Genomic DNA, 57,901 nt, shown 5'->3' on the forward strand with positions numbered 1-57,901 from the left:
CTTCTTATAAAAGATCCTTGATTTTATTTTTTTGCATTGAAAACTCATCCACTGCAAAGTTGGTTTTGGTGGGAAGATTGACATTTGTTCTCCCCACAATTTGGTTGATTATTGAAAGGTTTTTATATATTTTCGTCTTTTAAATCAATGAGAGTAAAATAAATAAAGTTATTACATAGGATGACTTTGTTAAGGATCGAAGAAGATAAATGTTAGGAAAAAAAATAAAAAAATAAATGGTCATCAAATAAATTAAATTTTTTGCTCAAAAGGTTGAAGATTGAGGATCCATTTTTTTTTTTTTTTTGGCTTGAAAATCAAGGGTTTTGTTTTTGACAAGAGGTTCGACATAAGGGTGTTTCAGTCATTTTAGGTTAGAAGACCATAGTCAAGGGAGGTAAAAGATGAGTTTCAAATACACATGGAAATAATTAAAAAATTAACCAAATCTGGACGGGTATGTATAGCTTTTATGAAAAATATCTATACCGAATGAAAAGAGATCAAGGAGGCTAACAAGCTATAAAAATACATTCTAGGGTTAGGGTTAGGGTTACACTTGAACCAACAGAGCTTGCATTTTCTTCTAGCTCTTGTTTTCTTGCCAGATTCTTAGTTTGGGTTAGCTATAACCTATTAGAGAATTAAGCTGATCATCTCCATAGATCAGAAACTATTCGAATAGGCAAAGAATTAGGGTCTTTTTTCATCATGAAGAAGCGCCAAGCTGCATCGAAGAGAGGTGAAGATCAATCTTACAGAAGTTCTAGTACTTCTTCTTGTACCGTAAGGGCTGTGAGATATGGTGAGTGCCAAAAGAACCATGCGGCTAACGTAGGAGGATACGCGGTCGATGGATGCAGAGAATTCATGGCAAGCGGGGAGGAGGGTACGTCGGGTGCGCATAAGTGCGCCGCCTGTGGCTGCCACAGAAACTTTCACAGAAGGGAAGTGGACTATGAGGTAGTGTGTGAGTGTTCTTCACCTTCTTCCAATGGAAAATAAAAAAATAAAAAGAAGTTGTGGTCCGTTTATGTAGAAGGAGTTCATATAAGGAAATTGACTTGTAACTTTATATATGTTTGAAACTGTTTTAAAATCTACCTTTGTTTTCTGCCTTTGAGATTGATGTAGCTGTTAACCATGTTTGTAGGACATGAGATATACTAAGAAAGAAAAAAAAAAAATCTAGATTGGTGTGTTCTTGAAAACGATTAGGGTTTCTTTTTCTCTCTCTTAATACTTTGATTTTAAGCCAAATGATTGTAATTAAGTATAAGACAAGTGTTTGGATTGGGAGGCTGGAGGATGATGAGGTAAGGATTTTTTGTTTTTTGTTTTTTTAACTTTCCTTGTAAAATAATTGAAATTAAGTGTATTTGAAGGATGGTAGAAGGATTATATAAAGTGAAATCCTATACGTCCTTCAAAATGATTTAATTATAAGTTGTGTAATTCTAGTAAATAATAAGCGATATAACACGAAAGTGGATAAGGTTCTTCCCAGAATTAATCGATCGATCTAGATATTTCTACTTTTTCGATGAATCTTCTCTAAAATTAGCTAATCCATCCCCAATTTCTTGTGATCTCCTTTGAAAAGAGGGCTATACTAACTATGATTGTGTACATGCAGCAAGAATAGGCCTCCCCGGAGTAGAACAACCTTTAGCGCTTGAGCCCTCAGTAACGACGCAAACCCTTAGTGCTTCGATACGGAGATTAAGATATGTATTGAGTGACAGGAAGAAAGATGAAATGAGGCGAATCTTAGAATTTTAATCAAATGGTATTAGCATACCATGGCACATCATCATTCAAGCCCTATCCCAAATATTGTGGTTGGAAAGAATCATTAATATTTTTCGCCGTTTAATTCTATCCTACTGCACAACTTGATAAAAAAGAAGCATAATTCAAGAAATAGAGATGCTTCTTTCACATGTTTCTCCCATCCATACACGTTAACTTAACCTGTGAGGACACAACACTACCATTTATAACTTAATAACACTAATTCAAGTATGCCATTCATTCCTGTTAAAGGCTATATGTTATCTTTGTTCCCCCTCTTTTAATAGCGAACCTATGTGCTGATACTCTCTCTTAATAGGATAATTTAATCTATGTTTGGGAAAGAATTTTGTATTTTTACCAAACTTAGGCATACCTAACAAATGATTTCATAGAGAAAGGCCCACAAATCTAATAATGTTTTGCTTCCATGATGAAAAGTTGTAATAATGACCCAAAGGTGATTAAACTACTCAAAAACAATAATTATATAGCTGTGGTATTCATATATATATATATATATATATATGGCAAAAGAATGGACTAGTAGAGAGAGCATAACAAGAGAATAAAATTAATTTGTATAAAAAGGACTAAAAAGAAAAAGAAGTCTCTAGAGTTAACGAGTTTAAAATTGGTAACAAAGCTTTATCCTCTTCCCTAACACATATACTTTCCACATTAGTTATTAAAACTTGAAAGGAGCTCCTTTAACTTTTCTTGTTTTTATCTTTTTTAATTTGTAATGGGTTCTCCACTCTCTTGTTTGTCATCAACCTTTTTCATTACAGATTTTACCATACAAATGAATTAAAGTTTCATTAATCAAAAGTTAGATCTTGAATTTCTTAATATTTATTACTTATTTGGGTTTTTTTTTGGGTGGGGTGGGGGTGTTTGATTCTGCTAGATGTTGATGTTGTGAGATGTATGAGCATGAGTGCTGGAATTAGGTATTGATGTGGAGGGAGCAAATTTTTAGGTGTCTAATAAATGAATTGGGACACCTACAAGATATTTCAAATTAACTAATTGTTTGAGCTCATGAATGCCCGTTTGATGAGCGAAGAGAATGATCTTTTTGAACAATTAATGGAAATATTGAGACTTACACAAGAGAACAATCTGTCAAATTAAGGACAGTAGAAAGGTTTTCAAAACCTTAAGCATTTGATTGATTTAAAAGAAGAGAATAAGGTTTTCTGAACATTTAATGGAGATATTAGGGTAACAAACAAGAGAGAAAGCTTTTTGTTCTTTGATTGACATAAAGGCTTTTTTACTCATTATTTGATTGTGTTTAGAGATGTTGTATTTTTTAACTTATACCCACGACCTCAAAGTTGCTTTGCAATGTGTCTAACCAACTGAGCTATGGATCCAAGCCCATGTTTACAGATGTTATCTTCTTCTTTTGTCAATTAAAATTGATCGCTAGGTATTTATCACACTTCCCATCATCTACATTGGTCCCTAAGAATTCACCATCCTCAACTCAAGTTGGTTTTTCTTAAATCAGAAGTAAGACTCAAGAAGGGTAGATCGAGAAAGAAAAAATCCTAGTCATATCTGTGCCCTCCGATCAATACTAAATCTAGGTCGAGTAGATGAATTCCAATGGTGTGTGATGATTTGGGTTAGATCATATATATATATATGTAATCTTCACTATTATATTTATTAAATCTCCTTTGCTTGCTAAAAAAATTGCTAGATCTTCTTGATCACATATATTATCCTAAGAAATGTGGTTTCCTTATGAAATGCAAGTTAATACTGCATCGATCCTTAAAGCTTCTTACCTAGCATATATGCTATCCACCGGCACAAGAGCTCGGGAACTGCATGATTGGGTATATGTTAAATTCGATTGCTTTAGTAGGAAAAGGATTTGTCGCGGAGAAAATATTTACGACATTTTTATTTTAAGTATAGGAAAGCTTACTTTTCAGATTCTCTTGAGAGGACTATTGGTTGTATTGAGTTAGCCTCCGTAAGGAAAAGAGCGGTAGATTGTACCTAGGGTTGTAATTGGTTCGGATTTGCCTTAACCCTGATAATCTTAAAAAAATAAAAATAAATAAATAAATAAATTAAATTATATTAAGTATTCATAATCATGGGCTCCTATAAGATTTAGAACTATCATGTTGGCTATCTTATTATTGATCCTTAAGAATATTTTTTCCCCAATAAAATAGTAAAGATCAAGGAACCATCTTCATTTTCTCATAAATGATGCTTGTAAATGCTTATCCGAAATATTGGGATCAACAACATGGATCCTATTTCACTATTCTAGTTTTTTCTTGAGCAATATATCCTCATTTTTAGACATTTTCTTGATATCCATTCCCTAGCTATTATTTTCACTTTTTAAATATATATATATATATATCTTTCTCAATAATTTGACAAGTCTGACTTACTTCCTTGACTGAGAAATGTTGGTGTAGCTTTCAATGATCAAGTCATAAAATGTGAAAAATTACCCTTCTATCTTTAAAACAAAAGGATGGCTGAAATTGTCATGTTGATCAAAATCATTCAAGCCTTATTTCAAAAATTAAATTTGGGTTCAGCAGAGAATGATTATATTCCTCTATTGAATTTTGTTTAAAGCTATATGTTTTGTTATTGCAAGTGTGGTCATATCTATCCATTCTCAGTACCACCTTAATTACCATTCTTTATAGTCTTTAACTTTCAACTTGCACATTCCTTTCAGGAGTAGTTGGAATAAATTGTGAAAAAATACCAATGACAAGTGTCTTAGTTAGGTGAGACAAAGTTACATTCAACTTCCACATTTTTTGGGTTTTCTTCTCACTCTTTTGAATATATGTAATTTATTTAGTCAAATTTTCCCAAGCAAAGGTATGTATTATTGCATTAATAATATTTTCCTAAAAAAGAGTAATTTCTTAAAAAATTAGTGACCCCAAAAATATAACTTTTTGTTGATCTTCGATTATAAGAAAGTGTCATACAAAGTTTGTTTTTAGTTTTAGGGATGAGACTATGAAAAAAAAATAGCAAAGATAACACAATCGCAACAATAACACAAGGATTTACGTGGTTCAACAATGTGTTTACAACCACAGAATAGAACAAGATCAATACCTATTTTTTCATTAGTTTTACAATCCTATAGAGAGTTACCAAAACATGTAAAACTCAATGGAACATGCTCTCGACAAGGGCCCTAGCCTTTGCACCCTCACAACTCTGCGTAGTGCAACAAAGTACAAGACATTTACACAACAGAGACAACAAAATCATTTTCTTAGGGGATTGGATTGGAGAACAACTTTTTTTTTAACTCTTAGAAAATTTGTACCTTGGAAAATGTCAAAAAGAGAAAATCATTTTCTTACGTGTTGGATTGGAGAATATTTTTTAACTAAGAAAAAATCAAAATAAGATTCGGATTTTAATTTTATAGATGGGAGCACTTGTGATTATCCCGAATTGGCACGAAGATAATTTTCATAGGGTGATAGATCGAGGATTATTTTTTCATTCAAGAATCATTTTCATGAAAATAAACAATCGTACATTAGAAAATTTTATTTTCATAGAAATACACACTCAAAATAGTAAGAAGATAATAGAAAATTCCCAATAATAAGATCTCCAAATACCAAAGTTTTAACCATCAAATGCTTAAAATCTCACAATTTCATTTCAAAGTTACATATTAAGTTACTTTCACAACTATGGAATCTTGATAGGTTAATTAAGGTTCGCACGTCCTTTTCACAATAAGACAGAAAAAATCTATAGGAACCTAACGATACTACATAAGCACATTAAAGTTGAGGTCTCTCCAGTGGGACCCACATGAGGAGATTTGTCGGTGACCATGTGATGTTAGGTAGAGTTACCTTTATCAGAGGTTTCAGATCAGATTAGTTACATAAGAGTCACAAAATCTTCTTCAAGGCTCTCATCAAATGGTGGGCCCTATTATTTCCCTGGATGTGAAGATACATACATACAAATAAGGTAGACCAGACTATGATCCATATCTCATCATAATAAAATAAAGACTTGCATCAACGTTTATCATGAGAAATAATTAGAAGAATTAATGGGACAAAATCAACTTTTGAATTTGCAAATGAGGGGTCAAGATATCATGGACAATAATTGGTATAAGCACATGGGTACAGCGAGGCGTTCACGTAATCATTTGTTTCGGATAGGGATTCGTTGATTCACGAAAAAAAAATTTACGCAATCCCAACTTTTTTTTTTCTTTTGTTAACCGAGTGTCTGGGCCAGCTTGTGCGCACCACGACTAATCTCATGGAGGACTATCACAATAACCCATCGCCATGGTCCCCCAGTTAAATCATGAGCAAAATCCAAGAGGGGAATCGAACCCGTGACGTGCACCTAACCCACACTTCATGTGCTCGCCCTTACCACTTAGGCAACCCATGGGTGGGTGAAATCCCTACTTTTAAAACATGAAATCCAATGATCGGAATTTATATATCTTTGGGATATATGTTTTATGTTTTAATGGTTGGGATTTTATGTTTTTATGTCATTGATTCTCGATTGTTATTTATTTATTTTTGATCAATAAGTTCGGGTGTTAACGGGGCCCCACCTTACATATATAGTTGCAGGTTACATCATCCAACATGAGTTTGTTATTTGCACCATATAAGTTTAGAACTTGATTTAACTCGAATATTAATCAAGCAAGTTAATTTGTCAATTTGCAAGTTGATTTGAACTAATTAAATAAAAATATATTGAATTTATAAATATTTAACATTTGTCTTTAATATTTTAAAATAAATAAACTTATATATTTTTGTTCTCCAATATATATACTTTCATAACTCGATCGATTGAGTTTTTGACCTGACTCAAATAAGTTGACTCGATTATTTTCTTAGTGACTAAATGAGTTGATTCCTATTAGTTTTGGGCTCGAATCACTTCAAAATCCAATTAAGTTAAGCGACTCTGACCAAATTTTGAGTCAGCTCAACAAGCTTTATAAATGAAATAACTATTCATTTTAAGAAAAAAGAGGATACTATATTATTTGTAGATGATCCATGGGCTTATAGATCCGACCCAACATGGAATGGGCCTAAAATCACATGGGCTTCAACCACTTACTCCATGTGGAGGAATAAAGTAGTTATCCAACTTTGAAGTGTACCAACCAGTAGGGTTGTCAATGGATCGGATCATACCCGAAATCTGAACTGTTTCGATATCTTGATTTGATCAATGTAAATTATATTATGTATTTTATTTAAATATACTAAGTTTGTTTATATTTTGTATATCAAACTGAGTTTGTTGGGTCAAATTTGGATCTCACTATTGAGATCTAATATATAATCCTATTCTTATCGGATTGTGTGTGTTTGGTAACACTTTTGGAGTTTGAATGGAGGTAGTTCATCTTTAAAATTCAGACTTCAGAAGCTTTATTTCTGTTTGTTTTGTTTCAGATTTCAGACTTCAGAACCAAAATTCAAAAGCTTTTGAACCAGAGATGGGGGATGTTGGATGAAACTTCTGAAGTTTAATTTCTAATTTCTAGACTTCAGATGTTTCTAGACTTGAGACTTCAGAAGTGTTACCAAACATAGCCTTAGTCTGACAATAAGGACAAACCACTATGAATTTCGAGATCGTCAAGAGGATCTAATCTCGAAGAACGACATTGAATGATTGTGATTCAAGCGATAGAGGTAGTTCTGTAAGACAAAACTTGATTAAGTTAGGGATCCACGATCACTACATAAGGGATCATTCTTAGAGGTAAAGGAACACAATTTTCTATAATACATTTTATCACTTGGACAAAAAATTTAGTGTCTTGATTGTTCCAGTCCAGTCCAATCCTGACCCAAGTAGGTTGGGCCCATTCACGGGCCCCATGTTAAGTTACTTCCAAAAATAGCATGAATGGACCATGATAAGTGGGCCGACCTCTTAAATGGGCCACCCATCTCTTCAACCCAATATGGAGCTCAAGTTAATAACAACTTGTTGAAGAATTTCAGAAACAGAGATTATTAGGTACACCAATCAACAAAATATGATAAGGACAATAAACTTCTCCCACTTTCGAAGATTAGATGTCCGTGCTATCATATTGGGCTTTGAAGTGTAGTAGGTCTTGAATTCCCATTTATTGAGTCAACTCAGGATTCTTTGAGAATGGATTAATAAATCCTTGTGACTCGGACTCGTTTTGCATCATCAATTTGATTTGCCCGACTCAGCTTTAATGGATTTCTAGGTTTTTCAACCAATCCTCCATGTGTCACGTCCAGATAAACATATATCCGTAGTTCACTAATATGATTTTCACATTTTTTTTTAAATAAATAAAAATGAATATTCTGCATTACTTGCATGAGATTCTATATTACGATGCGTTGAGCTATAGACATGTAGGGAGTTTATAGAGGCCTTAAAGCCTGGATAAATGACCATACAGGCCGTTGAGCTATAACAAAGGTAATCCAATTACCTGAATATGCATAAAGCCCTCCGAAGGGGCAAGGGTCGTCTTCCAACTCTAGTTCACCTTGGGGGGGGGAGGGGGGGGGGGGGGGGGGGGGAATTCCTAACTTAAATCCAAATCTCTCTCCCACACCCTTTTGTCCCCCCTCCCCCCCTCCCTCTCCGTTGAGCTATAACTTAGGTAATCCGATTACCTGAGTATACATAAAGTCCCTCCGAAGGGACGAGGACAGTCTTCCAGCTCTAGTTCACCTCCGGAGGGGTAGGGGGGGGGCAGTTTGGCCAACATTAGTTTAGCCGTAAGGGGCGTCCCCCCCCCCCAAAATCTTACATGTCTATTAATTATGTAAGCTTAACCAAAGAAGAATCCCAAAAACCAAAAAGAATTTTCTATTGTCACACTAACTTTTACTAATGCCACCCCCCAGATGTGTCCTAACTCTTTGGTGTTGAGATATGAATTGGGGTGGCGTTAGCAAAAGTTGGCATGGCAATAGAATCTCTTTAAAAAGATCCAGAATTAAAACTATGACTTTTGTAGGAATCCAAAGTAAAGAAAAGATGCATCCAAAGTAAATAAAAGGCGAATCCAACAATTATTACTAAGGGTTTCATGGCATGTACTTTATCTAACCAAATACAAGATGGTAATCATGCTTAATCAAGTGGTAATGTAGATGATCCCAAAATTGTACCCGTAAGTAACACTCAAACATAAATCCATACATACATACATACATACATACATAATCATAATCATGTGTCTCGTGGATGTAGGTCACAAATGTGAATGCATGTCGGAGACATAAAGGCATTTCATCGAGATACAAATGAAAAGCATCAATGGTTCTATGCACACATATATATATATATACAAATGAAAAGCATCAATGGTTCTACACACACACACACACACACACATATATATATATGGGTAGCGTTCAATGGCAAACTTTTTGGCAAAACATTAATTTTTCAAAACATGAGTTAGAGGTTTTGGAATGGGCTGATTTTTGGTGAAGATGATCTCTACGGTGAGGAGATCATCATCACCAAAAATCAGCCCATTCCAAAACTTCTAACCCCATCAAAAACAGTTTACAAAAAATGGACGGTCCAAAATTTTTCAACTTGTAAACATGGGTTAGAAGTTTTGGAATGGGCTGATTTTTGGTGAGGATGATCTCCTCGGTGTAGAGATCATCCTCACCAAAAATCAGCTCATTCCAAAACCTCTAACTTATGTTTTGAAAAATGTTTAACCAAAAAATTGGCCATTGAACGCCCCCCTATATATATATATATATATAGATATATATATATAAAAATAAAGAGGGAGATTTTTTTGTCTCATTAATTGACACATTTTAAATTTGAAAGTTTAGTGACCATCATCTTTAAAGTCTTTGAAAATGAATGTTGTTTTAAAAAATATATATATATATATATATATATATATATATATATATATATATATATAATCCCATGAATCATGGTTTGGGCCGACATAAGTCAAATTTCAAATTTGGAGACTAATTTTCTCTCATTATGACTACATTAATTTCTTTTTAGATTGTTGAACTAGTAGTATTGCAATAAATGAAGTATGAATAATCCGCAATTCTTACTTCCTTTCCCATTAAACATTTTTAATAGTCATTAATAAGAAAAAAATCATAAAACTCATTTTCAAATAAGAGTCGTGCTGGGGTAACATTAAAATTGACAACAATTCACACATCATTGACATGGAGGTGAGCACAGAGCCACATATGCATTTCACTCATATCTCAATGAAAAACATCTATGGCTCTGTACATACATCCACATCAGAAATGTGTGAATTGATGCCCATTTCAATGTCACTTTAGCATTTTCCTTCGAATAATGAGGTAGGGTCACAAATGCCATTAACGCTATGGGTGTCAACAAATGGTTCTGATTCAGTTCCTAAGGTACCTAAAACCAAGATCGTCCTTTTCTTTTTTTTCCATTCTAGTTCTTGTCCATTTTAGGTTCAATTCTAAAATAAGGAGAACTAGAATCAAAATCCAAACACAAACAAGTAAACTCATGGGTAGGCAACGATTTCGAATCTCAAGAATCTGATGAGATGAAAAATACTTAGATTTTGAATATTACATGCAAATCTCTTTTCATCACAATATACATTAAAATATGATGAAAATACCATATATGAATCATTGTAAAGATTTCCTTTTCTCCTCTAAGAATACAACATGCTATATATAAACATATCATCAATATAATTATAATTTAGTGAAAAACGAGTTAATATATTTTTCAAAAATTAAAATTTATCTTCTTTACAAATAATAAAGAGAATGAATTATTTTAAGATCGAATGCATAATTTATATGAAAACTTAAAGTACCCTATATAATATCAATAAACATTAAAAGATAGGAAAGCCTTCGACCATCTACAATAAATAAATTGATTCTTGGATTCCCACAAGTACTCAGATAGACCAAATTGAGATTCAATCCAGACTCTCCAGGGTTTTTCACTTCAGCCCTCGATAATATATTACCAAGGATTAGGCAGGGATAAGATTCCAACATGCAGTCTTTAGGTCATGAGCTTGACAAGTCGACTAATTCCTCTACCTTGCCCCTCTAGTATTTCACCTTTGAAAGCGTCCTTCCTTCTCAATGCCCGAGCATTACGGGTGCAACTTGGTTTGATTCAAATCGAGAATCGAACAAAATCGAGAGCTTTGAACTAGTTTGATTTGATTTTGAACAAATTGCAATTCGATTCTAAGTTGAGAACTGATCAATTAGATTGGGTTCTCGATTCTAGGCTTGTATAGAACCTTACCAAATTGAGAATTGAACCTTTAATGACTTACTACTTTCTAAGAGTTAGGACATAGACTAATGATTTTTTATTTTTTTCCTTTTATGGATAAATTAATGATTTATTATATGAAATGTCATGTCCTTTACTTATTTATTTTTCATAAGAAGTAGGTTGCTCCCAAAGTGATTTACTAGGTATTGGCAAGTTATTGAACAGAGCTAAACCAACCTTAGTTCGATTTGATTTGATTCGATTCAACTCTAGTTCTTATTTAGTAAAATTGACCTAAGTCAGTCTGATAACAATTTCTGGACACCCGTCCAATGCATGCAAGATTTTCAATACAATATAGATTCATTTTAGACTCGATTATCTTTCCAGATATAGAGAAAAATAATAATCCAAAATTGAGATTTTCAATTGAAGTTCATGTTAAAAAGGTTACCCATACGAGCAACTCCAACGCACTCTGACACTAACTCTATATCATCTCTCAACTGCTATTTTACAGAGTCAATGCCTTTCAAAATCACTCCAAAACACTCGAACTAGAACTTTCTAGTTTGAAATATTTTGGAGAGAGAGAAAGTGAGAGAGACAAAAGAAAAAGGTGAATTTCTCTCAATCTCTACTTGTTGGTTGTAAAAAAATATGAAAATTTTGAAACATTTCACTATAGGTGAATTTGTGGAGAGTCATTTTGGCTAGTACGATTAAAGTGAGACCCCTTGAAAAGGCAAAACGACTCTTCACAATATATGCTTATTTACATTGGAGTTGCTCTAAGTTAATTAAAATTATGTCCCTCCCCATTTTGATCAAGGATGATAATATAAAGAAAAATTCACAAGTGACAAACTAAAAAAATTCCCTTTTTTTAATTTTTCTATTCTCATCTCTTTCCATAACAAACTAATCCAACAAAATCAAAGAAAAAGAAAATTAAAGACAGAACAAAGAAAGAAATTAAGAACTAATAATATATTAAAAAAAACAAAATCTCTTGTTTTTTTTTTTCTTTTTATGATTTAAAATCAAGAGATCAAGAAGAAGAAGATGAACAATTGGTAGTAGAGGGAACATGAAAATTACTATCATCATTTTGATGATTGTAATTGAAATTGTTGGAAATAAGGTTATTATTATTATTATTATTATTATCACTATTACTACCATTAATATCTGATGATCTCTTCCCATAAGTGTTCTTGTTGTTGTGCATCCAAACCTTCAAAACCACTCTCTCCACACCAATTTCATTACAGAATTCTTCAATCAATCCTTCATCTCTCTTGTGCATCTTCCAACCCAATCTCTCTGAAAACATATACATCTTCTCTTTCTGATCTCTACTGAATTTCGTCCTATTTCTCTTCCTAACCGTTGGATTAACAAACCCATCTGACGGTCCAGATAAACCACCACCCGTGCTTAAAGCTAATAACATATGTGGTGCAGAAGATGGGTAATACGATGATGAAATTGGTGGTGGTGATGATGAATTTGGGCTTCTTCCACGTGTCACTTCTGTGTTTTGGTGATGAACATCTGTGATTTGTGTAAATTTACCTTCTTCAGAGTCTCGACGATGGAAATTACGGTGACATCCACACGCGGCGCATTTTAGCGAGGTGGGGTCAGTTGGAATGGCGGTTGTTGAGGGCATGAACTCTCCACAACCGTCTAAAGCGTGTCCTCCTAAGCTTGCCGCGTGGTTCTTCAGACATTCTTTGTAGTGGTGGTGGTGTTGGTGTTGGTGTTGGTGACGCTTTAGTACGCCGTTGGTGTAGGATAAGATCTTTGGGTGGTGTTTGGTTGTTGGGATTCCGTTATCTACTATTTCTGGAATTTTAGTGATGGTTGTGGTGATGGAATCCATTATTCAAATATTTATTTAGGTTTTTATTGGTTTAGGGTTTGAGATTTTAGAAGAACTAGGGTTAGGGTTTTGGCTTTCTTGAGAGTGGTCGGGAGGTGAAGAACAGAAACTGTTCAGGGGTTCAGACATGAAGTTATAATCTTACAAGTGATAAGGTGAGATAATAAGACGAATAAATTAATATTTTCTTTTTGGTAAAGCTGGTCGTGAATTAGTCCAGCTGCACCATTTTGCAAGGTTTAGGTACACGTGGCATCTAAATAATCAATAAGCTGGACGAGTGTTTTATACGTTAGTTGTAATTTAGAATAATTTAGGAAAAAATCTGGGTATAGTGGAGGACGGGAACACGAGGACAATTATACAAGCGTCCTTGACCACTTGTTTCTTTTAACTCTGGTTAAGTTTTGACGCCAATTAGGTTAAGTTAATTACATAAGTTGTCAGGAGTAAGGACCAAGACGGTTTGACTCTGTTGAGTCACTGAGTTGTGGCGAGTTTTTTATTTTCTAGTTTCTACGATGATCTTAGAGACTTAATTGTAGATTTGGTTCACTTGTAATAATAAATAATAATAATAATAATAATAATAATATAATATAATTAATTAATGTTATAGTTTGAGATATATATAAATTTTAATTAAAATTAATATTTGAAAGATGTGGGTAATTTATACTTTTAATTCTCATTGTAAAAAAGGACCGTTTATAATTTCTATTCCTTCTCAAGCTGAAATACAACAAAGTCTCTAGCTTCAAAAGTATACTTTAGATATTTTTTTTGTTAAAGTGTATTAATTTTATTTACTGAAATAGTTGTTTTGAAAGCAAGATAACGAATTTTGATTCAAATAGTCGTTTTCTTGATTTAGATATTATTCCTAATTGAAATCGTCGTGATATGAAAAATCTTGGAAAGTGTGACCCCAGACTAAAAATATCCTGGTTGATCCATTAATAATACAAAAAATAAAAGAATAATCCTGATCAAACCCCGTGCCTAAGATCTTCTTACTTCGGTCAGAGAGGGTAAAATTGTCAAAACCATTATATTTTAATTACGTTCAAGTATGGTAAGATAGGTATTTATCAACCCCAAAGAGTTGACCAAATGGCAAGTCGACTCTTGATAAGCTCCTCAGGAAGAATAGGTTAAGTGTTTGAAACTTCAAGAAACAATGAATTCCTTAGGGCCACTCTCCAGGACTCGATTGACCTTAGACTAAACCAGTTGCACATAGGACTTTTCAAGGGGACGATGTGTGTGATTGTAGGATTAATCTCACTTGAAAGATGATGATATACATGCCAATTTACTAAATCAGGTAAAATTTATGGGTGTTGGTACCATGATCTTGCTTGAAACCCACCTTCACCGACAAGTACTACTCACTAACTTCTCCTCTAGGATGAAAATAAAAAAAACCTAGAAACGAAGAAACGTGTTGACAAAGTTAATTTTGTTACGTAAGTCTATCAAGATGTGGTCCTTATTTAATAACCCCATTAATAAATCATCTGTAATGTCATGTGGTACACTCTTTTGGGCCCACTAATTAATAATGATCGAGCCTCCACTTTTGCTTGTCTTGCACCCATCATTTTACTCCACTCAAAACACTTTCGTGACTATCTTCATTCAAAATGCATGCTTTCATACTTGTGGACCCCAAAATTTTATTATATGGAGGTATCTCATCTTAATAATCACTCTCATGAAATTACTTTACATGTTGATGCTAGACCTCATGATTGTATCTCACATCGTACATCTTGACGGAAAGTGTATAAGAATCATAGATATTTTTATCGAGATACGAGTGAAAAATATTTATGATTCTTATCCACTTTCATGTTAGGATGTGTGATATGAGGTACACTCTTGAGGTCACTCCAACACGATCCAAATATATATTATTCACTTTTAACTTTTTAACTACTTTTGATTAGTTAAAAACTTATGTGAATCATATTACCTAATTAACAAACTTTTGTTGTTGAATAACACAAAGGCAAAATTTACTTCACAAAAGTGATAAACTATAAGATAATCCCAAACACTTTAAGGCATGTTTGATTGTGCAAGGAAAATCAATGGGAAAATTATTTTTCTTAGAAAAATATAATTTTTAGGCCTTTGATTATGTACTTTCCTTGAAATTCAAGTTTCCAACTTGGGAAATTTTCTCCAATAGAGATCGGATTCCCATCCCATCCCCATGGGAAAGTGATTTTCCCACCTCATAATCTTATACTTTCACATTGAATCATTTGTCCCCTCCCCCCAAACTCTAAACCTTAAGTGTTTTTTCACATCTTCCTAGAGCAAACATACGTACCCTTAGATTAGGTCTTGGCCTACTAAATTTAGCCCAAACTCAACTTGGCCTTAAACAACTTGGCTTAAGTTTTAAACATTTGTATTGGACTTTCATAAGCTTTTAATGGTAAGTCATAAGTGAAGCCCATTTATAAAAGAGTCCTTATAGATATGAGATGTTCATCATAGAACTCCAATGCTACGTTATTTGGAATCGTCACCATTCTTTTTTGAAAATGAGTGTGAATGAGCACCCAAAATGATTTTAAAATTAGTGACTCTTATATATGGATAATGGCATGATCTGCCTAAGATCTAAGTAGAGAGGTCCGATTAGGGGATGAGGAAGGTGTTAGACACCCCATCATCCCCACCAAAGGTGGTTTGCCTTTGAAACTTAGCCAACATTTTGAAAAACTTAAGAAAGTTAAAAAAATGCATGTTTAGAGGTGGTGTGTGCAATAAATGAAAATATTCCCCTAAAAAGGGTATTTGATGTTAATATAAGACATTGAAGACATAAATATGGAAAAGAATGACTCATATAGCCTACATTATTTTTATGAATAAGAATGCTGGTTTGAATTTTTTAAGAAAATTTCATGGTTAAGTTCCTTTAAAGTCATAACTTTAATGCATGTATGCAAGATTAAAAATTTAGTGTTTCAACCCAATAAGAGAATGACACATTTTTTTATCATTGTCAAACATATATGAGTGGGTGCATGGTGTGATGTATAACATAATGCATGAGATATATTATAAGATAAATAAGACTTCAACCCCTATCATTTCGACCGAACCAAAGTCCAATCTATAAGAGATAAGAGAGGGTGTGTATTACATCCTAAAATTTTTATAGGACATAAAAATAAATAGAGAATTAAGAATAGAAGATGCAAGTGCTTAAAAATAAAATATAAAAAACTTAATTTACACTTACCTTATCCCTTGATGTTCTTGAATGATGTTGAATCTTGAAAGAAATAACTTGAAGGTTGAGAGTTTTAATTGGGATAAATGGTTAGAGAAGATAAGAGTTGTTGGTTGAGAATTTAGAGATAGATAGAAGTTCTTGAGTTGAGATTTGAGTTGGAAGAAGGTTAGAGAGGTAGAGTAGGGATTTTGGTAGAATTTTAGGTTTAGAGATGATAGTTTGAGAGCATTAATTACTCATAAGAAATGAGACTATTTAAAAAGTTTTTGGAGAAATTTTGGGGATAAAATGGTCAAATCTTAAAAATAAAGAGAATGAATATGAGATTTTTGTTCTTTCTTTTTGGATTTTTCATTTTTATGGGGATAAAGTTTGGATTTGTGAGAAGAAACCCTAAAAATATGTTTGGTCTTTGATTTTTTTGATAAATATAGGTAAGAGAACAAAATTACTTTTGGGAGGGTGAGTGTGGGAATAACATGTGTAAATGTGGAGTGGTAGATGGTAGGTAAAAAATATACCTTAATTCATTTGTAAATAACTTATAAAATAAGAATGGATATATATTTTTAAAATGGATTAATAGGAAGGCTTTATGTATGTATTTAAAGATTCCTACATTTTGGAAGTAGGATTGAAGTTCTCTCAACTTTGAGAATTTTTACCAAAAATCAAAATGCATTTTTGGTTTGACCACACTTTTTGATGAGGGCGTTCTTGAGATTTTTGAAGGGAGTTGACTCACTAATTAGGATGGAACATTAGATGTTAGGGCTTATGAGAGATCAACATGTGTCTTTTTTTGGAAAAGTGTAACACCATGGGTTTAAAATGTGCTTTGTATGAATTTTGATGTGAACTTGGGTTATAGGCATAAGATGGTGTAGGTTTGGGCATTTGGGTTATAGACCTTGGATGGTTTATGTTTGGGTATTTGGATTAGGCTTGGATGAAGATTTAGTATTGGGTTAGGGTATATGTAATTGATTGATTAATAGAAAATGAGTTTGGATTGGATCGGTTTATGGATTTGGAACAATGGGTTAAAGAAATGGGCATGGAATCGGATATAAATTAAGAACAAGGTTTGGATATGCAAAATGATATGACATGATGCATGTGTGCATGAAAAAAAGTGTCGAGTGACAATTATTATGGAATGCAGGCTCCTTGAAGGACTTTAAACTCTTAATTGAAATTAACTTCAGAAATTTGGATTTTTTTAATGTGTTCGTGTTAAATGGGGTGTCTACAGTCGTGATAGTCTAAAACTGTTTTTTGTTTAGACGCCCCCACCACAAAATCGTAGATCCATTACTTCGAGGATACACAAGAAAAAGATTTATGATTTTGTAACTGTCAAGTCATGGAACATATGGGGGGAGGGGGTGTCTGAAAAAAGAGCGTCAAATTATCATTAGTCCTTATGAAATTAAGCTTTAGAAATAATGATAAATTGAGGTTCTAAAACCTGACACTCTTTGTACGCTCCGTTGAGTATACAAAGAAAAAGATCTATGATTATATGCACTTCCATGTTAAAGAATGTACAAAGAATGTCAATTTATCATGACTTGAGTTTTATTATCACGGGTTCCACTATAAAGCAACTATCTATAATAACCATATTATAATAAACCATAATATACATTGTATGATTTGATTAGATCTTTTTTTTTTCTCTCGCGCGCGTGTGTGTGGGTGGGTGGGGCAATCTTGTTATCTATCTTACTCTATTTTATTAGTCAAATAAAAGTGGCCAATTATTATTTCAATGAGCCTAGATTATAGTACAAATTTTCGAAGAACGTTAACCAATCATGTAATTATAATTTATTTTAAATAAAAATCACATAATTAAAATATTATATAAACAATATAAATAATTACAACCAAAATCAGATAAACGACGAGGATTGTGCTAAGTTGACAACTAAAGTAAAAAATCCAACAACCCCTAACATACATGAAATGATAAAGAAGGGGATAATACTCTATGATCTTTAATTTCAATGTTGCAAATTCTTTTCTAAAGAATTCTACAGGCAGATTCGAAACCTATTGGAACATCCCCAATGGTTATAACACTGTAAATGAATGAAGGTTCTATTTAACTTATTTGGTATAGTTTATGGATGATTATACCGTAGATTTGGGTTTATTTCATCTCCAAGTTATTGATCTCATTAAAAATGAGTTTATCAATTAGAAAGAAGAAAAAAAAATTAGTTGAATAATTGTAAATTCCAAAATTGCCCACGACCCTAGTCTAGATTTAAGCTGATAAATACATGATTAGAACATGTCCAAGTGATTTAGATCCTACTAAATTGGGTATATATGCTAAATAATTGGATCCATAAAATCTATATTTAAAAAAAAAAAAAAAAAAAAAGGCTGGATAGCATTGGTTGTGTGTTTCATCCCCCAAAAAATGCTTAGGTTTGTCTAAATTCCCTAAACCCGAAATTGGGAATAAGACTAATTTGATTCTTAAACCAATTACCAAAACCCGTGCCGTATAATTAAAAAGTTGATCCTAGCTACCTTAAGATTACACATACCAAAGTCAAAGCTATTAGAAAGATCATGCATCATATTTTTCGAAGAAAAATTCAAATTTTAGATTAGAAAATCTCACAAATCCTTCTCCTTTCAAGAAGTAACAAAGGTCTCCAACCATTCTTGGATTTGTGCCCTAAAAATTTATTTTTAATTTATTCTCTATAAAAAGAAAAATCCCGTTCTTCATCAATAAAATTTCGGGCCTTAAGATATGGTTAATTGTGTTAAAAAAACCTCCAAAGAAGATCAAACCTTCATAGAACTCAATTTAGAAGAAAAGTCTTGAAGATGGCTAATTTTTTTGGAATACTACTTCCCACAAGTCACTCATGAATCACACATGACCTCAATGAGAATAATAGGGCATTATTCAGAGGTCATTTAAAAACATATATTGTTAGGTAAGTTGGAATTTTTAAGTTTTATTTGTCGTTATAACTAGCCATGATGTGGACTGTCTGGCACATGCATTCATTTTGATTTATTCCCATTAGAAAGTTAACTTCTCTTCCATTTTTGATCTTTTCATGCTTCAATATATATCTTCACACATGGGGTGCACCAGAGCTGTCAATGAAGTAAAATGCTAAAATTCAATGACTAGAAATCATAAATCATAAATTCATAATGTTTTATGATTCAAGGTCCACGAAAGGACGGGCAAAAAGTTGATGGGGGTCCGTTAAACATAAAAGCACACCACATGGAAATATTTGACGCGTGCGTTGAGCTAGCGACAGCTCAAATTTTATGTTTATAAGAAACTAAAATTATAAATCTAACCTATATTACTTCGAAGGCTAGTGGGATCGGGTGAGCCAGAGCCTGGGCCAAGGCATATGGGTCCCTCTCCCGAGCACATGCAACACTTGCACGTCACACACACACACTAGGTATGTGAGAGTACATCCTCGTGTACGTCATTTAACATATTTTTGAGGTCTAAAATTGTCATAATCTTAACATATAAATTAAAAGTCATAATTAACTTTCACTGTCAACTTTCGATCTTCAAGATTCTAACTCTTAAGAGTATATATAATTCGTCCAACCAAATATGTACCTAATTAGATAAAATTCATTCTCTAGTGGAATCTTATCCACGACCTCCTACAAAGGGAGTACGTGGATGCCTTTAATCACCCAATCTGTCATTGCAATCCACTCTCTGCTTTTAAACTAGAGAAACCCTTTCTTGATTTTTTACCATTATATCTATTTTATGTAAGAGGAAATTAGTATTTCCAGACTCAATAAAATCTCTGTTGAATCCATAGAAGAAAAACATAAATCTGGGTCGATTTTGGACCAACCCAATAAGGATCGGATCAGAGTTTTATCCGATCTCAATATAATGGTCCAAATTTGATCTAATAACAATCAGATCATGCCAACCCAATTTGATATGCAAATCTAAATAAACTTAATATATATTTTTGAAACTGAGGTATATTGGGTTTCTCAGAGTACTCGACTAATGCTCAGACATGTGTAGTCCCCTCCCTAGCATGCATCAGGGAATTACTGGGATAAATCCTCAAGGGTGACCCCTAAGAGGGTAATTCAAATTCAAGACCTCCAATTTGTGAGATGTGGTCTTGGTTATCTATAAACCTCGAATTCAAGATCTCCAAATGTATAACATGAGAATAATGATTTTCTGACTCCCCCATATTCTCCTGATGTGGTATGTGTTAGAATCATAGATTTTTTTCCTTGGGACACATAATTGTACATATTTATGGGGATGTGAAGTTGTGTATCCCGAGAAAACCTATGGTTCTACCACATGCCACGTCAGGAGTATGTCAGGAAGGGGGGGGGGGGGGTTAGAAAATCATGAGTCATAACGTAATTTACATACCTTCCATCACAGACCCGTAGATCCTTTGCTTCAGGATACACAAGAAAAAGATTTATTGTTATGTAACTGCCATGTCAAGGGCGTCTGAAAAAAAAAAGCGTCAAATTATCATCGTACTTTAATGAATCGAGTCCTTCAAGGATCGGGACATGATTGATTCATATCCAATGCACTCAAATATCGAATCGAAAACTTCTTGGAATCCAAACCATTGATCTAGTCGAAAAGTTATTGGATCAGGTTGGATTTCGATCAGATTCGATCCATTTATAACCTATATATGGATAAGTTTAATAGCTATTATTATTTATGGTGACATAATTCAACTGAAGGAAATGGGATAGACCCCACGGTGCGCACTTTTGTCTCTTTGGCTCACAGCTCTTAGGGTAACATGATTTGCACAGAGGCTGCACATGCATCAAAAAGCAATCTTTCCCATCTAAAGGTCCCACAGCTTTTATTGATTGCTAACCAACCATAACTGCCCTTCTATTCTAAAAATAATTACCTAACTCATGCATTATTGTGAGGGCTATTTTGGGTATAATTTACTCATCTAAATATACTTTTTTTATTCATCAGCAACCCCTTAAAACACATCTATTTATAGCTCACTACCTTGTAGTTCTGAATCAAATCCTTCCCTCCCTCCCTTCTACTCTCTCTCTCTTTCTTTCTTTCTTTCTTCTTTGAAGCTTTTGAGATATTAATGGGCATGGCTAAGTTCTTAGTTCTCATGCTTTTGGTACTCCTCACCATTTCCATGCTTGAAGCCCAGGTGAGTTTTTGCTCCAAAACAGTCTAACATAAGCCGTAGGTGTAGGTTGGTAGGGTTCTAGTGTTTTTTTTTTCTTCTGTATTATGGGTCTAGTGTTAAACTACAACCTTGTGGCTCACATTAGAGGAACCATTGTGATAATTTCTTTCCTTTTTTTTTTTTTTTTTCCCTCTTTTTTCAGGTGTTGGCCAAAGAGGCTGAGTACCACTTGGATGGGGTAAGTTTTTTCTTTAGAGTGTTACTATTGACACACCAACTGTGTGCAATTCCATGATGAATCATATAGGAATTGGTGTGGCATTAGTAAAAGTTGGTGTGACAATAGCTTTAAACAATTTTATTTTTAATTTTCTAAATTTTAATTAACTTATTATTATTATTATTATTTTTTTTTTTTTTGAACATTTATATGAACTTGTGAAATTTTCAGAGGCGCCAATATGGTCCAGGCAGTCTGAAGAGCTACCGTAAGTGTCAACTTTACATAATTTAGTGTGCATTCAACTTTAGGCGTATATTAGCATGTAGTATAACTGCAGCTAAAATGCGCCATGAACATTATTTTCTTCTGTAACAGTCAGTCAAACTGATTTGACTGGTGGTCAAGAAACGTCGTCTAAGTAAAAAAAAAAAAAAAAAAAGCTGATACTTTTTTGTTTTGTGAAATTACCAGAGTGCCCTGGACAATGCACTAGGAGGTGCAGTCAAACTCAGTACCACAAGCCATGCATGTTCTTCTGTCAGAAGTGCTGCAGTAAATGTCTCTGCGTGCCCCCGGGGTATTATGGGAATAAAGCAGTGTGTCCTTGCTACAACAATTGGAAGACCAAGAGAGGAGGACCAAAATGCCCTTGAGATTTATCCATTTTCCATACTTATATCCCTTATGAATACTAAACACTACTATTAGTCATACAAATTATGTTTGTTTGGTACTAATCTTTTGTTATTTGGGTCTTAATTACTTTAAAGATCTGTCGCTCCTTCTAGTTTTGTGTTGTTTTTACTCCAATGAGAGTGGCATTAATGAATGAATCTCTTCCCTCTCTATGTTATTTTTGTAAATTTGCACTTTTTTAGTCTTAATTAATTAACTTCTTATTGGGGCCACAATGGATCGGGTCAACCTCATCATCTGATTTCACCCAATTGGGTCCGGATTTGTATTGGTTCATCGGGGCTGGGGCAGGACCAAGGAGTAATGATCTTAGTTGATAGGTTCGTGGGTTGGGTCCGAACTCCGAAGCAAACCTGATCCGATAATCGGATTGAGTTTGAATCAGGTTCTTTCTCGGATGTGGTTCATTTCATGAAGCCTTAAAGAATAATTGACTTTGTTGGGGGCAGTTTTGGAAGCAAATAAAATTTTCAGGACTGAAAACCCGGACCATTAGTTTTAATTTATTTATTTTTAGTTAAATATTTAGTAAGGAATTGGTATTATTTATTTATTTATTGTTTTTTAAGAATGTACAGTCATTGCTGTACATTCTTGTTGAAACTTGAGCCCTGATCTGATCCTGAATTTTATTAATTGAAATAGAAATCATATCTCTATCCTAATTTCTAAAACAAAATTTTCTAATTACTTTCTAAGTTTGATCTGACATTTAGTAAAAAAAAATTTCTATCTTAATGGTCCCTCATTAGTCATTATTGGCTAATTCACCGTTTTTATTTATTTATTGTCGAGTTCACTACTATTTTATTTATTGTCAAACTCGACGTTTTTTTATTTATAGTCGACTTTACCATTTTTTAGGTGAACTTGACACTGGTAAAATTCACCAATTTTTTATTTTTGAGTATTTTTTTTTACTAATATACATGAAAAGATCGACTAAAAACTTGAGATAACGACTTGTTTAGATGATTTCAACCCTTCTTAAATTCTTTCTTAGGGAATGAAGTCTTTAAAACTTGATTGAGATGTCGAAAATCTATTTTTTTTTAATAAAATCGATGACTTCGAAGCATTCAATCGTGAAAAATGCGGGAGATAAGGTCCAAGGACCATTAAGAAGAAAAGATTTACTAAATGGACTATTAAGAGTTCGCCCAAAACTTATGGACTATTTTGAAAGAAGTCTGTCCATCACGATCCTTTAAGTAATTTTCCCTTTATATATTTATAATATGTTTTAGTTATTATTTTGGTATAAATCATACATTTATTTATTCACAATCTATATATCTTTTATCTTTAGAGTCGCGATCTTCTGACTCGAAAATTTTTGCTCGATCTGTACTTGAATGATATGGTAAGGGCATGGAACCATAGATCTCTTTCTTCTGCATACACAAGGAAAATGATCAACGATGCTGTGTCCTTGCTACCTCAGCCAAATATAAATCAAGTGAAAATTTTCGAGTAAAAAAATCATTAATGTTATCTTTATTATTATAATGAGAGAAGATGAAGTACAATTGGTTCGACATCAAATTTTGAATTCCAAAAATACCCCCATCTTAACATTTAGATGGGAGTATTACATTGTTTGGTAAATCATATCTTGATTTGTATTTATTAAAAACTTTTAAAATGAAAAAATAGGAAATTATCTAGATTGGATGCACTCCCTCACTTAAAAAAATAAGTAGTCCACTAAGAAATTTTTTAAAAGATAACTTCTATTAAGACACCAACTTTTACTTATAACACACCAATCTATAAGGATCAATCTCAAAAGGATAAGTGTGTTGTAAGTAAAAGTTGGGTTGCCAATAGAATCTCTCTTAAAATATTAAGGTGGTGTTCTAGGGGGAAATGATAATTATGTTACGAGTCAACACCCACTTATGTTTATTTATAACATTTGTGAAGTGCAATACTCTCTAAGCATACCATAAACACACTTTTGATTTAAGAGATAAGAGTCATGATAATCTGACTATCCCACGTGGCACACTCAATCGACTCTCCTGACGTGACAAGTTTGGGAATCGTAGATTTCTATGTCTTGGGATACATGGTTACCTTGAGAAACACAATTTTATGGGAAAGTGCAGTTTTGTATTCCGAGGTGTACAAATCTACGATTCCCAAACTTGTCTCATCACGAGAGTCCATTGAGTGTGCCACGTGGGAGAGTTAGATTATCACAATTCTTAAGAGATAAAATTGAATGGAGGGGTAAGATTATTTGAGAAACAAAATTCAATTCTTTAAAGAAGTTTTTTTTTTTTTTTTTTTTTTGCTTTTTTAACTGTTTTATATCTTGCATTTACTTTCTTGCTTTAGGTTAATTATTTCTCAATACTAACGACGAACATTTTTAACTAATAAGAGCCATCTCCATTATTATTTTTGCTAGCGCGGGGTCACATGTAAGGCAATAGCATCCATCCTAAACATAGTGACAAAGTTGAGGTTTGGGAATAATTCGGCAAGAGAAAACATCACATAAATTAAAAAGTAAAATAATTGTTTTAAGTATAAAGAATGTAAATATATATATATATATATATAAATGAAAAAAAAAAATACTTGAAGAAATGCTAAAAATAAAATAATCGTGATTTTTTTCAAAAAATCAGACTTTTATCACTATGATTCTAAACTTTCTTGATCAAAATCTTCTAAACATTTAGAATAATGTGTTGATCATATTGTTATGATTATCGTGATTTATTACCCGCATCAGAGTGACCTATTAACCAATTGACAGAATATTTTGTTGAGAAGTTAATCTCAAACATCAATCAACGGATTTGGACATTCTATTTTTCCCATATATTAACAAGACAAATACATGCGTCAAGCAACAAATCAAAAAATCACAAAAGACTAGAACTAAGATAAGATCTGGATTTGCTTATTAAGAAAGAAAAATGCTGTTGAGGTGCCGTGACAACATTTGTTCGCTCTTCTTGTTCTAGGAATTGAGTTTATGAGTGTCACTATACCAAAGAATTTATCCGTTTATCTGGAATACATATGATTGAGGTAAAAAAAATTTGTTTCTTTAAGGAAAATAACTCTTATTTTAAATTTGATCTACATTTCAGAGGTAATGTTCAAACTTCAATTTCTTCCACTATCTCATTGATTTCTCGATAAATATCGAGAAATCTAAGAACAAGCAAGAATGATATTTATGAATCACGTTCGAAGAATATATATAGAGTATTATAAAGATTTAGTTGAAGACATAGCTGATAACTGCTTCTTATAGAGCAAAGAAACATTAATACAACTTTTTCATGCGAAATGTTCTTAAATAATCTAAAATGATAAAAGTGTGGAAGCACATTAATTGTGATAGAAATAGGTAGTGCTGTCGATTGATCAGATCTGGATCAAGGACTTGGGCTCCAATAAGGAATTAATCTGATACGAATCAGTTTTGATAAGCTAACGGATTGGTTCTGGATCAATCATGTCTCAATCAAATTGGTTATTGTTGAGGTTAGTCCCACATCGGACACTCATTGCTATGTCTCTCACCTAATACGCTCCTGGGCCTTTTCACTTATTACCAATTGATTTTGAGCTGGACCCCCAAATATATCATGATATCAGAGTGGGTCTTTCTCTCTTTCACGACACCCGGTTCATATCTCCAATCCGGCCCACATGTATCCAACGAAAACCCAAAGGGTCTTGTTCAATTCTTTTCTGATCTGATTAGTTTTTTTTTTCTATAAAATTGGATTGGATCCAGATTGATCCGGATCCAATCGAACCCAATCCATTGACAATCCTAGAAGTAGACCAGTCAATATAAACATAATATCAAGATTTGAACTATGGTTTCGATTAATCTCATAGATACAAACTTAATTTATATTTCATTAAAAGAATTTGTGAGAGCATTTGCTCTGTTTCTGTTCTGTTTCAAAACTACTTTTAATGAATTTCAAAATCGGATCTTTGTAATGGATTATGGGTTTAAAACAGTTCCATTAAGAAAATTCAGATTTTTTTTTTTTGCTTTTCAGAATGTATTTGATGATAATAACTTTAACACTTAGAATATATATAAAGATTAAAAATAAAAATATCTTTGATGCAAACAAAATCAAACCGTAAGCTCCAGACGTTAGAGACACATCATCATAAAACTTGGAAGAATGCCAAAGAATTTCACTAGAGTTGCTAGTTGAGAGTTGAGACATGATGTAAATGTTTTTCATCAAATATAAAGGATAATGATGTTGGCTCATCGATGTCTATTATACACATGTTCCTACAACAAAACTGCTAATTGTTTAACACACAACTAACCAACCAACCACCATAACAAAAACTTCTAGTTTTCCTCAGCATCGATGAGAGTGAAAAGCAGTCTCTTTCATTTACCGATCAATGCCCATGACTTTAGATTACATAGTAGACGAAACACCTTGAACATATCAACTCCTATTGTGAATGGGGTCTGATCCTCTTTGAACTTTTCTTTTGTTCGATTGGTTGAGATCAAATGCTGAAGGCTCGGGTGCAGACGCCAATTGCTTCTTGGTGTTCAAGTCCTTGAAAACGATAGATGTAAGAATACGTGGTTTCATGGGTGCAATGACATGTTGTTTTTCCTTCCATCTGAGGATGAAATCTATGCTTCTAAGGCCAGAAACATTTTTTGGTTGAACAACTAAGAACCCAATACACACAAGAAGGATAAGCACCCTATAACCATAGAAAACCATAGTTTCTAATTTCACAAACAAGAGGAATGACTAGAAGTTCTCTCTTATGGTATTTGAGGGACTTAAAAGCATATAAAGCACATAGGGCCCATAAGACCCAGAGAAGTTTCAGATTCACATCAATCATTTGCCTACAATCCAAGTAAATTAAGGCTGTTTTAGAAGATTCTAACAAGCATCAATAAAGATTAAAGTGGTTGGAACACCAACATTCCTATCATTTGCCCTGCTTTTGTCTACTAAAGTAAAGCAAACCAAGTCTGTTGGAATACTTGTTGATCTGCCACGTTACCCGACCAATCCTTACGTGTACATGCATCGGTGTTTGATGTATACTCATTTTGGCAAATGGCTAAAGCCATCTTTGGGTTGGATTATCTCATATGGATTTCATTGAACTCCGATAAATGTTCCATTGTTGGTTTAATCGATCAAATATCAAAATACACTATAAAAATGAGGTTTAACTAACAAGGTATTAAACTTATGTACCACATTATTAAAAGATCCCGAACAAGATCTAAAATAATGTGGATTGTGAAAACGAAAACAAATTTAATCACACTTTCAATAACAAAATATGGGTTTTGGACAAAATAATATGACATGTTTTCATGTGTTTATATAGGGGCATTTCATAGGTATAGAAAGAATAAGTTTTAGTTAAAATGTTTGAAGCAAACTATTTAGCCAAAGATTTGGGTTGCTACAGATGCAAGAAAGCCATAAAGAAGAGATTGATTTGGGGGGAAGGGTGGGGTATAATAGAATATCCCCTCAAAAAAACAAACACTTGCTTTATGTCAATTCTTAGATCTTCCCTTACTTTAGCATTCCAAGCTCTCCTCTCTAAGCAGCAATATAACAGTTACTTGGTTTCTTGTGCTAAATAGGTTCCTTTATGCTTTTCTTTGGAATTTGGGTTTTTAGTAACCAAACCCACCATTCAAAGTTTGAAAGAAGACCCATTCAATATCTCTCTCTCTTGTTTTTATTATTTTTTCTCCTTAATCCATGTAGACCATCTTTTCCTTTCATTTATTTTTTTTTTCTCTTGGTAATATATACGAAAGAATCGTAATAATCTGGCTTATCCATGTGGCATACTTAATCGACACCCTTGACATGACAAGTTCGAGAACTGTAGATCTACTTTCTCGGGATACAGAACTACGATTCCCCATAAAAAGTTATAGTTTTGTATCCCGAGAAGAGCAGATTTATAGTTTTCGAGCCTTTACATCAGGGATGTCGATTGAGTATGCCGCGTGCCTAAGTCAGATTATCCCGACTGTGTACGAAATCACATGCTTCTAGAAGATTTTCTTTTCTTGTTTTATTTTTACCAAAAACTTGAGGAATTCAAAAGCATACGTTTTAACACTTTATCATAATAGGGGTGTGATGGGAATTTTGTGGCGTTTTAAGTTGATGGAAGAAGTCTGGTTCGTCCTTGCTTTTAGCTTTCAATTAAAGTAAAAGGGCAGTAAGAGTCCTTACTTTGTAATATCCTACTTCGCTATAATCCAAAAAAATAAAAATAAATAATCTTACTTAGCTAACAAGATCTTTATATATTTTTGTGGGTGTGGGTGTGGGTGGGGAGGGAACGACAAAGACACCAGGCCTCTTAGAGCACCCAATTAATCTTTGGGGGCACGTGTAGTCTCCTTTCCCCCAATACAAGCACAATGTACATTTTGGGATAGATCTTTGAAGGTGGCCCTTAAGGTGGGATTCGAGCTCAAGACCTCTACTTCCTAAGGCATCGTCTTGGCCATCTCTCTAATCCTTGGGTTTCGTACAATAAAGAGTCGTGATAATCCAACGCCCTTTTTTTTCTTCAGACGCCCCCATCACAGAACCGTAGATCCCTCACACCGGGATGCACAAGAAAAAGATTTATGATTATGTAATTGCCATGCCAGAAAGCGTAAGGGGGGCATTTGGATATTTTAAAAAAGAGTGTCAGATTATCATTCTACTACAATAAATATTACTCCCTCAAATTTCATACATGCCCATATGAGGTCAAAAAATTGTTTAGCAACCCAAATGGTCATATGTCACCACGAAATACAGGTAATCCAAGATCCCAATTTAGAGAGGTTGGATAAAGTATGATCCGTGCATCACATTTATCTTTAACGATAAATCTCATCTTAGGGTAGAATTAAAAGGGATGTTGAAAGTATTCAATGATAATAGTACATTAATAAACACAATAGAGAAAGAGAGAAACCCCCAAACCAGATAAGGAAGTATGAATTTAATTCACACCAGTATGAGATACATGGAGAGCATTGGAAATTGATATTGCAATTTGTGACATAGATCTTGAGGTTTGTCGGTTTTCACCCCCACATTACGAATAGAATGCATGCATTCATGCACCTACACATATTGTTTTTTGTAACGTCAATTTAGGAATATGACATAGCCTCCATGTATTGTAAGTGTGCTCGTGGCACACACACAACTTAATCTACAATCTTGAAGAATCCTCGAAATCATGATAACTACATATCAACTAATCAAAGTCCTGACAATCAAGACACAACTCTGATTGGTTGGGGCTTTCGTGAGACTTGCTTTAAAAGTACATACTCACTTTAAAAGTACATACCCATACTATGTACTTGATAGATGTTCTTCACTCTGAAATTATTGTATTTTTGGGTGTAAAAGAGAAAGAAACACAAAACTAATGGGGTATTTTGAAATTCTTTAAAATATTTTAGATGTCTTTGAAGAATCTCGAGGTTGGTCCTAAAGTTGCTACTTTCGAGCTTTTCTTTAAAAACAATCAGTTAAGGGACGAGTATCCCGCCTTACTTGACCTAAATTTGGTCATCAAAGAGAAGGGCAGAAAAGAAAAAGAAAATAAAGCAAAGCTGACTGGGCGTTAACAAATCACAAGAAGGGCGTTTTGATCTTTATTATTCTTTTAATTCCAGTCCATGGTTTCAAAACTCGTCCGAGAGCGAGACATATCGATCGCCTTAGTCCTCTTGGTAGTATCACCCAGCACTAAGATGGACGGATAAGTCAAATGTATCGGACAAGATTTAAAACCCATGTTCATATTTTCTCATTGTTGAACAAAAAGTCTCAAACATATCAGAAAACTCATCCAAGACGACTCGTTCACAGACGAGACGAGATGTCAAAATGAGTTTTAAAAAACCATGGTCTGGTTGTCTATATTTTCACAAATGGTGCACGATCTTATTAATGTCTAAGGATTTTAGATATTAGGCTTGTAACATCTGTTTTGTTAGCCAAATCTCAAACCATGGGCAATTGTGTATTTGTTTTAATATTTGATTAAACTTTTATAATCAATATATATGCCGCAAGACCACACCTCAGGAAATGGAGGTCTTGTGTTTGAATACCCACTTTAGAGGTCACATTTAGGAATTTATACGAAAAATTACCTGTTGTGTGCTTGTGTGGAGGAAGGGAACTGTACATGCCCTGAGGATTAGCCGGGTGATCTAAGAGACCCAAATAACTTGGTTCAAAACAAAAAAAAAAAAAAATTCAATTTTGAATGACTTGAGGAATATTACAACCATTACTATTCATGAAAAACACACAAACCATTCGAATCCAAACATTCCTTTGTGTTGAAGATGAACCTAGTAATGACGATTCAATATAATTTTTTGAGAAATATATTTCTCTATATTTTTATGATTATTTATATTTAAAATTTGAATTGTGTCTCTGTTTAACACTCTTGAAAATTTTCAAAAATTAATTTCTACTTGTAACCTGCATGCTTTAGGTCAAACTAAACCCCAGAAAATATTACTATTATTACGTTTGTTCTAAACTTAATTAATTTCATATTAGAAAATATTGATTTATTGGCATACAGTCAGGATTATTTATAATTTTTTCTTTGTAGTCCAAGAAATTAATGATCCTTTTTAAGTATTTTAGAAGATTTTCTATTTCATTTTTACAATTAACGTTTAGTTATAAAAGCTAATAACAGCTAGTCAGCCATGATTGCTGGAAAATATCTTCCTGCTAAGTACTGGGTTTCTACAAATAGCACACCCTTTTTGGGGAAAAAAAAGAGGAAATTTATGTACAAATACAAAATAAAAAAGTATAAAAAAATAAAAAGTACAACAAACAGCAATCCTCATGGCTTTTACAAAAAGCCGAACACCATATGGTGTAACAACACATTGTCGATATAGAACACTACTTCTTGCACTGGTAATGTAAGACCAGTGCTTAAATGTTTCATAAGCCTAATAATAATGCAGGAAACAGATACTTACCAGACTCCAAACATGTCATTATTGAAGTGGCGGCTCCTGACGGGGAGTCTCTGTGGGTCCTGGAGCAATTGTGAATTGCAAACCACGTCGTTGACCAGCCTGTAGCACGAATGCAACCTCTGTTGCTGCCAGTGCTGCTGCTTCCTGATTCATCAAAATATCAATGTTACAACTGTGTCGAACTCAAGTTAATTCTATTAAACATGCAACCTTTGCTCTAGCTTTCAATATGCAATCCTTACAATGATGTGATACAAAGTCGGAAAAAATCCTTCCCTCCCATGTTAGTAGGCCATCTAAGAAGAGTTGAATTAATATGATAAGGGGACTATATGGATGATTGAAATTAGTTACTCACATTGACAATGGATCAAGAATATTTTTTTTTTATACAAATAGGGAAAAATGGTCAAGAAAATAACTTTTCCCAAGTAATGTTTACGTATATTTTGATTTTTAAGGACATAAAGCCAAGATAATATGAAAAAAATTAGGATTATAAAGATTGCCCATTTACCCATGCTTGTCAAGAAAAAAACACCATCCAACAATGCACTAGTTTATAGAATGTCAACATGTCATGCCATGTTCTCTAGATTTAATGAAATGTTATAGATATGATGTGGACCATAAAAGATTGAATATGACGGGGCAGTTTAAGAAAATAAAATGGAAAAAGCAAATAAAACAATTCTATTAATAGACTATCTAACCTGTCTTTGTCTTCGACGCTGCAGAACACTTATCGCCCAGGCCATAATGTAGCATGGCAAAAGGAACCCCGCAGCCCGTAGCAAGAAAAGCTGTTCAGTTTCAAAAAGGCAATCATATACTGCAACCATAAAGATATCTAAAACCAGAAACAAATATGTAAAGGACTGTTTCACACGTTCACTTACAGAGAAAAAAGTGGAAGCATCATCATCATCATCATCGGCATTGGTTATGCTCAATGCATGCCTCAGTAGCAGAAGTGCCATTAACTGCAATGACACAAAGGCAATAAAGTTAAAACCAATACTACAAGAGCATATAAAAAGAAAAAAAAAGTACTCTTTTTATGATTGTAGGGACTTACGATTAGAGCAGCCGACCGACAAAACGCTGCTCCGCTGGCATTTGTTGCTGCATACTCGTCATATTCAGCCTCCAGAAAATGGCGTTCTGCCGCTGCCATTGCCAAGACCCGCGGATCATTCAAATCCAAAGGAGCTCCAGCGAGCGTCCAACCTCCACTGGTAGGAAAACCCAATAAAGAACCATATTATTATCTTGAAAATATATAAGAAAAAAGTGACAAATCCTTGTTTAATAAGATGAACATCCACAACTAAAATTTCCAACATGGATTAAAATCTTGTCTCCAGGCATTGTCTAGGCCAAGGAAAACCGAGACCATCTTGTCTGGTACAATTTCAGACAAATCGAGACATTACAAGATGATTAGAACCATGATTTCCAACACACAAAGTTTTCAACTTCAAAGAAAAATGAACAATTCAATCTTATTTTCATAATTAGATTGATATAGCCCTTAAAAAGGTATGAAAGCAGGGAGGGCAAGCTTACGGAAAGATCATACTCACCTGATATCAATGGTGGTATCGTCAGAGGGAGGTGGAGGAGGAGGTGCAGTATAACCAGGTTGGTAAGGCTGAACATCAGAAGCAGAGAATTGACATTGACAGTCAGTCCAGATAAATTATATTGCAATATTAAAATATGACAGGCTACACAGTTTAAACAATTAAACATAACAATTTGCGAGGTCTATAACAACCATCAATGTAAGATATACTAACTTATTTGATTTGAATATAAATGATTTTAACAATAATGATAAGTAGGGATGAAAGGCAAAAGATGGTTAAAGTGTTGAAAAATTCCATGGAACTTGGATCATAATTTTTGAAATTCATGCATCTAGCACCATTTTGTAAACCAACCAAAAATTTAAAAATATAAAAGAACTTTGATAAGGGATATAAAATTACTAGAAACATTAATGGCCACCCAATGGTTGAAATATGCTAATGACCACACAATGCTACCAAATATGCTAGTGTGTAATAGTAATGAAACAATGGACAAAAACATAAAATTATTAATTGTAAGAAAGAAACTGAGGCGAATTTCCAAATCTTTATAGTATTAAGAAATACTTATTTTTTTTAGAAGGAATCAATTATAGATAAAGCTAAATATAGTTTTACATATACATGTATATGGGATGAAATATTTATCAATTTATTACAACAATTAGGAAATAAAAAGCAGGAGCATACCTGATGGCAGATCTCACAAGTTATGTCCCCTTTCTCATTGCACCATCGTTGAACGCAATTTCTGTGTGCATACTGGATAAATGATAATAGTCAGTTCAGAATTCAATAGAAGCAGCAAATCACTTAAAATGGAAGAAAAAAGGGGCCCATACAAATAAGTTTGAATGAACAAGAGATGAAGAGATAAATGTGTTATGAAAATCTAGTTATGATTGTCAAGAATATCACGCATTTGAAAGGAAAAATAAAAACTTATAAATTTTATCAATAAATAAAAAGTAGCTTTTAACAATAATTTAGGATTTGAAGAGAATATTATATTTACTATAAGTTATCACAAAAAATTTATATGATATAACATGAAACATAACAATATCTAAAGTATCTTGCATGGAACAGATCACCAAAATAGAACAATGTTAACCAGTAGAAAAAAAAATTATATGATATAACATGAAACATCACAATAACTTAAGTTTCTTGCATGGCACAGATCACTAAAATAGAACAATGTTAACCGTTGCAATATTTCAAAACAAATAGTAATGGTTTTACACACTATGTTACAAGACCAAGCATTTCTCACACACCAAATCAAGCCTTAATGATTTAGGTGTAAGCCTTGAGATGTAATGCTTAAGCTCATACACATGCATTTAAAAACAAAATAGAAAATTTCTAATAAGGAGAAAATGATGGGAATTTAAAAAAAAAAAATGACATTTCATGATTTCACATTTCAAGGTTCAATATCAAAATCCAAATTCTAAACTCATTAAAATCATCCTAAAAAAAAATCTAAGAATAACCACTCTAAGTACAACATATCCAAATTTTTTTTTATAGATACAACCTATATAATATCAATGTGACACTAGAAACAAAAATGGAAGAGAGAAGGTTCGGCATAAAGAGAAAATAGAAATAGAAGCAGAAAAATAGTGGAAGAAGAGCCAAAAATTGCCAAAGTTACATATTGACCAAGGTTTGTAGAGATTAGGTCTAAAGAAAATAGACAATATATATGGTCAAGGATTTTTATGTAAGTTAAGTATAATAAGGGGGGACAACTTTATAATGATGACTAACAACCATTAAATTATACCACAATTTTTTTTATTTATAAAAAACGGCTGCATCGTAATAAAGCATATGCCATATTCAAAAGGCATGCGGCTTTTTTAAGGAATAAGTTTTTTCAATACCTTTTGGAATCACACGTAAGACATTATAGAAAAGGGCATCCCTTAAAGCCTCAAGGCCTTTTGTGAGAACATAGGCCCTGAGACATGCATGCCTCAAAGCATAAGCTTCCGACACCTTTGAAAACGTTGCAAAATAGAACACAACCTCAACAATGTGCTCCTTGTTTTTGAAACTAGAGTGGTGCATCTTTAACGGTTGAAGAAAATGGTATCTTTTCCATTTAAGAAAAAATGGGAAACATTTCGGATTTTTCAACTTTATCTAGTAGTATTTTCCTAAGTATAGAAGTTCCTTTTTTGGATGGAAAGTTAGAAACTTTAGGGTGACTACAAAAATTATCCAAAGAAAAAGAGGAAACTCAAAAAATTACCCAAAGACGAAAGAATTAAACTAGTCATTAGTCCAAAAAGACTAATACAGATGATTGACAAGAGAAGACAAGTAAATCAAACATGCACAACAACAACACCCACCAGATCATAAATGAAAGAGAAAGCACTGCCCTTTGGACCCCCAAAGGCACAAATGCATCTCTTGCCCAAAACAATAGGCCAAAGCATACCTGACCTTCAGAATTATACCATGGGTTTTACATTTGGAAACGGAAACCAGAAGAAAGAGTTATCCCATTAACAAAATTACAACTCCTAGTTGGAGATAAAACACAAATTAAATCTATGACCTCAATGCCACAACATTCTGAATCATAACCAACTTTAATACGCTTCATCTGGGAACATATATAAAACACTAATAAAATAATTTCCCGTGAGATAATCCGACAATTCAGAAATTGTAATCGACATGTTAAGAAAGTTTAAAAATAGAAACAAATTCATATACACATAATGAAGAAGGGGTTACAAAGATAGAAAGGATACCTTCAAACTGCCACTACAAGCGCATGGAGTCTCGAGGTTCTTGATGTGGTCCTCCTCCTGACAAATGCGGCATTCCACATTCTGAATTAATGGTTCTTCCTCATCAAGGGTATCATGTTCTTCAACACTTTCTTCAGTGATCGTGGGACACGATTGAGCGGTAGTATGGGCACAAGAGCCATCATCAGGAGTTTCTGAAGCCTCAGCCCCTTGGATGGATTGTAAGGTTTCAGGTGTTATGAGACGATCCACATATAAAACCAGATGATCACCCATTCCCTCAACAAAATTCCCCTCCTTTGAGTCCAAAAATCTCTTTTTGACCTCTAATTAATAATAAGCAGATAGAGAAGATGAATGCTTCAAAATCCCTATTATAAAAAACTCAAATTCTTCGTTCCAGCAGCTCTGTTAAACCAGAAATTAAAATCAACAAACAGCAACAACAAAAATCCTAAGAAAATACTTCAAATCCATTATAAAACTTCCAATACATCTGATTTGATTCCTCCAAACCCTAAAAGACCCAAAATTTTAACAAAAAAATTTGATTTTTTTCTCCTTTCAAAACAAGAAAAGCTCCACAACTATACAAAAATTTAAAAAAATGCAAAAAAAACATAACACGACTCAATCGTGAATATCAAACCCAATAAATCCACTATTTCGCTGAAATCAGAGCTAATCGAATGAATTCTTCTAGAGAAACAATCACAGAAAGAGATTCAAAGGAAAAAAAATTGAAAATTGCATCAAATCATCTAATGTACCTCGAACGCTCTTCTTCGATCGCGTGGTTGGTCGTCGATTTAACTTCAAAGAAAGAACTCAGCGATGCTTTGAAGCCCGTCAAATACGAAGAGTTCAATATATAGCTCCGATATTGCCGTTATGGTTCCGTAACCGAACCTCTAGCCTCGGTAACGTCGTCTTATGGGGGAGGATACGTTTATACCGATGTGGACTTACGGACGTTAAGTTGATGACTATTTCCGTTATATTTCGCCGCGTATTCACGAGGCTTCGTGACTCTCTTGTCTTGGGCCTGTTAGTTTTGCCGTTATCTGTTGTACAAGTAACGCGTGTACCGTCTCTGACGGTGAAGCAAATTGTCATTTAAAAGAAAATAATAATATTGGCATTATTTTGACCAATTTTTTTTTTTTTACTTTGCAGAAGAGTTGTGATAATGGGATTACCCTACGTGGCAAACTCAATAGATTATCTAACGTGACAAGTTTGAGAATCATAGATCCGATTTCTTTGAGATACGTGTTTCTCTTCAGATATATATTTTTAATGGGGAAGTGCAGTCATGTATCTCGAGGAATGCAAATCTATGATTCCCAAACTTATCATGTCAGAATAGTCGATTGAATTTGCCAGGTGGGGTGGTCAGATTATCATGATTCACGAAGGAAGGGAGGTGTGTAAAAGTAAATTTAGGCACTTTTATGAATTAGGTGAATTTTGAGATATCCCCACATATTCAATGATGACTATAGAGTCACTATTTAGCTCTATCCTAGGATTTCATAGTTTTGTCGAATGCCATGGATGATCTTTATAATCGTCTTTTTGAGTGGAGTTTGCCCTCATAATCTCTCCGATGATCAAGTCAATACAAGAAAGATATATTAATTTAATATTGAGAATAGTAAAAAAAAAAAAAAAATTCTTTCTCTCTAGACTAGAGACTCTTATTTATAGTGCAATGGGGACTTATTCATTTTTTCTCCTTAATTATTGTGTATAATTAAGAAGTCATGGATTTTTATTTTAACTGTTCCCTGTGAAGAATGTGTAATCGTCTTTATTTGGAGTGTAGCTCCTGATTTTTTTGGGATTAGCATTGATTGCACACAATTACTTTTTCTTGTTCTAATTCTTCTAAATAACATGGGTTTGGGGAACTTAAAAAATGATCGGTGAAACTCAACGATTAACATGTGGCGATATTCTACTTTGGACCTTGTCCACCTGAGATCCCCCTCCCTTGCTTTGCTCACACACTACAACCATATTGTTACAACCATCACCACCAATGCCACTATTACCACAACCACCAACACCATTGTTAGTGCCATCACCACCACCATTGTCACTAGAGGTACGCTAGGATTTTGCCCTTGTGGGGGCATCCAAGAGCACACACCAAAAAAAAATTAAAATTAAAAAATTGTGGAGGCTTACAACATAATTTTTTATTCGTTACTATTATATGTTGTAATAACTCATATCTCCTTAGAGACATTAAAACTTCTTGTGGGGAAAAGTGCCCTCACGGTAAATCCACTCCTGATTGTCATCATGCATGGTCTCTATATTGTAATTGCTACGATGCCACTATCCACTTCGGCCCACGGTAAATCTCTCCAGCAACACTATCACCACGACCAAAGCCTTGCCATCTCCATTGGTATCACCTCGACTATTGCCACAACCATCACATCAAATATAGCATAGAGAGTTTATAATACATGTAGATCATCTTTTTTCTGTTATTAAAAATATTAGAGATAAAAAAACATATAGTATTATTTCCAAACCTTCCATGCAAGATAGATGAATTATTTTTTTCTAATATCCCACGATACAAGCGAATAATTAGAATAAATGACAGTATAGTTACTTCTATCTGTACTTGGCAAAAAAAATAGTTACTTCTTTGAAGAATCTGTATGTGAAGCTGTTTATCAAGGAAAAAAATTGGTACATGAAGTTTATTGAACATAAATTTTCGAAGAAAATATATAAATGAAGCCGAGTATATTTAACCAAAAAAAAATGAAGCCAAAATTATTTATTATTAGTTCTCTCTCCCATTATAAAAGCCAACAAACAAAAGATAAAAATTTTCTTCATATTGTTGCGTTATCCCATAATATACTTTCTATACGTGAAAATGGTAACAAAATAACAAAATAGTTGCCCATATTTTGGATAGACAACATATATATTTTTTCAGATATGTTCTTCTCTTAGCAAGTTAGTTACTTGTTGTTCAAGTAGTTGTCTCACAATTTCTGATTTTTTGTGCAATTAGATCTTATGTCCTCACAGGAAATCCATTTTTTTTATTTTTTAAATTTAATAATTTTTTATTTTTATTTTTATTTTTTATGAAAGACTTACAAATGGGTCATCATTAAACTCCCAAATTTAAAATACATTAAGCTACAATAATAAAAATATAACTTTTAATTCTATTTATATTAGGGATTTTGTTAGGACATACATTAACAAGACCCTTGTATTAGAGTTCTTAAAATTTTGTCTCAATCGGTTCATTTAAAATGTAATAACTACACTTTGAAAATTGGAATTTATATCCAAAGTGTATTTATTGCCCTTTATCGTCTACCCTTAAGGCACACCCTAACAAAATCCACCCCACATTATTTAAGGCACCAAATTTACCCATCTCATTTCTTTCCCACCTTTTTACCTAAAAAAGGGTATCAAAAGTTAGTAAAAAAAAACCACAACACCCTAAAAGCACTAAAATTTAACAAACACTTCTCATAGGGTTCAAAGATATGTCAAGTGTTAAACATTAAAATTGTCTGAAAGATTTATCCAAAAATATCCAATTGTTCCCTTTTTATTATATAAAATACTTGAAGTTCTAACAACTCCAAAGGAATTTTACTTTATATGAAGTTTGTTATCTATTAAACCTTACCTTATCAAGTTTGATACTTAGAAAATCTTGAGTGAATGGTTATCGCATAAAATTCAAAGATAATTTCTTAATTAATATTAAAAAAAAAAAAAACATGATCTGATGCCACGAGATTGTAAAGTTTGATCATAAAGTAAGGTTTGTTCGTTAAATCTCTCATTATCTTTATAAATAAACAGCTGTCGGAAATGTGTCACCTTATTACCTCTTTAATAAACACGTGTTAACAATACTATTTTATCCTCACAAACCTAACTATAATAATATAATGACACGTGTCTTAATAGGGAAATTTTATATATATTTATCTCTAATACTGAAGATATTTTGAAAAACTTTTTTAATGCGTAAACCTAACGGACGGGTGTACATACGTCAGCAATATACTAGACCTTTAGGTCTAGGTTCGGGAGGGATCCACACGAAATCGAAAGCTTTTATCGAACGTGAATGAAGAAATGGGGAAGAATGATTCAACCGTCAACTATTCCGTTTGTTTGGCCGTTTTCTTTCAAACTGTTGACTTTTTTTTTTATTTTTTTAATTTCTTTTTATTTGGATGGCACGAATGGTTCTTTTCTCTTAAGCTTCTCATAAGCGGCAGTCTTGTTGAGGGTCTACTTTGCACTTATTTTGTTCTTGCAAAGGTGGGGTCAATTAGTGGATGGATCACACTTTTATTTTTATTTATTTATTGGGGGGCGTTCAATGACCAACTTTTTGGCAAAACATTTTTCAAAACATGAGTTAGAGGTTTTGGAATGGGCTGATTTTTGGTGAGGATGATCTCTACGGTGAGGAGATCATCCTCACCAAAAATCAGCTCATTTCAAAACTTTTAACTCATATTTACAAGCTAAAAAATCGTGGACCGTCCATTTTTTGTAAACTGTTTTTGATGGGGTTAGAAGTTTTGGAATGAGCTGATTTTTGGTGAGGATGATCTCCTCACCAAAAATCAGCCCATTCCAAAACCTCTAACCTATGTTTTGAAAAATGTTTTGCCAAAAAGTTTGCTAAAAAGTTTGCCCTTGATCGCTACCCTTATTTATTTGTTTACTTTTACTTAAGGTAAGTGGGAATGTGGGATTTGTGGTTAAAAATTATTAAGAGAAGGAATGTTTCAATTGAAGAGTCAGGTTGGAGTAACATTAAAATTGACATTGGTTCTCACATTATTAATGTGGAGGTGCACACATAATCATAGATGCTTTTCACTTGTATCTCGATGAAAAGTATTTATGATTCCGTACATACATTCACGTCAGCAATGTGAGAATTAATGTCAATGTTAATGTTACTTCAACATTTTCCTTAATTGAATCTTATATCGTGATGAGTTCGAGTTCTAATTTTTGGAATGTAAATAGAGCAGTTGATTTCTTGACCAAAGTCGAGTTTAGGTAGGCCTGTCAATGGATAGCCGAAATCCGAATTCGAAAAATCGGATATTATTCGAAATTTTCAGATATCGAATTCGGATTCGGATAATTTTCAATATCCGATAGCGTTTCGGATACGAATTCGGATATAGTTGAATTCGAATTCGATAATATCCGATTCGAAAATAATAATTTATTTTATTATTATTTTTTAAGTATAAAACATTTATTAGTTAAAACTTCAGTTCTATCGAAGTCGAACAGAACTCAGCCTCTACGCTCTGCCCTCAGCCTTTTTTAAGAGGCCTTCAGCCCTCAGCCCTCAGCCTTCTGCCCTCTGCCCTCAACCGCCCTCTGCCCTCTGCCCTCTGCCCTCATCCTCATCGTCTTCAACCCTCATCGACAGCCCTATGGCTGGCCTGATCTGATTACGACAGCCCTCGTGTCGCCTTCAACCCTCATCGTGCTCAACCCTCAACGAGACATCATCATTTTCAACCCTCAACGAGACATCGACAGCCCTCATCATCTTCAATGGTTCAACCCTCATCGTCTTCAGCCGAAAACACTTGTCACCGTCGGAATCTCTCAACGTCTCACCTTCGGCATCGGCGTCCATTGACAGGCTGAATCGGCGTCGGAGTCTCTCTGTCTCTGTCTCTCCCTCTCTCTCTCTCAAAAGTTTTTTACAGATCTCATCGTTTTCCACGATCTCAACCCCTCGCGGTCATCGTTGGAATCTCTCTCAGTGGCTCACCTGGGGCATCGGCGTCTATGGATAAGTCGAATCGGAATCTCTCTCTCGTCAGGTTAGGGTTTTTTTTTCCGATAAATTTCAGATAATTTCGGATAATTTCAGATAATTTCGGATAGTAATTATTTCGGATAATTTTCAGATAGTAAATTTCAGATTCGAATCGAATACTATCGGATATCCGATAATTTATTTGGATACGAATTCGAATATTCGTTAGTGGTATCCGATCGGATTCGAATTCGAATTCGGATATTACTAAAAAATGTCGGATTCGAATTCGAATACAGCACTTCTGATCGGATATCTATCCGTTGACTTTAAAACTGTTATCTTTATATACAAAAGATGACATTTATTTATTAAATCGTCATCAATTTAAACACATACGATTACAATTTTTGTTAAAATAACGTTATTTAATTCAATAGCCATATTTTCGTTAAGGACATGTTCTTTCATATTTTTTCTTGCTATCTTTGTCAATGCCTTTTTTAAGCCTTGAACTAAATAATTTAGAATTCTTGATTTGCCTTGAATCGTTCTTCATTGATGTTTTATTGGTCTTCTTTGCATGTGGCCGAAATCATCTCAAAATTTTCTCTTATTGGCGTAACTTATTTCTTACACTGTCTTTCAAAGTCTTGCAAATCCATTTTAAAGTCTTCGTCTATGTCAAAGTCCATTCTATATGTGAATATGTTGTTTCTTGAGAGTCCAATACTCATCTACATAAAGAATGTTTGGTGAGGGGAAAATTATTGCACACCATGAATTTTGGGTCACAAACTAGGCTTTGTGAATGTTGCCTCATTTTAAACGTTAAGTGGGATTTTTTTTTTTGCCGATTACACTCTGACACTCAAGTGAGTCATATCACAGGAGAATATTATTTAGGCCAAGAATTAATTAGGATTTACTTACCTAAGTTTCTTATTTATTTATTTATTTTTTTATGAGTAAGTTGGACTTGAACCCATGACCTCAAAGTCGTTTTGCAATTAATGCGTCAAACCTACTAAGCTATGGGTCTACACCTAACAAATTAAGATTGCAAGTACTTACCTATCACTATGTGAAAACTGAAAATTTTGACAAGAAAATTCGACGGGCCAAAGCCCAAAAATTTTAGAAAGTCAATTTTGGCGGCCTATGGCCATTGAAATTTTTGATGATCCCCAATTCGATGGTTTAGAGCTATCAAATTTCTTCCATCCTCCATTAATTTAATTGTTTTGGTCCGTCGAAAAAAAAATTGACAATGAAAAATTTGATGCCTTGGTCCGTCAAATTTCAGAAATTTGACGGCCTTGGGCCACCAAATATAAGCTTTTTTCACATTGTATATATTCGTCTTATTTATGACTTTTTCATTTAATCTTAAGGGGGCATTCTCTTGTGCTTTTACATTAATTTCAAAGATATCCTTTCATTTCAATTGCAATTGTTTTTGTCATTAATCAATTTATCCAATGAATTGTACAGACAGTGAGGGAGTTAAATGTAGAAGAGCAAATGGGTTCTTCTCGACTCGTATTAATGCCTAATCAAAACGTATTAATGATACTAATTGTTTTTATCACTATGGATTATATATCATTTCATTTGAGCTTCTAATTTATCTAATGTTTACATCCTCACTTGGGCATATTAATTAAGACTATTAGAAGGGTACATAAAGGAGATTTTGATGATCCTAAGTAAGACGTTCCGGATTATGTAACATATTTTCAGACAAGGAAATCGAGTTGCTTATTCTCTCGCTTCTCTTGCATCCCATTCTTATAAATCTCATGTATTTTCCTTAGAAGCGGAGCACCCAATTGTATCGAAAAGGCGGTCATTGGAGATAAATTAATTAAAGCTCCATTAGATTAGGATAGTAAATTAAGGGGGTAAGCCCCTCAATTATGTATCTTCATAATGGAAATTATTTGCTTTCTTAGTCCAAGAAAAAAATAAAGAAAGAAAAACTCCCACCATATTGATCCTTTGTCTATCATTCATCTGTACATTTTTTTTCAAATTTTTTTTTTTCCATATCATTCACTTTGTTACCTCTAATATTTACTAAAGCCAGAAGGTGATTATGTTTTTTCTTTTCTATCTCTCTTTTTCAAATTTAATTAACAATTTTTCTGATTGTAAATAAAAAAATCAAAAGCACGTAACTTCTTCTCCATAAGTTGTTTAGAAGTGAAAATACATTATTAAAGATCTCTGGTTGATATCTTTATTGTGTTCTATTTTACAAACATTTTGTTCGCAGTCATCCGCTACCCGAGGGATTGATGTGGAATGCAACCACAGGTAATGGGTACATAATCATCATGAGTTTTCAATAACCATCACCTAAGGTTTCCTCTCTAAGTCATTATTCGAAATCATATATATATATATATAGGGTCCCGTTCCCCACCCTAAGGTTTACCTTACACTTTAACAAACGTGTTTTGTCCTACATGGGTTAGAAGTTTTGGAATGGGCTGATTTTTGGTGAGGATGATCTCTATGGTGAGGAGATCATCCTCACCAAAAATCAGCTCATTCCAAACTTCTAACCCCATCAAAATGATTTACAAAAAATGGATGGTCCACGATTTTTCAACTTGTAAATATGGGGCTAAAATTTGGAATGGGCTGATTTTTGGTAGGATGATCTTCTAATCATAAAGATCATCCTCACCAAAAATCAGCCATTCCAAAGCTTCTAACCCATGTAGGACAAAACACGTTTGTTAAAGTGTAGGGTAAAGCTTAGGGTGTTGAGCATTTCCCATATATATATATATATATATAGGTCATCAATAAATCACAAGGAACCTCTGATTTGATGACACATTAGCATTTGAAATCTTCATTCTTGTACCTTGAGTGATTTAATTTTTTGTGTAAGCACATTTATTAGCTTACCTTTGTGGGCCTTTTGGTTAAGGAATACATTTATAATTTAGAGTCGCTGGAGTGACCTCAAGATTGTACCTCATATCGCACATCTTGACGTGAAAATATGTAAGAATCATAGATGCTTTTTGACTTGTATCTCGATGAAAGGATCTATGGTTCCTACACACTTTCACATCAGGATGTGCGATATGAGGTACAACCTTGAGGTCACTTCAGCATTATTCTATAATTTATACTCTTCATCCTTATGAGTGCTTATATAAATGGTCACCATGAAACCACCTTCTTCACCATAGTAGTTGAAGAGTTTATTTGCAAGATAGAGATCTTGTTTATGGTATTTCATCAATCTCTTGAAAGAGCGAAAAATCTAGCATTTGGTGATGAAATGACATAAACAGTGAACTCTTTTTAGAAAAAAAGTTTCTTAAGATCATTTGATTATACTGTTCCACTTCCAAGCAAAAGAAAGAGGTAGAAGAGTACTAAGCAATCCCTCTTAATTTATTTCTTATCTTATAGATATGTTTTTAGTCCCCAAAAAAAATGTAGCACTAAGTTTATTTATTTATTAATCCCTAGAAAACAAGTACTAATCTCTGGATTTTTTTCTTTTATTTTTCATTTTGTCTCAACCTTCTGCCTATTGGAGAGCCTTTTTAACATGGGTTGAGGCTAGAAATTAGTCCTTAATCTTTTGGTTAGTTTCTTATTTCATTATTGTTTCTATTAATTCTTTAGTTAATTAGTTTTCTATGGTGAGGAGTAGAAAAATTCACAATCTCAATGTCAGACACAAAGGAAAAGAAAACCACTAGCTCTATGTGGAAAAAGGTATAGAGAATTTTGAATTTGAAGAATCTTCTCAAGATGGACAACTTGACGTAGACAACGCCAAGATCCGTCGAATTTGGCTAAATCCAAGAAAATTCAATGGATCTTGGCATTGAATTTACCCTTTTTTTTTTCACGTAGTGACTCATTGGAAGAGGAATCAAAGAGCGATATCGTAGGATTGGTGTTGAGAAAAAAATGGCAAATAAAGGAGGAAAAAGTCATGATCCTACCTAACCCCTCGGTCAGAACTAGATCAAGAAGATGAGTATAGATATGTTACTTTAGAGCAAAGTTTCAAGTACTATGTCTTGAAGCTCGTGAGGCGATTCATTTAAAGATTTTGATTTCTTTCAATGTTGTCCATTTGGATTGTTTGATGTTTTATTTTTGAGTTTTGTAGGGATACATCCCTGTCTATTGTCTAAATGTAATTCTTGTTATATTTATTTATTTATTGCTTTCTGGACAATTTTTTTTTTGGTTAACTTGTAATCTATTTGAAGGAAAGCTCTTATCCTTGTCTACTCATATTCAGAAGTCTAATAGCAGTCTACAGATTTAGAATTAATGAAGGATTCTAAACCTAGAGAATTCCATGTTTTTGTTACTCAAGAAAAAGGAAAAGAGAAAAAAGAATAATAAAGGTGGTTATGAAAAATAGTACAAGCTTTACATCACAAGGATTAGGCTTTAATCACTACTTGGATTCAAGGTGGTGGTGGCCAACCCGGAAATGGAGGACTAATATGGGCGACGCACGCATAATTTTGCCTACATAGGTTCAAATTCAGCCTACTCCCATTCCTTTTTTTTTCCCGCTTTTGTTCTACATCAATGAAGCATATCTTTTTTTTTTTTGCTAAGCAAGCAAGGAAAGTGTATTAGATTAGTAAAAAGTGTACATAAGGAGGTCCCTAGCGATTTACAGAACGAAATTGAGGGAGATAAGCTTGTCACCAAAATAAGCATTTTTAACAATTAATGGCATTTCTGAAACTCGTTTGAAGATCACAAATGATGCGTTGTGAGTTGCAGCAGCAGCAAGGGCGTTTGTAGTTGCATTCAACTCTCACCAGACCTGATTTACTCGCACATCAAATTTAGCAATGAAGCATATCAAGCGAGTCATCATGTCAACGATCGAGGAACAATATTCCATTGTTATTTTGTTATTTTTTTTAGCAATCAATACACATCCTCCACATGCGTGCCATCTTTCTGTTGGACTGAGGAGGGTGTGGTGCATGGACTAAGGTTCTATTGGATGATTCCCTTGGCTTGATAGGGCTGGGGTCCATTGTAGTTCAGCTTGGGACATTACGCGAAAAAGGGGTAAATTTGATGCCAAGATCCATTGCATTTAGCTAAATTTGGATGCCCATATATCTATTGGATCTGGAAGTCAATTACACTCACCAGACTGTGAATTCATTGGGATGGAACTGGCTAAGGGCTAGAAGAAGCTATAGTTTGAAGATCACAAATGATGCGTTGTGAGTTGCAGCAGCAGCAAGGGCGTTTGTAGTTGCATTCAACTCTCACCAGACCTGATTTACTCGCACATCAAATTTAGCAATGAAGCATATCAGCGAGTCATCATGTCAACGATCGAGGAACAATCTTCCATTGTTATTTTGTTATTTTTTTTAGCAATCAATACTCATCCTCCACATGCGTGCCATCTTTCTGTTGGACTGAGGAGGGTGTGGTGCATGGACTAAGGTTCTATTGGATGATTCCCTTGGCTTGATAGGGCTGGGGTCCATTGTAGTTCAGCTTGGGACATTACGCGAAAAAGGGGTAAATTTGATGCCAAGATCCATTGCATTTAGCTAAATTTGGATGCCCATATATCTATTGGATCTGGAAGTCAATTACACTCACCAGACTGTGAATTCATTGGGATGGAACTGGCTAAGGGCTAGAAGAAGCTATATAAGTTGGTAAGCAATCTTCGTTTTCCTAGTATGTTTGTTCGAGGATAACTCAATGCATCTTACTCCCACTAATCGACCACAACTGTTGGCTAAATTTTACCAACAAGCCTCCTTTTAAAGACTTCATTAGCTCGGCAATGGTAGGAATTGTTCCGATGTCTATGGTATCATTATCACCCATAGACTTTACAAACTACCAATTTTTTTTATTTATAAACTTTAGTTAATCCATGAAGTTCATTTATCAGGTCGATTCATTGTATAGGTTCACCAAGGGACGATGATGTGTCATACACCCATGGGTCATGGGTCCACGATTGACATGAGGGTCAAGTTTCCAGTAACATTCTCCGCAGATTTCCTCTCTAAGCAATTAAAATTCGAAACTAACTTTTTTTTACTAAGCAAACAAGATGATTTTACAAGAAAAAAATTACGGTATAATATGGAAGGTGGTATGAAATAGAATACTAGCTATGCGTCAATTGCTTTTTGGGCTCACTCCAAAGAAAGATGGCTTGCATGTGGAGGATGTGTATTGATTGATAGAAAATCAACATGATGACGATGAAATGTTGCTCCTTGATTGTCAGATTTCTTGGATGAGACCCTTGTCTTGAAGGGAGACCCTTGGCATGACAGGCCGAGGGCCGAGGTCCGTTGTAGTTCAGTTTTGGAGGAAGGTGGTTATTCAATTCAGGGTCGTGGATGCTAGAGTATCTGATCATGGGAATGAAGATTAGCAAGACCATATAATGAGACAATGAGGAGGATTTATGATCTTGTGTAGTCTCATTCATTGCCGGCTCAAGATGTAGAAGACCAATTTATTTAGCGATGTATTAATTCAAAAGGCGATTTTAGTACAAAGAGTGCATGGGAGTCTCTGATGGCTGGGATTTGTGGATTGAGAAAACGTCCTTTGCACCAGAAGAGGGTTCCTTCCTCATCATTCCTTCATAGCCTGGATGGCGATTAATAAAAGCTTCTTACAATAGAGAATCTACAGAAGAAAAGGGATCTTTTTAACATAAAGATGTGTATCTTCTCGTTTTCCTAGTATGTTTGTCAAAGATTTATTGTGTGTGGCATCTTCTATTTCTCTCAATTATATAGGGTGTGAGTGAAATAGATGAAACTTTGCAAATAAAATGTCCAACAAATCAGTGTCGTTGAAATTAATCTTGGAGGATTTCGAGGCATATCTTATAGGGTTGTTTATCAAGGATGATGTCTCAGGTAGAAGCCAGATTTTCTATGAGAAATGGGGGTGCCACCTATGGGATTTTCAAGCTCCATTGAGCTCTATCTCTTGGAGAGTGTCGGAGAGCGAAGATGTCAAAATAAATAAATATGGCTCGCTATCTTTGGGAGTGTTGGTTTTGGCTTTATTAGGCCGTTTTACGTTTGAGGTTGGAGGAGGTGTTTCCTCTAAAGATAGCATCACCATAGAATTGCAAGCTATTGTAGAAGCTGTCAACTTTGCTAGTTAAAGGAAAGTACTACTGATCGGATTGTGATCAGGATTCTTTGTATGTTTTTTCTTTTGATTGATAAGCTGGGGTTATAGGGCCCCTCCCTGAACATTACATCATTGAGAATATTTCCAGCATAAATCCTCCACAAGGATTTTCGACAATTCTTGTGGAACACACTTCACATTCTCGGTAACAAAAAAACCATTCCCATGAGAATCCAATTTTGCCAAAAAATCAGCAGTCCTATATATTTATTTTGACTCTTCATATGTTGTTACTATAATTAATGGGGAGATTAATCGTACGTGCATTGATTTATGTTGTCTTCCATGGGCACATCAGAGATATTGGGGGAAGAATTTTTAACTAATGCAATTTTGAGTTTGTATTGGTGAGAAGCAAACAAGGCGGCTGATTCAGCTCTTACGTAGCACATTTGCTACTTGTGATTTCAAATTCTTTTGGAGGGAGACTAACAGGGCTGCTGATTTTTAGCTCAATTAGACGCTTTTGTTGTAATTGAGGATGGAAACCTTACTCAAGAGCTGAAGCGTTTATTGGGGGAAGACCTTACTTGTAACTACACTCGCTAGTAGTGTACTTTTTAGGGAGGGGACCCTTAATCCCCAGCTTATCAATTAAAAGAAAAAAAAAACTACTAACCACGTACCTTTCTTACCTTGACAAAAAACATTTAAAATTTTCACATTTTGCTCTTCCGCTAATCGACAACAATAAAAACTTGATATATATAGTGAGATTAGTTAATATTTTACACTGACTAGTTCAAAGTTTTGGCTAAACTTGTTAATCCATGAACAAATCATCGGGAAAAACATTGGATTTTAGGTGCTAGAATAAAATAACTATTGAGTCGAATAGCTATCCTTTATCAGGTTGATTAATAACCAACAAGTGCTGGGCACAATGGCTAAGGCCTCTCTCCAAAAAGGAAGAGGTCTTGAGTTCAAGTCACTTTGAGTGGTTTTTCTTGAAATTATCTTGAATGGTTTGAAATTATCCAACCCGATCAGCCTTAATCAATTAATTCGGTTCAGTCGGATCCGGATATTGGTTTAGCGAGAGCAAAATGATTTAGATTATCATATCGATTCATTGTATATGTTCACCAAAAGTTATCACGTTCCTAAGTTAAAGTTTGTGATTGTTGATATCATGTCCTTGGTTCATCAAAACCGTCTTCACCTACCAATCAACAACCAATAATCTTATATGCACAACAAAAAAAGAAAAAAAAGTTTAACCAAGGAATGGATATGGGTTGTGGGTTCAAGATCAACACAAGTTAGGTTCAAATTTTTAGTAACCAAGACCTCAAGTTTCCTTTTTAAGCCACCAACATTTGAAATCTACCTTGGGATACTCTGACAGATTTAGAAATATTTAGTTAATGAAGAAAGATATACAAAATCTTGTTATGGAAATACATTTATTATCCATTGGTTAAGTCGGATCCGGATACAAGTTTAGTGAGAGCAAAATGATTCGGATTATCAGATCAATTCATAGTATATATTGACCAAAAGTTGCCACCTTGCTAAGTTGGTTAAAGTTCGTGGTTGTTGGTACCATGACCTCGGTTCATCAAAACCGTCTTCACCTACTAATTAATGACCAATAATCTTATATGCACAACAAAAAAAGAAAGAAGTTTCACCTAGGAATGGGTTGATTATATACCTATGGGTTGTGGGTTCAAGATCCACACAAATTAGGTTCAAATTTTCAGTAACTAAGACCTCAAGTTTCCTTTCTAAGCCACTAACATTTGAAATCTACCTTGGGATTCTCTGACAGATTTAGAAATATTTAGTTAATGAAGAAAGATATACAAAATCTTTTTATGGAAATATTTAGTTAATGAAGAAATATATACAAAATCTTTATATGGAAATACATTTATTATCCTTCCATATATGTGCTCACGAGTGCCTATATAAATGAACACTAGGAAATCACCCTCTTCATGAAATAGTTGAAGTTCTTTACTTGCTACAAAGAGATCTTGTTTGTAGTGTTTCATCAATATATCTCCTGAAGCCAAAAACCTTACTTGCAATGATAGGTGATGAAATGCCATAAAATATATATGAGCTCTTTGTGGGAAAAAATATCTTAGGTTTTACCATTCTATCATCCCCACTTCCTGAGATGAAGATTCATAGATTTGTTTGGAAACACCCTATATGGAATTAATCACTATAAACGGATCGTGCTCATGGCACTTCATCAATTTCGTAACTGAAGATGAGATGGATGAAATGTCATGAACAACGATCTATTTGTAAGAACGATTATCCTAATGTTTTCCAACAACTCTATCCACGTCACTATAAACAAATCGTGTTCATGGCACTTCATCAATTTCTTAACTGAAGAAGAGATGGATGAAATGCCATGAACAATGATCTATTTGTAGGAATGATTATCCCAATTCTTTCTAGCAACTCTATCCATATCACTATAAAAAGATTGTGTTCATGACACTTCATCAATTTCCTAATTTCGTTGGTGAAGTTGAGATGGATGATATGTCCTGAACATTGATCTATTTGTAGGAACGATTATCCTAATTCTTTCCAGCAACTATATCTACATCGCTATAAATAAATCGTGTTCATGACAGTTTATCAATTTCTTAAACGAAGATGAGATGGATGAAATGTCGTGAACAATGATCTATTCGTAGGAACGATAATCCTAATTCTAGTTTCCCGTGCAATTTTCTCCATTTCAATATGCAACGAGAAATCATACCAATGGGTTTTGTAGAATTTATTATCAAATCTTAGTTAGACAAAGATGGAACTGATATGGGTTCCTACTTGTATTAATGCTTGTCTTGATTGTTCTTTTTTTTTTTTTTTCCTTTTTAATCTATGGATGGTACAATGGTGTTTGTTTAATTGTCTTTTCAAGCTTATGTTTGATATTGTTTTGATCCTCACTTGGATCCATCTCTTGATCCAATTCCCTTTCATCAAAACAGTTTATTGGAAACAGTAAGTATCATTAAACTCTCATTTGAGTACTCTTCTATTATCTCGCATCTGTTCTTTGTTAGGCCTTCTGATGGCTTGTTTTTCCAATTGAAGCATATTCCCCTCTCACCCTCACACCAAAGCAAGTTCAGTGGAAGAGGTTTTGGCTATCACATTGCAATGGCGCATAGCTAACATGACTATTGAAGATGATTCTAAAGCTTTTGAAGTTCTCATAAAATGAGGAATCTTTGATTGCGTAGACTCCCCATCTCACGCTGAAAGAAAATTGAGATAATGGATTTCTTGGAAAAATCTATTTTTTGTTTTGGATTTTTTTTTTTGTTTCTGATGTAACAAACTTTTCTTTTTGAAGTACTTTGGATCCAAATCAATAAAGAAAAATTCTTTACATATTAAAAGAATATTTTTGTGGTTCCCTCTTCATATTCTTCGTCGTTTGAATTCTCAAATGGAGGGATATCTATATGTGATAAGGGAATGCTAGTGTTGTATCTTTTTTCCTTAGTAATGGATTTGTTCAAGAGGATAAGATTTCTGTTGTAAAATTTACTGAAGTTGTAAGTGGGTAGCTAATATAACTGAATTAGTAATGTTTGTATGTCACCTAAAGAAACCAAGTATCGGTAATTTTTAAATAAAGTAGTACTAATAGCTAGGTGTTGTGGGGAGTTTATCCTCATACTATCTTGAGATACACATTAAATGGAGTTCTTCTTGGACGATTCTTCATCGACACATGCAAAAAACTATAGTCCAATAGTGGGGAATTAATAAGTAAGAAAGAGAGAGAGAGAGGTTTGTTGATGTCTAATTTGACGACCACATCCTTGGGGTACATTCCTCATAGGGATCATCATCATCAAAGTTTTAGAACCTTCCAAAGATTTGGGATCATCATCATCCCCCGGACCTTACAAATAATTGTCCAAACTTTAACCTAAAAATAAAATAAAATGTACAAACTTCCTTGACTTTTAAAATATCATAAAATTAGACAAACCAAACATTTTTAATTAATGTGGCAATGCGGGAATTAATATCAACAAATTTCCTATTATCTCTTCAAATTAATTTACATATGGACCGAACAGTTTTTTCATCGTCTCACTAACATTCATTAGCGTCTACATATGGGACCAAAAATCCCCTCTCTTCCGTAGATTGAAGAGCGTAAATGCTTTAAGATGCACCATAATCATTTAATTAAGTTGTTTAATAGTGGAAATACATTATTAAAGAGCTCTTGTTGAGATCTTTACAGTGTTTATGTTTAACAAACATTGTTATCCAATTTTAAGGATAACTCAGTGCATCTTACTCCCACTAATCAACCACAACTGTTGGCTAAATTTTTTTAGTCTAAATTTTACCAACAAGCCTCTTTTTAATGAGTTCAGTCACTCGGCAATGGTAGGAATTGTTCCAATGTCTATTGTATCATTATCACCCATAGACTATACAAACTACCAAATTTTTTTATAGTTAATCCATGAAGTTCATTTATCAGGTCGATTCATTGTATGGTACACCAAGGGATGATGATGTGTCATACACCCATGGGTCTTGGGTCCATGATCGACATGATGGTCAAGTTTCCAGTAACCGATACCTCCGCAGATTTCCTCTCTAAGCAATTAAAATGTGAAATTAATTTCTTTTACTATGCAAGCAAGATGATTTTACAAGAAAAAAAATTACGCTATAATATGGAAGGTGGTATGAAAAAGAATACTAGTTATGCGTCAATTGCTTTTTGGGCTCACTCCAAAGAAAGATGGCTTGCATGTGGAGGATGTGTATTGATTGACAGAAAATCAATACGATGACGATGAAATGTTGTTACTTGATTGTCGGATTTCTTGGATGAGACCCTTGTCTTGAAGGGAGACCCTTGGCATGACAGGACCAAGGGCCGAGGTCCGTTGTAGTTCAGTTTTGGAGGAGGGTGATTATTCAATTCAGGAGTTGTGAATAATAGAGTATCCCATCATGAGAATGAAGATTAGCAAGACCATATAATGAGACAATGAGAAGGATTTATGATCTTGTGCAGTCTCATTCATTGCCGGTTCAAGATGTAGAAGACCATTTTATTTAGCGATGAATTAATTCAAAAGGCGATTTTAGAACAAAGAGTGCATGGGAGTCTCAGATGGTTGGGATTTGTGGATTGAGAAAATGTCATTTGGACCAGAAGAGGGTTCCTTCCTCATCATTCCTACATAGCCTGGATGGTGATTAATAAAAGCTTCTTACGATAGAGAATCTACAGAAGAAAAGGGATCTTTTTAACATCAAGATGTGTATTTTCTCGTTTTCCTAGTATGTTTGTCAAAGATTTATTGTGTGTGGCATCTTCTATTTCTCTCTATCATACATGGTGTGAGTGAAATAGACGAACTTTTCAAATAAAAGGTCCAACAAATCAGTGTCATTGAAGTTCAACTCGGAGGATTTCGAAGCATATCTTATAGGGCCAGGGGCGGAGCCAGGATTTAACTCATGTGGGGCAATGTAAGAGTGGAAGTTGTTTTGTGAAGGCAACGAAGATTGTAATTTTTTTGTGGGGGCAACATAACAATGGAAACTGTTTTGTGGGGGCAACTAAGAGTGTAAAACAAATTGGGATGCAATAGTTCATTACTACAAAGAAGGTTTGAAAATTCTTATGGGGGCAAGTGCCCCCATTGCCTCCATTCTAAATCCACCCCTGTATAGGGCTGTTATCAAGGATGATGTTTCAGGTAGAGGCCAGATTTTCTTTGAGAAATGGGGGTGCCACCTATAGCCGTCATTTTTTCAGACATTTATTGGCAGTCACAATTTAAACGTGACTCCTTTTATAACGACTACTCTTGCAACGGCAAGAGCAGTCATTATTTTCAAAAACGACTGTCCAGGACAGTCGTTTATCGTGCATTATGATGTATTGTTTCTTGGCGAGCGTTGGAGAGCAAAGATGTCAAAATAAATATATATGGCTCGCTATCTTTGGTAGTGGTTGTTTTGGCTTTATTAGGCTGTTTTATGTTTGAGGTTGGAGGAGGTGTTTCCTCTAATGATATCATCACTATAGAATTGCATGCTATTGTAGAAGCTCTTAACTTTGCTAGTTAAAGGAAAGTACTACTGATCAGATTGTGATCAGGAGTCTCGTATGTATTTTTTTTTTTTTTTTGATTGATAAGCTGGGGTCATAGGGCCCCTCCCTGAACATGACATCATTGAGAATATTTACAGCATAAATCCTCAACAAGGATTTTCAACAATTCTTGTGGAACGCACTCCACATTCTCACTAACAAAAAAGTCATTCCTTGAGAACAAAATTTTGCCAAAAAATCAGCAGCCCCATATATTTCTTTTGACTCTTCATATGTTGTTACTATCATAAATGGGGAGATTAATTCTATGTGAAGTTATTTATGTTGTCTTCGTTGGGCACATCAGAGAACTTGGGGGAAGAATTTTTAACTAATGCAATTTTGATTTTGTATTGGCGAGAAGCAAACAAGGCGGCTGATTCAGCTCTTACGTAGCACGTTTGCTACTTGTGATTTCGAATTCTTTTGGAGGGAGACTACCAGGCCTGCTATTTTTTTTGCTAAATTAGGCGCTTTTGTTAATCAATTTTATGTAATTTAGGAAGGAAACCTTATTCCTCAAGAACTGAAGCGTTTGTTGGAGGAAGACCTTACTTGTAACTACACTTGCTAGTAGTGTACTTTTTAGGGAGGGGACCCTTAAACCCAAGCTTATCAATCAAAAAAAAAAAAAAAAAACTACAAACTACCTTGCTTACCTAGAAAAAAAACATAGAAAATTTTCACATTTCACCCTTCCACTAATGGACAACAATAAATACTTGATATATATGGTGAGATTAGTTAATATTTTACACTGACAGGTTCAAAGTTTTGGCTAAACTTGTTAATCCATGAACAAATCATCGGGAAAAACATTGGATTTTAGGTGCTAGAATAAAATAACTATTGATTCGAATAGCTATCATTTATCAGATCGATTCATAACCAACAAGTGTCGGTCATTGTACAATGGCCAAGGCCTCTCTTCAAAAAGGAAGAGGTCTTGAGTTCAAGTCACTTTGAGTGGTTTTCCTTGAAATTATCTAGAATGGTTTGAAACTATCTGACCTGATCGACCCTGATCAATTAATTTGGTTAAGTCGGATCCGGATATAGGTTTAGTGAGAGCAAAATGATTCGGTTTATCAAATCGATTCATTGTATGTGTTCACCAAAAGTTGCCACCTTCCTAAGTTAGTTAAAGTTTGTGATTGTTGATACCACATCCTTGGTTCATCAAAACCGTCTTCACCTACCAATTCATGACCAATAATCTTATATGCACAAAAAAAAAACAAAAACGTTTCACCATGGAATGGGTATGGGTTGTGGGTTCAAGATCAACACAAGTTAGGTTCAAATTTTCAATAACCAAGATCTCAAGTTTCTTTTTTAAGCCACCAACATTTGAAATCTACCTTGGGATACTCTGACAGATTTAGAAATATTTAGTTAATGAAGAAAGATATACAAAAACTTGTTATGGAAATACATTTATTATCCATTGGTTAAGTCGGATCTGGATATAGGTTTAGTGAGAGCAAAATGATTCGGATTATCAGATCAATTCATAGTATATGTTCATCAAAAGTTGCCACCTTGTTAAGTTAGTTAAAGTTTGTGATTGTTGATACCATGACCTCGGTTCATCAAAACCGTCTTCACCTACTAATTAATGACCAATAATCTTATATGCACAACAAAAAAACAAAGAAGTTTCACCAAGGAATGGGTTGGTTATATACCTATGGGTTGTGGGTTCAAGATCCACACAAATTAGGTTCAAATTTTCAGTAACCAAGACCTCAAGTTTCCTTTTTAAGCCACTAACATTTGAAATCTACCTTGGGATTCTCTGATAGATTTAGAAATATTTAGTTAATGAAGAAAGATATACAAAATCTTTTTATGAAAATATTTAGTTAATGAAGAAAGATATACAAAATCTTTATATGGAAATACATTTATTATCCTTCCATATATGTGCTCGCGAGTGCCTATATAAATGAACACTAGGAAATCACCCTCTTCATGAAATAGTTGAAGTTCTTTACTTGCTACAAAGAGATCTTGTTTGTGGTGTTTCATCAATATATCTCCTGAAGCCAAAAACCTTACTTGCAACGATAGGTGATGAAATGCCATAAAATATATATGAGCTCTTTGTGGGAAAAAATATCTTAGGTTTTACCATTCTATCATCCCCACTTCCTGAGATGAAGATTTCATAGATTTGTTTGGAAACACCCTATATGAAATTAATCACTATAAACGGATCGTGTTCATGGCACTTCATCAATTTCGTAACTGAAGATGAGATGGATGAAATGTCATGAACAACGATCTATTTGTAGGAACGATTATTCTAATGTTTTCCAACAACTCTATCCACGTCACTATAAACAGATCGTGTTCATGGCACTTCATCAATTTCTTAACTGAAGAAGAGATGGATGAAATGCCATGAACAATGATCTATTTGTAGGAATGATTATCCCAATTCTTTCTAGCAACTCTATCCATATCACTATAAAAAGATCGTGTTCATGACACTTCATCAATTTCCTAATTTCGTTGGTGAAGTTGAGATGGATGATATGTCCTGAACATTGATCCATTTGTAGGAACGATTATCCTAATTCTTTCCAGCGACTATATCTACATCACTAGAAATAGATGATGTTCATGGCACTTCATCAATTTCGTAAACGAAGATGAGATGGGTGAAATGTCATGAAAAATGATCTATTTGTAGGAACGATTATCTTAATTCTAGTTTCCCGCGCAATTCTCTCCATTTCAATATGCAACGAGAAATCATACCAATGGGTCTTTGTAGAATGATTTTTGATCTATCAAATCTTAGCGATAGACAAAGATGGAGCTGAGCATACGGGTTCTTTGCTACTTGTATTAATGCTTAATACAAATGTCTTGATTATTCTTTTTTTTTTTTTTTCCTTTTTAATCTATGGATGGTACAATGGTGTTTGTTTAATTTTTTCGTCATTTC

General features: G+C 34.0%; 3 protein-coding genes and 1 pseudogene across 3 annotated transcripts; 2 read left to right on the forward strand and 2 right to left on the reverse strand.

Annotated features, from left to right (window-relative positions):
* The first annotated feature begins 515 nt into the window (after nucleotides 1-515).
* Nucleotides 516-1,019, forward strand: LOC147395004 (mini zinc finger protein 2-like). The gene has a single exon (XM_086454761.1). It carries the CDS (start codon nucleotides 712-714, stop codon nucleotides 1,003-1,005), a length of 294 nt encoding a protein of 97 aa, XP_086310887.1. The 5' UTR covers nucleotides 516-711; the 3' UTR covers nucleotides 1,006-1,019.
* Nucleotides 1,020-12,093: 11,074 nt separating this feature from the next.
* On the reverse strand, nucleotides 12,094-13,153 carry LOC147395005 (zinc-finger homeodomain protein 11 pseudogene; annotated as a pseudogene).
* An 8,163-nt stretch (nucleotides 13,154-21,316) lies between these two features.
* Nucleotides 21,317-22,528, forward strand: GASA6 (Gibberellin-regulated family protein). The gene is made up of 4 exons (XM_086454871.1): nucleotides 21,317-21,478; nucleotides 21,660-21,695; nucleotides 21,909-21,945; nucleotides 22,152-22,528. The coding sequence occupies exons 1-4, from the start codon at nucleotides 21,410-21,412 to the stop codon at nucleotides 22,331-22,333; spliced, it is 324 nt and encodes a 107-aa protein (XP_086310997.1). The 5' UTR covers nucleotides 21,317-21,409; the 3' UTR covers nucleotides 22,334-22,528.
* Nucleotides 22,529-31,144: 8,616 nt separating this feature from the next.
* Nucleotides 31,145-36,719, reverse strand: LOC147395007 (uncharacterized). The gene is made up of 8 exons (XM_086453791.1): nucleotides 36,568-36,719; nucleotides 35,798-36,205; nucleotides 33,711-33,782; nucleotides 33,012-33,079; nucleotides 32,504-32,660; nucleotides 32,325-32,408; nucleotides 32,139-32,228; nucleotides 31,145-31,569 (listed from the first exon to the last, which is right to left on the reverse strand). Exons 2-8 carry the CDS (start codon nucleotides 36,071-36,073, stop codon nucleotides 31,444-31,446), a joined length of 873 nt encoding a protein of 290 aa, XP_086309917.1. The 5' UTR covers nucleotides 36,074-36,205; nucleotides 36,568-36,719; the 3' UTR covers nucleotides 31,145-31,443.
* Nucleotides 36,720-57,901: the final 21,182 nt, after the last annotated feature.

The sequence above is a fragment of the Akebia trifoliata genome, chromosome 9 (genome assembly GCF_017979445.1).
Source record: "Akebia trifoliata isolate Shusen 1 chromosome 9, ASM1797944v1, whole genome shotgun sequence".
Taxonomy (NCBI): domain Eukaryota; kingdom Viridiplantae; phylum Streptophyta; class Magnoliopsida; order Ranunculales; family Lardizabalaceae; genus Akebia; species Akebia trifoliata.

Excerpts from the sequence above, each read along its gene's own strand:
- LOC147395004 (XM_086454761.1), top strand. The coding sequence starts at position 712 with ATGAAGAAGCGCCAAGCTGCATCGAAGAGAGGTGAAGATCAATCTTAC.
- GASA6 (XM_086454871.1), top strand. The coding sequence starts at position 21,410 with ATGGGCATGGCTAAGTTCTTAGTTCTCATGCTTTTGGTACTCCTCACC. Across the intron at positions 21,696-21,908 it reads CTGAGTACCACTTGGATGGG|AGGCGCCAATATGGTCCAGG; the intron begins GTAAGTTTTTTC and ends TGAAATTTTCAG. Across the intron at positions 21,946-22,151 it reads AGGCAGTCTGAAGAGCTACC|AGTGCCCTGGACAATGCACT; the intron begins GTAAGTGTCAAC and ends TGAAATTACCAG.
- LOC147395007 (XM_086453791.1), bottom strand. The coding sequence starts at position 36,073 with ATGGGTGATCATCTGGTTTTATATGTGGATCGTCTCATAACACCTGAA. Across the intron at positions 32,229-32,324 it reads ATGCTTCCACTTTTTTCTCT|CTTTTCTTGCTACGGGCTGC; the intron begins GTAAGTGAACGT and ends GAAACTGAACAG. Across the intron at positions 31,570-32,138 it reads AGCGTCGAAGACAAAGACAG|GAAGCAGCAGCACTGGCAGC; the intron begins GTTAGATAGTCT and ends TTGATGAATCAG.